Raw genomic sequence first — 64,340 nt, forward strand, 5'->3', positions numbered from 1 at the left:
AATGATTAAATGATGCCCACATGGTAGTGCAGAGGTTAGCACTGCTCCTACACAGCTCCATGAGACTGGGTTTGCATTCCTGCCTGGTTAACTGTTTCTGTGAGGAGTTCACCCTCTCTCTGTGTCTGTGTCTGTGTCTGTGTGAGTTTTCCTTCCACACACCAAGAAAATGCAGGATGCATGAACTTCCAACTGTAAATTGGCTTTGTACTCAAGGCTCATAGTGTGTAGGTGAGGGTGCCCTACAATATTCTGGCATTTCATACAAAGTTAGTTCTGTGATTAATATTGTTATTAAAATAAAATGTGAACACAAGAAACCTAAAACAAAAAATAAGGGGCTAGTCTAACCCAATGGCCCTCAAACCACCTACCAATGCCATCAATAAGGGCCTAGGGACACAAGCAAAAGAAAACACACAAAAAAGAAATAAATAACAGTAGGAAACTAACCCCATCATCCATGCAGGCTAGAAGAATGTAAAGAAAAATGCAAACAGAACCCAGACAACCAGGTTCCAAATGACAGGCAGACCAGTTCTCGGTGGATTTAATTGAAGCATGATTCATTCGGCATGAAGACAGTTCAAGAGGGATTAAATTAAAAAATGAGGAACGGCAGCTGACAAACTTTGGCATTTTTTATCAAGAGGCAAGGCTTAATTTGGCTGCTAAATTGGCACTGGTGAGAGGTGAGAGTGAGTGTAGAGAGGTCCAGTAATAGAAGGGTTTAGGGCACAGTCATAGAAAAAAAGTGAACAGAGAAAGTGACAGAATTGTGCCCAAAGAAAAAAAACAAGGGGGCAATTCCTGAACATGTATATAAAAAAATGCTAGGCCAACCAAGCAAACTGAATCAGAGAACATACCAATTAAAAAACGTTCAGAGGAGTGAGGAAAAGTCTATGAAGTATTTTTAGTTGTGTGAACTGATATTTGGGATTCCTTGAGCAAAATCAAACATTCCTAAATATATTGTGCTAAGAGAGAGGGGAAGCCAGTGGAGAGAGATGGAGAAGTCTGTAGGATGATCTGCAGAGTACAGAGTAAAGGGTGGAAACAATTTTCTTCTGAGGTGAAAAGGAATGAAAAAGCAAGTAAAGAGGTTTGGAAGAGAAGAGTGAGAAGCAACATGTCCTGAGCACTTCTAGAGCTGTAAGTAGAAAAATAAAGATAAACTGAGAAGGTTAAAGTAAGCATATAAAGACTGGAAGTCGTTGTGATGTTTAAATCTTCTCACAGAGTCTGTAAGGGTTTCTTTCAAAATGTTCTGGCTTCCTACCCACAGGCCAAAGGTGTGTCTAGTAATGGTGGTTGTAATTTGGCTCTGTGTGAGTGTAAGTTTAGATGCATGTATGACTGTTCTCTGTGCTCTGGGTGAGTATAAATTTAGATGCATGGGTAACTGTGCTCTGTAATATTCTAGGACTGATACCTGCCTTACACATGCTGCTTCTTAGTTAGGCCTTTCACAATCCTGAATTGAATTAAGTGGGTTGTTTTGACCTACAAATATGCAGTATGCTATATATTTTATGCTTTACAATAAATGAACAACCGTATTAACTGATAAAATCATAGCTGGAGCAGAACAGAAAACACTGAAAAGTAGTTTAGGGTTTTGCTTCAGTGTTTCTGGATTCTAGAAAAGCGCATATACAGTACTATTTAAATGGCTGGTTTCATTTTATATGAAAAGACGTTGAAATTAAAATAGATTAACAAACAATGAAAAAGTAAAATTGCTATCTTACCATAGCTCTATACTGTACATTTATACACTTTGTACTTTTACAACTGCACAGTAATTTTTGTTTGATTGGAGGAATGACACAAACATGCCTGAATAATGTGGGGGTTTACCGCCATCTAGTGTCAAAGAATCATTATAGCAGTTCAACTTCATAATGTTGAAACTTGAAGTCAGAAAAAAACATCCTGTTCTCTTTTGTTGAGCTAATATATTTACAAAGTACAACTTTATAACATCTCTAGGGTTACAAATAACAACAATAATGATTACCTTTTTATTTATATAATACCATTCTTAAATCTTTGATTTTTCTGGTTTCAGAGAAGAAAAAGAAATCCAGAGGTTAAGCCTCAGACAGAAGAAACAGCAAGGAGAGATGCTGAAAAAACTTAAGAGGAAAAGTTAAATCAGGTATGAGGTGAAAAAAGGGAAAATTAACAGTAAAGCACAAAATAAAATACAAGATCCTTGTTAATATTATCTAATTTTCCTATTGGAAAAATGCAATAACAAAAAAAGTTTCTGTTTTAATCCATTGCTATTTTTGGAACATCCCATAATTACAAAAGATGCTTTCAGTGTATCTTTATCTTCTTTCAAGTTGTATTGTTTAGCTTTAATAAATACGAGCAGTAATAAATGCAAGCCATTTCTATTTTTTTTCTTCTGAAACAGATTAACACAGTTATCATAACAGCATACATATCGCAAAACAGAAATATATAGTATATTAATGATTTATGGACTGGGTGATCATTTTAAAATTCCAGCTACTAATTGTGTAGGATCAGTTTAGATATTTGAACTGAAAAGCAATGTACGATAGAGAAATGCAGGATAGACATTGGTTATGTAAATCATTTTAAATTACAGAATACAGAATATGTCTATGGGATATTCAAAGAAAATGCAAATATGTTGCTACACTTCCAGAAAATAAAAAATATGAAGTAAATGAACAACTTACTGTAATACAAATGAAATGACTAGCTTACTGTTGACATAGTACAAAATGCTAGGCTTCAGTATTGTATGTTTCTCTTAGAAAATGACTTGAATTCTTTATAAAAAATATATTATTATGATTTTCCCAAAGCTCAATGGTCTTTTATCAAAGAAACTAAGAATAAGGGATACAATTGTTTCATGCATAATTTTGATAGAAAGATTTATAATTCCTAAAACTCACTAATTCTTTGTAAACAATTTTAGCTGAGTGGGCTGGAAAAAATAAACAAATTTGAATTTTGATATTACATAGTGTTGATTATTATTCTGCTGCACATACATTCATCCTTCAAAACAGTGTAATCTGCAGGAAGTGTGATGTCAAGTGGGTTTGGAAAAGGGCTAGGGAGATTCATGTTATTTTGCAGATGATTTTTTTTTTCTTGTAGGTCCTGGCTGAGTTTAGGTGAGCCACTTCTGGGCTAGTCAGTGAAGGTCCTGGGTGAATTTATGGGTCTGTTGGTGGCCTCGCATACCCTTTTGCCATGCTTGTGACTCTATTTCACAACAAAATGAGCAAGGAGGCCAAAATGGAAAGGAATTGTATTATTAAAGAAAGAGCAGCAGGACTGCAATAAATCAGTTTAGTAAGTACAATTAAAAATAGCAGATTTATTCTCTCAGGGCTTGACTACACTCAGTTGTTTAACTTTGTGTTATGTGTGGGGGACTACCACATTTACCCACAAAGCTGTACATTACAGCAGTGGTTTTCAACCTATTTGACAAATTTGACAAGTTTGAGAAGCTCATCGAATTGCTAGATCAATTAACATTAGATCAGAGATCACGGTATTGATCTCGATTTGGCAACATTCTTTGCCATGTTTTTCTTGGATGGGCAGTAAGGATATGACAACATTAATATACATGCTCTTCCAAATTTTAAGTATAATATCTTCAGTATTTCAGTCCTTCCCGCCAGTTGTAGTCTTGTCAGCTGTAATCTTCTTGGCTTCAGTTGTGCTTGATTAATGACTGGATGAGACCTTTAAGCTTTTGTTGTGAACTACTTTCAATGCAGTCCTTCCAAAGTTACAAATGACACTGGAAATTCTTGGGGTTGTTCTCCTGGATTATAGTGGGAGGTGTTATTGCAATCTTGAAACCCATGTGTCATTTAACAACATGTTTACAAATTCATAAGTGAGAGGACATCATTCCCTTTTCCAACCATGACATGATAATTTATTTATAATAGAACAGCAGTACAGCAGCCATTTACCCTGTTCCTTTGCATACCCTTCCAGTAACCAGGATCATCTGCACTGAACTTCAAAGAACAAATGATGACAACCATTTGGAAATGTCTATAGAGGACATGCTGTTCTTAGAAATAATAGAGCAGGAGCTAGATAAAGATAATTTGAACAGTTGGACAGCACCTCTTCCCATTAGATCTCAGAGACGACGTCTACTCATCAATAAAGTGCAAGTACTTAAATGCCTTTCACATCTATCTATCTATCTATCTATCTATCTATCTATCTATCTATCTATCTATCTATCTATCTATCTATCTATCTATCTATCTACTGACTCATATCTGTCTGTGTACATTATCTACGTACAGCATCTGCATTCATAAACATGGGTTAAATCTCTGAGTCAAACTTTACCTTAAATAATAAGAGGAGCTGCTAAACCTAATGAATCATGCAAGTTGTTTAAAAGGTAAAGGTGTTAAATTTTAAGTTCTATAGAAATCTAAGTTTGTACTGCATTGGTGCAGAATCCATTTTTAAATGTAAATCTCTGAGTTCATTGGAGTGGTCTTGGGAAGGGAAAGCCTCAACAACTACAACTTCTTTATTGTTAAAAGCTACTTTATAAATCCTAAGGTTTGAACAGGCAAGCATTTCCCCAGTTCCCTTAAGCAGAGGATTGCCCAACAGTGGCCCTGAAGAGCAATGTCTAAAAATAAATTAAATCATGCAAAGGCAAATCAGGAAACGCAAAAACAAATCAGATAGATAGATAGATAGATAGATAGATAGATAGATAGATAGATAGATAGATAGATAGATAGATAGATAGATAGATAGATGTGAAAGGCATTAGTTTGATGTGACAGTATTATCTATTTACTACAGTAGTGTTTCACAATCTATATGGTATCACGACCCAGTTTTTTCTTTCAAGTGTATTCGCAAATCAAATGGGGGGTTTGGTATTGAATCCGTTGGTGAAACGAAGGCTAATGTCTGAGAAGGTGGGGAGGTGTTTATTGGTAAAGTTTCCCTTGGTGAAAAGATCGTTAATCTAACAGTTGATATGGGACGTTTATTAAGCAATAATCTGGGACGATCGATAACGAACTAGCGAAATACTCGCGACTCACAGCGACACACTACCGCCCTGAAACAACAGCCACCCGCGACCCAAAAGTCATTTGCGATCCAATAATATATTTTACCTTAATGGTTTAGCACTATATATAAAGAATAAATGTGAAACTGGAGCGTTTTAGCTTAACAATAGACGACAGTTGCGCGGAGCTCCAGGGCCAACTGTCTCGCTACACTATACTCCCACTTGAGGACCGTGGAATGTAAATCGGCGAATAGGGCACGTGGCCTCCTCTCCATGGCAACGGCGTCTGGTGGCACTACAGCGCAAGTACTGCTACCAAACGTCAGCAATGGAGACCGGCGGCGGCGCACTGTTCTGGATTATCACGTCGAAAGAGAGTGTGGAAAACTCGCAGGTACCGGGCCCTTATGTTTGTTCGGGTTAGCTAGGGACAATGGAAAAGGCAATGGTTGGTGCTGGTTTCCAATCCACCCATCTAGTGTGAATTTTGCACTTTCGGCTTATGTGTGAGTGGAGGCTTTTTGCCTCATCCCCAAAGAGATACATGTGTATTTCGGTGGTATATGAATGGCTCCCGGATCAGTATCCTGTTCAGTGCTCTTTACTTGCCTTTTCCCCCCAATGACCCTGACTTTGATTAAAATGATTTGAAAATGTTATGATATTATCTTCAAAATACTGTACATGGATCCTTAGCACACACTTCTTACAAATACTAAAGACCAAGAACAGGAATAAACTCACAGGCAGGAATGAAAACCATTTGATACATGTGTTCCTCAAGGCCGACTTTGACGTAAAATCAGTAGTATGCTTTATAGACGCTCCTTGCAGAACTGTTTCTGACGAGGTATCTTATCTTTCTGGTAAGAAGCACAGCATAAAAATCAAAGGCAACTTTAGTCACTTTAGTGACAAGTGTATGTAAACATGAGCACTATTGACCTGCTGCTGTGTCATTTTATTTTCTCTTTCCCTCACTTGCTCCTAATAACGTTGTTTTTAGGTTAATGGTTCAGCTTTGTAAAACTGAAGCTAGTTTGTCACTTTAGCATTAATACTGAGTAGACCCAGGACTTAAAGTAATTTCCAGTTTTAACTGTATCTCATTCATTTTTGTCTCTATTAAAGATAAATAAGTTAAGGTGAAAATTAGGGATTCTGTATATAAATCAATCATTACCTAGGCCATGTTTTCTGCGAATTTCATTATGAAGATGTATACAGTAAGTGCAAGTAATATTTCAGAATCTCAGACTAAGGAATGAATTATTATTCTTCCAGATACCATAAAACATTTTATAGTTACAAATGTAACATACTATTTTCTGAAAAACATTTTGTCAGAGGTGCATGAACTGTCTTGCAAATATCATCAGAATTACATTGTCTTTAAATGAACATTCTTTTTAATACAATGTATATTGATAACTCATTGATTGTTTAATATTCATAATTAGAAATGCTGTAAATTCAGAAGGAGGTGATTTAATCATCAAAATGCATGGATTATCAATTGTTTACAATATTTCCACATTCAGATGAATTATACCAAAAACAGACAAGCAAAGAAGCATGTGTTGTTTCCACAATACATTTGTTTCCAGATTTGTGTTCTGTTCTTGCTCTGATTTAGTTAACTGCTTTAATTACTCTAATTCATTGGGCACAATTATGTAGGACTACTTCTAAAAACTGCTCCAAAAATAAATATATACTTACTGTATTATCTTTAATACACGACCAAAGAAGAAAATGTATCCATTAATTTCCTAAAGCTACTTATTACAATACTGTGTCACAAGGAGTTGAATCTCTTCCCAGCAGCATTCAGGACAAGAGAGGAAGAAACTATGGGGTAAATGGCATTCTATAGCATTGACCACCATGCACTTGCTGACGAATGCAACCCTTTTAAGTGATATAAGTGAATTACTTTTTTTGTTTTTTCCAAGGCTACTGGGCTGATACTCCATGTAAGGGAGTGCCTCAATGTAGAGTGATAGCTCCTCCAGGTGGAGAGGAGCCCGCTGAGGTGGTTTGGACATGTCAAAAAGATGTCCCCGACTGGCACCCCTTGGAGTCTGCTTCAGGCATGTCCCAATGGGCAGAGACCCTGTGGGAGATCCAGGACACAGTATGTTAAATTGATATGAGAGCCTGTGAGCTAATCAGAGCTCTAAGTACTGTATATAATTTGTAATGCTTTTTTCAGAATTTTGAATGTACATGACAGCCAATTTTGTAGAAAATGCACATAGAATTGAGGCAACATCTTATTGAGTTGTCTTATTTTTGTCAACTGTTTGGAATAATTCCTCATTCACCCAGTTTCCTCCTGGTGTACTGTCTGGGTCACAGAGAACCTGAAAATGAAACAAACTAATGTCACTAAAGTAAACACTCCAGTTTGAGGTGAAGTGAAGTATACAGTAAATGCTGGTGTCTGCAGATAGCTCAGAGTCATACGGCATTTATTAAGCATACATTGGCTTCATTGCTTTGGCTGTCTTTTTTATTATTAATCCCTACATATATGTATGTATATATATATAAACTGCTGAAAAAAATTAAAGGAAAACTTTGAAAACACAATCCTGCTGAATATCTTTACTGATATGGACTAGGTAATGTGTTAGGAACAAAAGGATGCCACATCATTTGATGGAAATGACATTGATCAACCTACAGAGGAAGAGAATGTCCTAAAAAAGCTCTCTTCCCTTTTCCTTCCATTGTCAGGGTGTCCTGGCTTGGGTAAGGGCCCCAGCCATCCGCCATACATACATATATATATATATATTTGTGTGTATATAAGTATATATATCTATATATCTATATATACTAGGGGGCTTTACATCTCTGCCACTCGCATTGTGAAGAGGGGGGCTGAACACATGCTAAGAAGATGTGGTCGCTCCTCCGAAACCCCCTCTTAAACACGTAATACATTTTTTTTTTACCTTCTCTTTGCTCTATCAGCTGTTGGCTTGCTGCTACTGCTGCTGCTGGTGCCGTGCTGCGTGATCTGCATGTTGCACAGCACTTCCAACATTTAAAAGCCTGTACAGCAGCTGTCTGTTTGTCTCACTGCCTTGTCTCGCGGGACGTTAAAGTGTCTCTGAGAAAATCACGTCTCGTTTCCTTCCAAGATTTTTTTTTACAATATTTATATTTATATTATACTGTATATATGCGTATATAGATCCACCTTAATAAAATCCTAAGTGTCCATGTGTCTGTGTGTGTGTCCATCCAATTGCTATGTCTTTGTCATTCCAAAAAATCACACAAAACAAACATTTGTAGTAATAAAATGCTTTACATTTGTCATTTCAATAGATTCCGCATCACAAACATTAAAACACTGCTGTTACGAATCCTATACCAAATGGCATATAACATAGACATATATATGCATTGCATGGTATACCACAAATGTTAACGCTGAGGTCAACATTGATTATTTATTAGATTCCAAGCCATCTTAGATGGGTAGCAGAGCTAATATTCAGACATGGTAGAAATGTCAATTTAACATTTCAGGATATGCACATTTAGATATCCTTGACCCTGATTTGACCACTTTCAGAATGATACCTGTATCATTGTGTGGGTATGCAAGTATGTGGACATGATAATCCCAAAATTAATTACTCAATCCAAATTAAAATTGGTACCATTCTTAGTACTGAAAAATCCTAGAAGTGTATTGATTATGATTAAAATTACTCCATTAGATTTTTAGAATAATTCCAAATGTCTTAAATGACATGCCTTTTTCCTGAACTCACATCACAAAGTGTAAATCTAACATTTTTTAAGTTGAATATCATTCTATACAAAAACATAATTATTTTAATCAAAGTGATTTTCAGTTTTGTAGGGGTAACTACAGGAAATTCTCCAACAATGTCAGCCTCTGAAGCTTTATCTGGCCCAACCATCAGAATCAGTCTCAAAATCATGTTTTTTATTGCATTCTAAAGGAGAAATTATGAGGTGAAAGATACTTTTCTCCATCTGCTGTACCTTTTCCTGTTTTAATATTTGTTCTGTTTATTTTCTGTATTCACTAACATGTGAAGGCAATAAAATGCTGGATTCATATTGTAAAGGAATATAGGTTGCATTGTAAAAGACATTTTTATAAGACTCAGTGTTAAAAAAAATTAATATAGCTTAATTAGTTGTGCATCTTAAATTCATAGGGTGATAAAATATAGGTACAACTGAAACATAAAAACATTTTATTTGATTTTATATCTTCGATCACTAGGAATGGAAAGTATTTACAGCTGAGCTATTCGAAGCTGTCCAACAGCAACTGAATGAAAGTCATGTCAATCTCTTCACTGATCTCACAGAAGCAGAAAAAACACTCTTTTTGGAGAGAGCTGCAAAAACCATTCGAAGAGGTAAATTTTCAGTATGTGGTGAAATGCACTTTTTAAGTTTTTGGAGGATTGTAAAGGTGGAGTGGTGGCTAGAGATCTGCACTGGCAATCGGAAGGTTGCCAGTTCAAATCCCGTAAATGCCAATAGGGACTCTGCTCTGTTGGGCCCTTGAGCAAGGCCCTTAACCTGCAATTGCTAAGTGCTTTGAGTAGTGAGAAAAGCGCTATATAAATGCAAAGAATTAAATTTTAATACAATATGGAAATCTGTAGGATATGGTATTATTTCATGCTGTGTAATTATTAAATTAAAATCGTAAAATAACAAACAAAAACACCTGCCAGCATGACCCTTTTTCAGATTAGTTGGATTAAGAAAATAGACTGGTGGATTTGAATATGAAAAAGCTCCATAACTTTAAAAAGCCATGACTCCAATTACCAAAAAAAAATACACCATATCAACAAATAACTACACCATTCTCTTTATAATAATAGAAGTACATACAAAAAAAATGCAGTTGAGTTCTTTTCTACCATATTTGCCCTCCACCAAAATTAGAGAGTCTAGAACTCAACTTGCGAGCACATCAGAAGTGATTCCAATCTCTAGGATCTTCCTGTCCTTTTTAGTTACAATTTTTTATATTTTAAACACTACAGAATATAGTGCTTTAATTCCAACTGCCTGTTAAAAGTAAATAAATTAGAACTTTCTACTATTAGATAATGATGCCTTGCCTATAATTTCCTTTACATTCATTGGATAAGCATACAAATATCAAGATAATATGAACACATCATCACTAACACATTTACTAAAAGTGGAGTTAATGATTTGCAAACTTCAATAATGTTACTAATAGCTGCTAATTCATATGCAGTAAGTTGTAAATTACTGTACGCACAATTTACTCCAGAAGGGGTACATGGAAAAGATAAAAGTGATATATAATACATGACGATGCTTACAAATACAAGACTTGGAAAGAAAAACTGTAAACCAACCAAATATCTTTGGCAAATATAAGACAAAACAGTTTTCTACCAAGATTTCCAAGACTCAACATTGATAAAACAGCAACTGTATCCAAAGGTTTATTCATTTTAGATACAGTATGTGTGTGTGATTATCATTTCACTTTATTGCTAACTTCATATGTATTTTTATGTAAGGTTTAATTTACTTAATTGTTTGATTCTGAATTTGTCACAAATTATTTTGTAAAAATGTTTTTTTTAATGTTTATGTCTATATGAAATATGTGTTGTGTGGAACTGTGTTGACATTAGTAGGTACCAAAGAACATTTTATATAAAAAAATAAAATCAGCTATATTAGCATAAAATAGTAAAAGTTATAGTTTCTTTTGGTTTCAAATTGTTAAGGTTGAGTTTGTATTAAGACAAGTTGGTGAAAACCGTATGCCAGTTTGTTTGTTATATTTTAAATTAAATATTCAAAATACTTTTCTAGGCAATGCTTATAAAGAAATGATGAGTCTCATCCGCTCCAGCCTAGAGAGTCAGCTCTGTGCATATGTTGGCAAACAGTTAGAAGAGGGCAGCAGTGGCATCTCTTCTAATTCTGTCTACTTTCAAACCCACGTCAGGGAAGGAATGGTAAGGTGATTATTTTTGTCTTTCATTCATTAATATACATAAATTGATCATTTTATTAATACTCACTGAGATACAGAACATTACCCTGTTCAAAACGTGAAAAGGCGGAAAGGTAAAAGTAAAGGAAAATCAGGTTATACCAAAGTGTCTTCTACAGGTTAGAAGAGAAACTACTGAGGTAATACAACCTATAAAGTCTTGAGGCAATGACAAAAATAGTGAGGGGAATGCACAAAAGAAAGCAAGTGTAATGGGTGGGAATTGAGTTGAGTTTTTTTGATTGCAAGAGAAACATGCAAACCATCATACCACTTGCATGATGCTGACTTTCTGTTTGTTGTATTTCTTGCCACTCACTCAAACTATGAGTTGTGGATAACTGTGGAGGCAAGGCAAAAATGTAAATATTAAAAACCTGACTTATGGTGAGAAGTACCAGTGTATCCATTTTCAGGTTTATGTCTAAATAACTAAGAAACAAACAGAGATTGTTCTTTAATGATATAGAGAATTTTGCAGCTATAATTTCCCTAAGTGTATTTGTTCATGGACAGTATCATGATCTACATAATTAAAAGTGCTGTTGTTAAACCTTTACATCTCATTTGTCAAGCTGATGTACGGATTTCATTTAATCTATTTGTTGGGAAATTTATATTGTTATATTGTAGTGTTACTTTTGGGCTCAGGAAACTGTAGTTAAGCCTTTACTATAGGTTATTAGGCTAAACAGCTACAAACGTATTGGTAATATGCTCATAATATCTCTTAGTCTGAAGTGCCTGTCGTGTTACTCTGTGTACTGTTAGCCAACATTAGCCTCCAAAGCTTCTCACAGATAGAAGGATACACAGACTACTCAGTTCAGAATACCTTTTGATGCTGTAAAACATGACTGAATGAGTTTTATAACAGTGGCTTGTAGATTTCATAATAAAGTTTGATTGCTTCCAGGGATTGTCCCTTTTCATTTAATTGCATATTTTACAAGTTAGTATTAGAGAAAACTGAAAAAAGATTAAATGAGATTTCTTCTGCTTGGATTTTAAGGGAAAACCAAAGACCTTTATTTTGATTGTTTTCTCATTCGCAGAGATTGTGAATTTTGTTAATTTGTCTAAATCTAAAATAAAACATTTTCTTTTTTTCTTTCTCATTCATGAAAGTATAGCTAAACTTGTAAAGTATGAAATTTGTATCTAATTCACTAATTTAATAAATCTCCAAACTGCCAAACAATCAATTTTAATTTGTGATATAAGCTCTATTGTTTTCTAAGTTGGACTGGTTTGTCTGGTATTTGATTGCCTAGTACAACAATTTTACTTAATACATCATAAATTTATGAACCTCTGTGGAATCTACTTCACTATCTAAATACTGCTTTAGTAAAACTGTGTTGTCCTGCTGTATTTTTCTTTTTCTTTCACTTCTAGATTTATCTTCTGCAAAAGTGGCCTGATATGAAAAATAAGTTGCATATCATGTTCAACCACCCTCTTCCATCAGAAATCCGAAGGACTGTCTGGAAACTGTTTTTGACAAACACAAAAAGTAAGATGTAATATAATGTCACTTTTATGTTGTGCAGTTTTACTATGTGTGTTGCTTTTTAATTTGGCACTTAACTTTTTGAACAAAGCAGGCTGTGGACAGTTTATTACTGTAATGAAATTAATCTGTTGACTTATCTTACTAACAGCACAACAGCAGTATTAATAGTTTAGCTCAAGAAATTTCATACATTAGTGAAGCAGAAGCCTATATCAAATAGAAACAACAACACCTGGTTTAAAAGCCATTACCTACATTATGACAGTTAAGCCTGGTTGTCCATCCTGTTTCATCTTCCCCCATCTATGGTCTTGAGACCTTTTCTCTGTTACATTTCATTCATTACCGCTTATATTCTCCCACCTCTGCTAGAGCACACCTTTTCACCCACTCGTTCACCTAATTCTTCTGCACATGATCAGCCCATAGCCTATTTCTCCTCACCACACTATGTATTTCATCAAAGTTATTCTATCTTCTTAACTTTTCAGTCATCCTCTTCACCCTCACATAATCCTTACACATCTAACTGAACAATTTCATCTCAGTCCTATGTGACTTTCATGCTCCATGTCTCATGTCTCACATTACCTCCCTTTCTAAAGGGGTAAGTTTAAAACTCATATTCCAAAACAAACAATTCTTGGAATTTTTCACATGCACATCATAAACACAGCTGCTGATCAATGCATTTGCATAAGAATGTACTCATGTAAGAGATGTAAACAACTGAGTGAGAAATAAAGCATGCAATGGTTTTACTATATAATTCTGTCAGCTTTTTTTGAAACAATACAAAGGAATTAATTACATTACATTACAAGTAATGTTATAGAGCATACACTAATAGTGGGTCTACTGTTCATTTTTTGTAAATATTTTATTTAGAAAATGTATTCTTTAATCTACACTTTAAATGCCTGAGGGGAAAGGATTGGAAGTTTTATGCTCTAGATTAATTTTTGGAACCTTTACCCTTCTTTGTGAAGCTTTTATATTGCCAATGTATTTTAATTGTTTTTCCAATGTCAACTCGCTATTCTAAATGCTACAGTCAGAGATTGTGTGTGGTCACTTAACATTTTCAGTTGCCCATGTTTGCTGATCAGTTGGCCCAGTTTAGGCCCCCTACCTGCTATTAAGCCTAAACAGTTTGATTTGTTCACATCGATTTTAAACAAAAATATTAACACACCCTGTAAGGAGAACACAAATAGGCTTAAATTACATAGTTATTAGGTTTGTATTCAAATCAATTTACCAAAACACGGCCTAATTATGTCTACCAGTTTTTTAGTATATATTCACCTTAGGCCAAAAAGGCTAACTTTAATGCATATGTCTGCTTGTCTGGAGAAAAAGGCAGCCTATAATCAATGAGTCTGTTGACCTTGCAGTTGATAAATGCCGTCAGTAGACCATCTGCAGTGCCACCATTTATAATAGTGATCATCTAGTCAGAAGAGGTCAAATAGTAACTTGCTGCCTGGTTACCACAACCATTATAGCAGTTATGAGCTACTTTGTGTTTTGGATTGACTTGAGAAGAAATTCTCATCTGATATTCTGTTTTCTGTAGTTATTATCATAATTAATGTTTGCCACTACAAATACTTATGCTATGCAAAATGAATTTAACATAGATTCCGTAAAATTTGTTCATAGCACGAATGGAATACTTAACAAGAGTGTCAGCAAACAAAGCCAAGTCTGTTATTGAACGGGATATTGCCACAAAGTGCAAGGCTTTGCTTACCTCTGAAGAAACGTTGCGGCCTCTAAATGATATCCAACGTAAGTATACTAGTAATAAAAGTATTAATCCACCAAGACTGTTTAAAATATAGTTCAGAATTTACAAAATATGTTGGTTGGTCAACGAAATAACAAAGGTAGTTTTTTCACACTTGGTTAGTTTACAATACTACTTATTCACTTTTCTCATTCAACATTAGGCCTGTAAGGCATTTGACTTTGTTCACATTCATCCATATTCACCATAGCACAGGCTTACTGCTGTAAATGAATCTAAGGAAAATGTTTTGTATTTTCTATATTCTTTTTTGAGTTCTTATGAGAGACAAAAGAACAGCATGTTGATCAGCATATTTAAAAAAATCATCATACATTTTCTCTTTGTAATTTGGTTTGGCACATATCCAATTGGCCAGTGTCTGTAGTCCTTTAATATGGATGGATAGAAATATCTCCTGTTTATTTCTATTTCTCAATCAGTCTCAATTAGCAATGCTGATTTAAATATTTCAGACACTTTAACCTCAAAAAACACCAATTATAATAAAGAAAGAAAGTACATGAGTGGAAGAAATTTGTTTTGAAACAGTAGCTCACTAAAAGGGCTAGCCACATATTGATCAATAACTTGACCACCTGATTCAAACTTTAAAAAGATGTAGGAATAGCTGCTTATTGTAATCAGGCTTCAATAGTGCCAATTTACTAATGATACATGATGTAGAAAAACAAAAAAAAAAACTTTGTAAGGGGAGCTGTATATTTAAAGCAGGGGTCTAAGCTGTCAACTGTCATGTCTGGCTCTCCAAAAGACTTCCATAATTCCATAATTGAGCAATGTAACAGCATCAATCTAGTTTACACAAAGAGATAAACATTTGAATCCATATAAACCATTAACTACAGCTATGGTGAAGGTTGTGACCAGGACAGTGCTGCCACTACAGCACAGACAGACAGGCTCTGCTGAATCCAAGTCATCGGAATCCATATCATCTAGATTTTATATTATTATTCCTCTTCTGAAAAGTCACTCTTTTTTCAGATTTATTTGATTATTATTAATATTATTCTTAATTCTGCAAAGAAAGTGTTTTTGAAACATTTCTATGTAATTACAGTATTTGAGCTCACTTATTTGATGCAATCAGTTTAAAATATTTCTGTAAAGACTTTTTCCTATTACTTATTTTTTATCAATTCTATAAACTTGTGCTCTTCCCATAGTTGCAGTAACCGTCATGAAAAATGTATTATCATACTACCATCGACTACAACATATGAAGCAAAGCCTTACTGATGCAGAATATTTTCTATTGATACCACTGATTCAGGCTGCTATTGATGGGATCAGCCCAAGTACCTCAGCAGAGGCTGTTACCACTGCTTTGGTCGAGGCTTATATAACATTTTTGGAATCAAGACCAAAGTACATGCAATCTGTCAGCCAAGAGGTGAGTTATTGTGTATCTTAAAAGCAGGACCCTTTCATTTCCTGGAAGAACATTTTAGTTATAATAATCTGGGAAGGAAGTTACTTTTTTTTCCAGTACTAACGTGTGAAGTCCTGGTCCATACAGAAGTGTGTTTTGAGCCTTGTCTCTAGATGCTTTCTTTTTTATTTTGTTTAAAGAATGTAGCACATTAATAAATACAGAATAATGTCACCTACGTTTTGTTTCCAACATCATACAAAAGTACAATATTGAACAGAAAGACAAAAAAGAAAACAAAATGATGCACTACCAAGTTTTAGTAAATCTGAATTCATTCCCTTATACACTTTCTACAGTCCATCAGAGCAACTGCCTGCTTTCAGCTTGCCAATACAACTACTCAGTATTAGTGGTTTTGACAAAATAAAACATAAACAATCAAAAGATTATTTACAATTGTTAAGTGAGACAACTAGTGGAATCTACTGCTTCTTTTGTCCTATTTTAAATTGGCTCCTTACTGGATGGTAGTTATTAGCTGGGTACCATATGCATATTCAGCCTGTGACTCAGTCATTTTCATGAATATGGATGTGACAGGATTTATATGAGTAAATACACTTGCATTACATTTTCTGTATTGTAGAGTGTGCTTTATAAACAAAGACTCAAATAGCATGTTAGTATTCTGCTTTTCGTTAAGTTAGGAATATTTAATGAGGCTGATCATGAGAAAAGATGAGGTCAGGACATTGTGTACATAGACAACAAAGACAAAACATTGAGCAAAAATCAAATTCGAAAATTCAAAGATCAAAGCCATAACCAGAATCACACAAACAGAATTCGAATCTTTAGCACAAAGGCATGTAAGGGGTTTATCTGTGGACTCAAAATGTTGAATTAGGCAATCTTTTAACCTGCCACTATTTTCGTTTTCAGGTTATGATGAGCACCACTCATCAAGTGTAAAGGTGTCCCTCACAACAGGAAGACAAAATGGTAACAACCATGATAAATTAAATGGCGGCAGAAATGGTTGAAAATAAAATTACAAAATCTAATATTCACAGAAGCTTAATTCTAATAAGAAAAATTGAGTCTTTGAAATAAATAAACCTAGAAAAGAATTTCTTTTGATGGAAATTCACTTCGAAAAAGGAGCAAAAATTATCAAAACAAGTATCCCATAACAATAAGAATAATAAAATGAAACAGAAAACACTTTAATCAGTAGTATCATATAATTTGTAAGGCTTATCAGACATATGTCTTACATTATCCCTTACACACTAAGATAGCAACAAAGTGTTTCTCATCTTCAAATATAAAAATAAAGTAAAAGCCTGGATTGCATTGAAAAAATCTGCAAAGAAATGTAAAGGTAATGGAGAAAACCTTTAGAAGACTGCTTGAAAACACATTGTAGAAAACATTTTGAGACAACTATTATGATGTCCTTATGTAATTAGTCATGGCATTTCTTTCTAGTGGGAAGCAGGTAGAAAAGCCAAAGGATAACATACATGTGAAGCTTATCACTCAGAATATGGTTTCTCCACAGGAGTGTTTTTATCACCACTACATTACACAAATAGCATAATTTCAAAGGTAGACTCAAAGGAATAATCAAGTTTGCAAATAACATCAAAGTTTGGGTTCTCATCACAAGGTAAGGCAGGACTGGGGTAAATGAACTAATTAAATAGTATAGTCTAAGTATCTTGGAATTAAAAGAAAATCAAAAGAAAACAGAAGAATTTATTGTGGATTTAAACCAAGCCAAAATATTTCATCATCAATGGGTTGCAGAGTTTCATTTTCATGGATATTATTATTTCAAGCTCTATAACATTGGAGGTTAACATATTTGTTAACGCCAAGAAAGCTGACTTGAAGTTGTTGCTTCTGAGGTACTTAAAGATATCCAGGTTCTTCAGGGCCATAACTGAGCGTAGCCTTCTCTTTTGTATGAACATACCCTGAATATTTTAATAGTAGACAAAAACATAAAATTGATCAAATTTCCCTCTCACACCTTGAGACTTACATAATGTAATGTCATTCTACCTCAAAAACTAAGAAATCCGGTCAAGCTAGAAAGTGGAAGATAATGTTATACAAAAAAGGATGTCTACTAATGGAAGTCTTTTCCTGCTTGTAGACACCTGACAGCTATTTCAGTGAAATCTTTGAAGAAGTGTGTCAGATATTGGAAAACAATGAGAGGGAACTGACAGATGTTTTTCAAAAAATATTTGCACAACAAGGTAGGTAGCTGAAAAACTGCAATGGCAGTGCAATAAAGACAACAATGAGTCTGTGTATGTTCCAGTATGTTTGTAAGAAGGTTGCTAACAAATTGAGTACTATACAAATTCATCAATACTATTTTCTTCTTTGTTTGTAATAATATTTTTAAAATGCTTTCCCTGTCCAGGGCTTTTGGCACTGACTCTTTACAACCCTGTAAATGGATTAAGTGAGTTTACCCTGTTTTCAGCGCACTCACTCAAACATATCAACAGTGGATGGGTTCTTGCTTACAAAACATGAGCTTGGTCACTTTATTAGATAATGAATCTGTAAACACTCATTACAAGCCTAGTCAGTCTAATTATTTTAAGTGGTATAGAAGAAGTGAAAATGCATATCGTTTATTGTAGTATAATAAAGTATATCTACATTTGGTTTTTCCACATGTCTGAAAGTGTTTTTGCTTTAGTATAGAAACAAAGAAAATACCTGAAGAGGACACAGGTATGGGTTGCAAAATACCATTATGCAACCCTTCACTGTTCCATTAAAGTATATTTCAGTGCTCTGAACCTGCACTCAGTGAAGAGTGCAATACAGAAAAAGAATCAAACTGAATTGAAAGTACTTGCAAATTTTTCAGGTTAGATACATATCTGGTAAAACTTAACTCTTTCTAGTTTAAAAGTTCTTGCTCTTCATTAAATGAGTATATAGGTTAAGACTTACACAGCATTTATTTTTCAAAGATGTCTCTTGGCCCAGATTACAAGCTCTTTTCTCTCCTGTTTAGTCTCCCACATTTCAGAACTCAGGTGAGAATATATTCATTTTAATCCTTTCTAGATCTCTAAAGGACAATAATTTAAAAAATCTAATTAAAAAAAAAACATGAATTCAGTTTATCCCATTTAATATTTTTAATTGTAGAAATGGATTTTAGGTATATTTATCGTCTCCTCAGTAAGACTCGGAATACTCTTTAAGACATACAGCTCTTCACAAATGAGTGCATCATATAATCTTAGTGCTTGGTAATTTATTCTGAAATACAGTAAGCTCTTATGTTTTTAGTTTCGGTTTCAAGCAGTAAATTCAATCTTCTTGTGTGTTGAATGTATGTTTCTATACGAGTGTAAGACACCAGACTATTATTGTACTGGTTTCACAATAAATTCATTATTAAACTTTCATATGCTTATAAAGCATGTTAAACACTATTAGGTTCTCTAATACTAATACAACTTAAACATTAGACAAGCATGGCTGCATGATGTTTGCTGCTCTGTCTTTCCTTTTGAGTATGGCACTTTGGTGCAGCGCTTTACACAGAAGCAAATATCAGTTACTCAGCACACTGCATCTCAGTTTCATGAGTGATTTCAGCAGGGCTATCTGCAACACAAAAATTCTCTAACTTCTGTCTGCACATAACAAGAAGAAAGAAAGAGAGTGTGTGCTTCCCTGAATTCTCTTTGGTTTCATCAGTGTGTGCATGTGTGAAACCTTCAAGTATTTTGATCAGATATAGGGAATAAAAGTTGTTGTTTTCAGTGTAAGCAAACTTCTTTAACTTTCATATGACAATACTTGTGAACTGCATGTCTCAACAACAACAACATTTATTTATATAGCACATTTTCATACAAACAGTAGCTCAAAGTGCTTTACATATTAAAGAATAGAAAAATGAAAGACACAATTATAAAACAAAATAAATCAACATTAACATCGAATAAGAGTAAGGTTCAATGGCCAGGGGAGACAGAAAAAACAAAAAAACTCCAGACGGCTGGAGAAAAAATAAAATCTGTAGGGATTCCAGACTGCAAGACTACGCTGTATTGATATTCCCATTCCCTGTTCCATTTAGATGACTTCCTATAAGTGTCTGCTTGCCCTTTAAATGAAAATCTTAAATCCACTGCCTAACCTGGAGTGACTGGTCTTCAGTGCTCCGTTACTAATTAGTCCAGCTACATAGTGGGAAGCTTTTGTTTTTGTTGTAAGCCATGTAATACTTTTCTTAATAGTGTGGCACTGGCAACAAAACAAAAGTTTTCACTTTAACATTGTTTGTGAGACATTGTTTAATATAGAAATTGAAAGGGTGGATAATCTGATTTTAGGTCAAAATTAAAGTGAAACAGAGCCATCAAATTTTTTTCTGAACCTACATAAATGATTGATATTCCTAAAACATGCTTACATTACAAATTTTTGCTATTTTCCCAGGCAAATGCCCATGCTATTCTAATTACTCTGGACTGATAAATATGCCTATTTTTGACATTCCAGAAAAAACAACTGATATGTCTAGAAGTATTTTTGTTACTCTAAAAGATTGAAGTTAAAGATATAAAGTTCAAATCAATCAAGATCCAGAATATTAAATCAGTGCCTGGCAGTCTGCACTAGTATAAGTTAAAAGATGCAAAATATCAAATAAAGATTTCAACACAAGGTAAACAATGCAGTTTGTTTGGATACTTATTTAAACAATCCGTACAGCTTGTTTAATTGCATGAAGTTAATTGGTCTTAGATTTATTGCATTCCATCTGAGAGGTAAAATACAAAATTCAGAAATGGCATGTTTGAACATTTATTAAAGCAACCTTCAGTATGGCTTGTTTCCAGTACCACAGATACAGAATCTGAGTTGTGTTGTAATTACTGTAATATCTCAAAGTTGTATATTACCAAAGCTGATTACACAGTAATGTAATATTAGCCTCTTTACTTATTAGACCCATTATGAAAGCATTAAGGGTGGTGCAGTGGTAACACTGCTGCCTCGCAGTTAGGAGACTTAGGTTCGCTTCCTGGGTTCTCCCGGTGTGGAGTTTGCATGTTCTCCCCGTGTCTGCATGGGTTTCCTCCGGGTGCTCCGGTTTCCTTCCACAGTCCAAAGACATGCAGGTTAGGTGCATTGGTGGTCCGAAATTGTCCCTAGTGTGTGTGACCTGCGGTGGGCTGGCACCCTGCCTGGGTTTGTTTCCTGCCTTGCACCCTGTATTGGCTGGGATTGGCTCCAGCAGACCCCCGTGAACCTGTAGTTAGGATAAAGCGGTTGAATAATGGATGGATGGACGAAAGCATTATGTATACATGTGTAAATGTCAGCATAGAAGTATGTTTAGAAAAACATATTAAAATCAACATTTATTTTTGCATCTGGTAACTACCAAAGACAGTGCAAGCACTAATATAAAATAGTATCCACTAAAAATCATATCATTGAATATATTAAAAATACAAGATACAAGTGGATGTGGTGGGTTGGCACCCTGCCCGGGATTGGTTCCTGCCTTGTGCCCTGTTTTGGCTGGGATTGGCTCCAGCAGACCCCCGTGACCCTGTATTCGGATTCAGCGGGTTAGAAAATGGATGGATGGATGGATGGATGGATACAAGTAGATAAATGAATACACTAATAGCAATAATCAAGAAAGTTGTTACATCATCAATAAAATTAATAATTCCTTTCCAAATTAGTTTGAATCTTTACACCCTAAAAATATAACTACGGATGTGACTTTGTATTACCGTATATGTAAAAGGAATTGAATAAAAAGAGTTACTAACATACCGCAGAACTTTAACCTGAGAAGTATTGTAAATGTAACAATGAAGTAGTCAAAAATTGCTAAATGATTTCCAGATGACAGATTCATAGTGAACACAGGGATTTGTCCAGAAAACTGAACTGACTGTGCATTTCAGTGCATTATGATATAGACAATCAAGTTTTAGTAATAAAGATGCATTTTCAGATTGGTGTATTATCTTGCCATATTTTAACTGCTATAATAACAATGTATAAGCGATTATTTTCTATATGATTAAGAGAAATATGATTTTACCCTGTACAGTCAACTCAAAATTCTGTGTAATAAGTAAAGATCAGATTATTGTCAAGCCATGGGCCTAAATCTTTTTTCAACCAAAAGTTTTAATAATTAAATCAGCAGACTTTGAACAGAATATTATTATGTCCAACTTCAAATTAATCTTTGCAATATTACAATTAGGTACATGGAAATACAAAACAGTAACATCTACATTACATGACATGCTTCTTGGAAGCCGTATGTTTGTGGAAATGAGAAAATCTGAAGTGTTGCCTATATTTAAAAATGCAAAAAAGTACGCAAAGCTTTTCCATCCTTTACAATCTGCATCCTATAAAAATGAACTTGTTTAGAGATGCTAAAGATTTGTTTAGGTTTCTTGCAGAGGTATTAATTACATGTTTCATTTTCAGGTGACAGTCCACATCAGACTTTGCTCAGAGGACTCAGTTCCATACTTCATCCAGTGCTCCGAGTATTTTTTGTAGGTGAGGTTCATCATATTCTAAGAGTCGGCACCTGTTGTCTGAATCATCCACTGTTTATTTGGTGATATTATAGTAAATATATGTGTTGCATATATTTTAATAAAGGCACTTTGACTCCCACCATCATCTAAGAGTGAAGCAAAATGTTATTTAACTATGCTATGTTATCTCTTTTAAGCAATTAATACGTCCAGTACTATGATATTTTGTAAATAATATAATGTATACCAGTTATTAAATGGAAGTTAGAAAATAATTATGATATGTATATAATTTTAGAATCTAAGAGATAAAAGTATGTTCTGAAAGGTGGAAAATAGTAAACCATGTGAAGATGCTTAGATTACTTTTAACTTTAATTTTTTCACTTTTTCACCTTAAATAATAAATTCTTCTTCCATATACATACATTCAAATCAGTTGCCTAAATTTTTATAAAGCACACTACCACTGACAATCCTAACTTGTTGCACTAATTATCAATACAATATAATAAAAACATATAAAGGGCATTTTAAATAAAAAAACACAAACATAATATTTATAACCAAGCCGAAATATACCATGCAATATATGCAAAAAATTGGGCTGCAATGTTTTGCCATCCTTATAGACTGAGAACAGTATCTTTCCTAGACAGCTAGCAGGCTGTTTGTAAACCTTCAGGCTGATGTAGAGTGACTTATATTCCCAGGTTTGGAGAGATATGTGGCTCTTAAGCAAATTGACACAGCTCAAGGGTGCAGGAACACCAGATGCTATTAGAATGAACTCTAGAATTGTAGCCCTGTTGCAAAAGCAAAGAGCTTCTAACCTTAGATGTGATTTGGAGTTTGGCTGGAACTGCCCTTGTTATTGGGTTTAAAGACACTCTGAACACACAAAGGTGAGAGGTGAGTGAGACAAAAGTGTGGCTGGCATGAGAGAGAGAGGGAGACATAGATGGAAATGCTTGTGGTTTGATGTACATTGGTGGGCAGTTGGAGGAGCCACCTTACCTGTTATATAGACCAGTGCACTTAGCCCAGAGAGACTGTAGGTTTTGTTATTTTCCTTCTGTTTATGTGCTGCGTTGTCCATTGTTTGTGCATACCTCGAGTTTTGTTCTCTTCTGTCGCCCACTGTGTTTTACTCTATTTTATATAAAGTGTAAAATGTCTATGTTTCTAATTGTTGTAAATCAGTAAAACAGACTTACAATAATCTTACTAGACAAAGTCTGGGACACACACCTTCATATGCAGATAACTTTAAGTATGTTCAGTTTTATTTAATTAGCACTATCTATGAATACCAAGGGCCAAATGAGGGTGCTGCTTGGTAGTCTCTCTCAACAGTACAAAAAACTGAACCAAAAATAAGCAAAGATGTGAGTTTTTTTGTTTGTTTTCAAGGTTACTTGAACATGACTACATTGCTTTATGTTTGGGACCAGTACATCATTGGACTTGATAAACCTTCCTACAACTGTGCAACTGCTCTAAGCTTCACTTTTGTTTTTCTCTTGAAAGAGCCTCTAAAAACATGTACTACGGTAGGAACACCTTTTAAATTTCATAGTGTAATTTCACAAAATTTTGTATTTTCAGTAGAAATGCTCTACTAATATATCACTTTTATCTCACTTTCTTTAAGGCACTAATGTACCTGAAGCATATGTATATGTTATTTTATCAAAGAACTCAAAGTGTGCCCAAATGAGACTTATCTTGAGGTGACTTGTATGAGTCTAGATGTTACCAACATAATACATGCCAATGTGAGAACTAAGACAAAAAGCACATATAGCATTTTCTATGTGAAATTATCATTTGTAAAAATTTACCTTCCTTTACATCATTTTAATGGTGTATAACTTGGCAGCCTAGAAAGATATGGTGCCATTCCACAGCAAGGCAGCGTGGTGACATAGTTGGGGTTTAGACATTAAACCTCAAGGATGTCAGTTTAATTACCTCCTCCAGCCAGTTGTAAAATAAAAACCTTTTTAATCATTTATACTCTACTCAGATGTTTATTCTAAGTCACCTTGGGTAAAAGCAAATTTATAATGATTAAAATAATAATTAGCCCGATATTTATTGCTTTATTGCCTATGTCAAGGACATGAGTCTAGAATATACATATTGCTTATCTTTCTTTTCTTTCCTTCCTTATTAAAAATATACCACAAAGATACTCTAGCATTAATCTGTGCACAGAAAGTTGGCATTGTTTCATATATTATCATGTTTGACTTTTGGAGTTTTCATTATCATCTTTGTAGGTAGCGTAAATGAGAAAACAGAAACAGATAAAGGTTTGGGGTATGAGGAGGCAACCCTGTTTAAAGTATAGTGACGAGAAAAATGTTCAAAAGGCAAAAAAATCGACAGAATTGTCACCAGAGGCTCTTCACAGACGTTTTTTGAGGAGACTTCATTTCAGGAGGCAAAATTTGTCCAGTTAAAGGTCTGGTCCAAACTGAACACAGACTCCCTGTGGCAGTGGAGGTGAAATAGGCAGGACTGCTGAGTTGAGAGGAAGTGACAACAGTGTTCTTCTGGAGAGTTCTCCATTTTAGGGTAAATGGAAACCGTGTTAAAGGCTGTGTCATACTCAAATCCTTCCCCATAATTATTTTGCCATACCCAGTGCTAACGTGCTTGACATGGCCTCACATCTTGGAACCAGTGTGAGGAGAGGACCCGCCCAAGAGGTCATGAACATGAGGCAAGTGCCTCTGCATTGGCGTGTGAAGTAAACCCTTTAAATTGACCACTTGGAAACAATACTCCTGCAAGCTGATGAACTAATGAACCACTCTTGGATTACTCTCTTTCTGAATAGCTATCCATTTTAAAAGGACATGATCCATAATAATAGTGAACTCCTGACCCAAGAGAGAGTACCTTAGTTTCTTAATACTCTACTTTATTACATACACGGTATCGGTAGCATACCTGATCCCAGAAACAATACAGGATGTTCAACAGCATCAACATTCTGACTTAACCTGTCACCAAGGCCAGATTCAAAAGTGTCTGTCTAAATAAGAAAAGGGAGAGAGAAACAGGTCAAGTGCGTCAAGGCCTGCTTTAGGTTACTAAGTGCTGTTTTTATAGGGGAATTCCAGACCACAGGCATGAGGGCTAACTTAAATGTCAAGATATTTAAAAGCACAGCACATTCAGAGAAACTTGGCACAGACCTTCAGTAGTACCCAGCGAATCCTAGAAATGTTTGCACTTACCTTTTTTGTGTTTGGCCTAGTCCAGGCTTGAATGGCAGCAATTATACTTCATTCTGTTATATTTCAAAATTCTTGTTTTATGTCCTTTTGTTAATTTTTGAATACTTTATTTATGTTAATGTTTCTTTTGTTTATTATTTTCATTCTGTACTATGCCTTGGTTATTTTCCATGTGTTATTTGGGCTGTCCCCCAAGTGGCAAGGCCACTAGCCAATCACCGCCATAGACTGCCCTCAATCCATAGGGTCTCCCAAAGTTCCTGTTGGTTAAATTTGAATGTGCTCTGGAGTGGATGATTTATTGTGCTTATAGTGGTGTCTTGTACTGTGATTTTCTGGATTTTTAAACCTTTACTCTGTTTTTCAACCTCTACCATTGGAATGTTGGGACGTAGTTTGCTTGTGAAATTGCCCTTATTATATGTCCTTTGTGCTCTTCAGATCTTTAAAGTTTTGTTCAGAGCGTTTTAAAATAAATCTTTTATTTTATAAAGACTCTTCTAGACCATTTTTGTGTATCGCTGGGTATCTTTGATAGAGGTCCAACATTGGCATAATTGGAAGTGCTTTTGGAACTTTTGGGACTTATGTTCTTTGCAACGCCTAGCTCACAACCTTGTCCTATTAGATATTTAAGATATTTGCTTCAGTCAGGCCAGAATAACATTTTTTTGGGTTTATAGGAAGGCCGGTGGGTAGCAAAATACAAACTACAACCCAGACATAACATAGGTGTTCTTCCATTTGCAGGAAAAGTATGACTATATAATCAAGATCGACAGCACTAAAAGCATTATGAGGCTGTATTAGTCTGTCCACCAGACACTGAAAAGTCGACAGTGCCGTTTGTACCCCAAAGGGCATGATAAATACTGCCAGTGACCGCTAGAGGTGCTAAATGGTGTTTTTTCTTTGGCAACAGAGGCTAGAGCAGGGGTCCTCAATCATGGTCCTGGAAGGCCACAGCTATAAGTTTTCCTTTCAACTTGTTTCCTAATTAGAAGACAGTCCTTGCTGATAGTGAAACTTGGTATTTAACTATTTGTTAGTGCTTTCATTCATCCAAGACAAATTTTAACTGCACTGTAGAGTTTCCTTCTATGAGAACATTATCCATGTGTTTTATGGCCTAGAATAGATTTTAACTTAACGGTTCTTCCAATTCCCCTCTCATTTATTTCTAAACATTTTTTAACACAGATACTCCATGGTGCATATGAAAAGGTTTAAAAGGAAGTATGTTATGTGGACTGTGCCGGGCAGTTTATCCCGGCCAAGTCCCCCAAGCCGCCAGATGGAGCCCTCCCTGCAGTATGGAGGTGCCCCTAAGACCAGCAGGGAGTCATGGACTATGTAGTTTTTATCCTCAGCCCTGCTGGATACCACAGGGGCCGCAAGAGGGAGCTGCAGGGAGGACCAAAGACTTATTTGTACACTATGACCCGGAAGTTCGTCATAGGAAGAGCGACGGACTTCCAGGATGAAGAAAAGTACTTTTACCTGACCGGAAGTGATACAAGATCACATGGACTGGGGACTGGGAACACTTCCGGGTCAGGGAATATAAAAGGACTGAGGGAACTCCCAGACGGGGAGCTGAGCTGGGAGGTAGAGGAGCAAGTGTCTGGGCGAGGAGGAGTGTTTATAGTCGAGTATTGGATGAGTAGTGTGGAAGGTGCTTGGTGCACTGTGAGTCAAAATAAAAAGTATTGGACTTTTACCCGTTGTTTGGAGTCATCCCTGAGGGTTCAAGGGCGCTATATAGCGCCATTTCCACAGTTAGCTGGAGAGTTGCTGGTTTATTGGTTATCTGCATTACATTATTAACTAATGCCTAGTTAAGAAAACATGCAACAATTAAAACTTAAATGCAGCTGTTAAAAACTAAAATAGGTATTTAAGGGTTCTGAATTTTAATGGGCAAGATAAGTAAAATTCAGCCCAAAAAATGTATTGCTTTAGTAGTAAATAATACTAATTAAGAAATTGTTTGAAGTGAAAACCTGCAGCCATAGCAGACCTCCAGAACTGCAATTGAGGACTTCTGATCTACAATGTAAGTAAAATTTGTCTTTGATGAATGAAAGCACTAGTAAGGCATATAGTTAAATAACAAGTTTCATTATCAGCAAGGACTGAGTTCTAATTAGGAAACAGGAAGAAACAAAAACCTGTAGCTACTACAATATTCCAGGACCGTGATTGAGGACCCCTGGGCTAGAAGAATTTGGCCATACCCCTTTGTCAAATCCAGTGTCTTTAGAAGACATGAATTTACATAACTTCTTGATCAGATTGCTGGCCGACAGCATCAAATACGCTTAAAAATGAAAAACTTGGTTCATTTGGCAGAAGTCATTGCAGAAGTGGCAAATTTAATCAGGCTTTGGTATGAGTACACTGGAACTCGGCCAAGGACAATTACTCTCTTCAATAAAACCCAACTTCAGCTTCTTACAGTGACCCTCTCTTTTATTAACAACACATTCAGTAACAACGTTAACGTTAATCAGTTTGGTATCAACAACATCACTTACTTGTGCATTAACATCTTTTAATTGGGCTTTTTTGCCAAGTGTTAACATGTTCCCAAAATTGAGCATTTCTGAAAAGAATGCAAGAGTCTTTGTCCGAGAGTCTTTGTCCTGTCAAGACAAGCAATGGCTCTCTTCTTCCAGGGCTTAAGTAGCTTTACATGTGTAATGGATGGCCGGCCATTTATCCCGGCCAATACCCCCAAGCCGCCAGGTGGAGCCCTCCTTGCAGCGAGGAGGTCCCCAGAAGACCAGCAGGGCATCATGGACATTGGAGTTTTTATGCAAAGCCCTGCTGGATGCCGTGGGGGCCACAGGAGGGAGCTGCAGGGAGGACCGAGGGCTTTTTCGTGCCCTGTGACCCGGAGGTTCGTCACAGGAAGAGCGACGGACTTCCGGGTTGAAGAAAGGGACGATTTACCCTGACCCGGAAGGGAAAAGGACTTGTGGACTATTGGGCAGAAACACTTCCGGGTCAGGAGGTATAAAAGGACTGTGGGAACTCCCAGACAACGAGCTGAGCTGGGTGGAAGGGTGGCAACGCGTCTGGGAGCTGGAGGATTGGTTTATTGTTGTATTATTGTTGTTAATGAGTATTGTGGAGGAGAGTGTGCTTTGTACACTGTGGCAAGAAAATAAAGTCAACTTGAGGACTTTTACCTGGTGTCTGGAGTCGTGGACAGGGGTTCAAGGGAGCGAGGGCGCCCCCTATCGTTCACAGTGGCGTAGCCGGCAGGATACTCTAGCGTCGTTTGCAGAGGACCTGAATCAAATATTTCTGTGGATAACAAACCCGAGAAGACTGCGGAATCAGGAATCGCCACAGCATCGCCAAAACCGAAAAACGAGTCCAAAATGGGAAAAAGAAGGGCAAGCAAAGCGACAACGCCAGCGGAGTGCCGTGGGTGCAATGGCGGCCTTCGGGAGGAGTTAAGGAGAGGCCTTACAAGTCCGGAGAAACCTCCAGGAAGCAACGATCCCTCTAAGGTATGCGTGCGGGAGCGACTTTAAAAATCCTTTTATTGTTTCTCACCTTGTCCCGTGCATGTACCTTGGAGATGACCACCTGGAGGCTCCGAGGGGAAAAGGAGACTGCCCGAAGGCGGCGGCCTTCTCTTGTCGAAGCCAGAGCACCTAGAAATCGACTTCCGCATGATGGCAGCCGACGAGGGACACGGTAGCAAACCCGGTGCATCCTGGGAAGGAGGAGCTCCGCGTCCTGCAGTTTGCACCTTCAAGCCCGAAGGAACGGACTTGGTTTTTCGAAGGGGAAGGGGGAGGCGAGCGAGGCATCGCTCAACACACAAGAAGGTAAGGAGGGTCGGGAATTAGCTGATCGGGATGTCGAAAAATATTAAAGGCAGCCCGCAGTTCGCCGAAGAAGGCAACTCGACCCTCCGAGAACTCCAAATCCCAGAAGCCTCCGCGAGACCCGTCAGAGCACGTGCCTGAAGCGGGCGTGCTCATTGGCTCCCGGTCGGCAGGTAACACAAGCGAGGAAGTGAGTGTTCTGCCGGTCGAAATAAATAATTATATTGACTTACGGGAGCTCGAAAACTAATCGAGCCCGTGCGAGTATCTTACAGGTCCTGACGACCATTGAAAAGATCGTCGGGGATTTGGGAGCGGCAGCCAGAGAGCCGTTGGAGAAGGTGAGGGCCTACGTGCGGCGATTTGGTGAGGAGCCTCCCGTAATGAATGATGCGGCGATACAGGTGGCGAGACCCGTATCGTATATAATAGAGGGACGCGTGTGATCCGGGCCCGCGTTTAATAAGTATCGGGTGCCAATACACGGCGTACCCTACAAGAGAGGTCGATGCGTTAACGAGTGGTCGGCGGAAGGGCTAATCGATCCGGGCAGCTAGACAGTGCTGACTCCGGGCGAGGCAGCCCTGAAGACGCCGCCGCCGGTAATTTATAAATCAAGAGGGGCGCAGACAGTAAAGGGGCTCTCTTCTTGTAATAGAGAGACCCAGACTGTATATAAGCCCCAGATTAAACAGGAGGGCTCTAAGATAAAACGGGGTCTCCTGACAAGAAAGAAAAGAGACAGAAAAGTCAAAGCACCAGTAGAGGCGGCAGGGGTTTCTCTCCCAGCAAAAGGCGGACCTAACAGTTCCTTATTGTTTTCAGTCCCGTAGAAGAATGCCAGGAGGACAGAGGCAATGTTACGGTGCGAAGGTTGGGCCATATTTGGCGGAACTGTCCTTGGAGAGAGGGGACAAGAGGTCAATTTGGAATAATATTCCCCCTAGGTTCTCCAGGGACCAAGATGTTCGTTATAATCAAGGCTCAACCAGGACGTCCTCTTGGAGGAAGACTTCCCTCTCGGGGCAGGCCGCTCCGAATAATAATTCGTCGCTGGGGGGGGAATACTGTAATGGATGGCCGGCCATTTATCCCGCCAATACCCCAAGCCGCCAGGTGGAGCCCTCCTTGCAGCGAGGAGGTCCCCAGAAGACCAGCAGGGCATCATGGACATTGGAGTTTTATGCAAAGCCCTGCTGGATGCCGTGGGGCCACAGGAGGGAGCTGCAGGGAGGACCGAGGGCTTTTTCGTGCCCTGTGACCCGGAGGTTCGTCACAGGAAGAGCGACGGACTTCCGGGTTGAAGAAAGGGACGATTTACCCTGACCCGGAAGGGAAAAGGACTTGTGGACTATTGGGCAGAAACACTTCCGGGTCAGGAGGTATAAAAGGACTGTGGGAACTCCCAGACAACGAGCTGAGCTGGGTGGAAGGGTGGCAACGCGTCTGGGAGCTGGAGGATTGGTTTATTGTTGTATTATTGTTGTTAATGAGTATTGTGGAGGAGAGTGTGCTTTGTACACTGTGGCAAGAAAATAAAGTCAACTTGAGGACTTTTACCTGGTGTCTGGAGTCGTGGACAGGGGTTCAAGGGAGCGAGAGCGCCCCCTATCGTTCACACATGATAAATCTGTTTGGGAGGTCTCATATTGGCCCTTTTAACCATGTAATCTATGAAACCCTTATGTTGTTTATAATCTCATAGGAACACTGCCAGTGTGCCAAAAACTTTGATTGTTTGGTGGGGACTAGTACCACGAATTGTTCCTTTGAGCAAATTGTTTTTCATTCATCTCAGTATTAAGTTTCAATAGACCATTGAATAAACCCTTAAATAACAAGCGATATGTTGATTATTTTTGTTTCTGTTTGGATTTAGAACACAACAATGGCTTCTGTGTTGAAATCTCAGGGACCTTTGTTAACTGTTTGGCAGTTTCAACATGTCATCAGTAAATATTTTTACAAAGACCTTTTTAGTAAATTAACCAAAGATGAGGCAGACAGATTCCCTGTGTTAGACCCAATGCAAGGTAAGCTGTCTTTATGTATGACATTTTGCTTCCTTTGTAATGTAAATTATTTTATGTTTCATTTTACTGTGATGGCATAGTTTGCTTCTCTTATTTATATTCCTTGTTCTCTTAGCATTACTTCCCCCTTGGACAAATCTTTCCAGCAGAGATATACCTTTGAGGATACATCCTAAAGACAGAAAGCATGCAAGGTAGGGTAGAGATGAGCAAACTCCAGCAGGCATTCATCCAACTTAAATTTTCATCTATGTACTTGTTACTGCTTTTGGACTATGTAACTGGCCCTTTAAAAAATGAAAAACAGAAAACACTTCTGGAATTAAGAGAAGTGTAATTTAGTTCTGTTTGGTTTATTTTTAATGTTGATTTTTATCTACTGTACAGATATAAATTGTTACAGAAGATATAAAGCATGCACCCCAGAAGCAGGTAATTTCAAGAGTAAAGTAGTGTTCTCCTACAATGTGAATGGTATCAGCGTCTCCATCATTTTCTGGTATCTACTGACACCAAGCCAAACACTGATGGCTCTATGGGACACATATTTTAACTTTTTCTCTGAATGTCTCTGTTTTATTTCTTGAATTCTTTCAAGGCATGCCAAACAATGTGCATCCCTACACTGCCAGACAGGTTGCTGCCATTCAAGTATCTAGCCCTGTCAAGCTGTAAAGAGCTGTTCGTAAGCTGTTTCAGTACTCTCCTTAAACCCAGTAATAAGCACTGAGTAATTTATAACACAGTTATGTTTTTTTTTTTTTTTTAGATTTTATTTTCAGGGGCCTCAATAATAATGCTTTTCAGGCTTCCTTTTGGTCCAAAGGCTTAATTAGGGTTTACAAACAAATGTAAAAGAAAGAAACAGGAAGACCTTGTAATGGTGAAATAAACAACAGTTATTACGATTAGGAAGAAGTACAGGAGATCAATATGAAATAACCTCAGTAGCTAACAAGAGAGGAATATGATCAAACATTGACTCTCAGTCTTGATTTAAGTGCTGAGGCTGATGGGCCAATTGTTACAATGGTTTCAGTATCTCTGCCTCATATATTAGTTTACTTTATGGGTGGTCTTTTAACTATGTAACCCCTGAAGATTTTTTTTTTCTCCAGCATCTTGTCACTTAAGTTTTTAATTTTTTTTCGTCTTCCCTGACCATCTGACCTTATCATCACACTCATCTTTAGAGACTTAAAAATGAAACTATATATAAGGACTCCTATTTTTTCTACTAATTATATATCTATTTTATTTAAGTGCATATTGATTTATTTATTGTATGTTATTTATTCATTATTCTTACCTAATTTGAATTTGTTTTAACTTTTCTTAAATGTTGTAGTTGCTGTTGTTAAATGAGATATTTCATTTTAAATTAAACGAAATTGTAATTAAAATAGTTTAATGAACAATAAAAATGTAATGTTAACATCTTGTCACAGCTCTATACATTTATCCACATGGTACATTTACAATTGCTCAGTAGTTTTTCTTTGACGCTAATCACAATATAAAATACGCTTGAATTGGAAATCCAGTTTCCAATAAACTAGATGGTTTATCTCCATCTAGTGCCAAAAATGTATTACAGCAGTTCTACGTCCAGTGAAGCAGTCTCTTAAACTCATAAACAATGCTGAAGTTCAAATCATAACTCTTAACTTGTATTGTACTTTGTTGATTAAGGAAAAATCATCCTGCTCTTTTCTGTCTAGCTAATATAGTTGCAAAATTATGTGTCATCAACCTTATAATATCTCTACGGTTAATAACAACAACAATAATACAGATAACACTTTTATTTATACAACACTGTTGATATGCTTTTGATATTTCTGCTTCCAGGGAAGAAAGAGAAGTCCAGAGGTTAAACCTCATACAGAAGAAACAACAAGAAGAGATACAAAAGAAACTTAAGGAAGAAAGTGAAATCAGGTATGAGGTGAAAATTTTGAAAAATTGCCAGCAAAGCACAAAAACAAAGTAAATGACATCATCCAGTTTGCTTATTGAGAAAATGCAATCCCAACAACATTTATGTTTTACTACAGGTTATTTAGTGGTATCCCAAAATTTCAAATGATGCTTTCCTTATAGCATTTTCTTCTGTTAAGTGAAATTGTTTTGTTTAAGTAAATATTATTATTTTCATGGAATGAATAACACAGTTATTTAATACAGAAATTTACAGAATACTAATAATGGACCTATGGACTGATCATTTTAAAATTCCAGCTAGGACAGGATTAAGTCCAACATTTGAACAAGTAAAGAGCAATGCATTATAGATAGAGACAGTGACATCTGATTTATTAAGGGACATTGGTAATGTCATCACTTTCAATTACAGAATACGTAATGTAGCTATAGAATATACAAAGACAATTAAACCATGTTACTATAATCAAATCAAAAATATAACATAAATGCCCATCTTAACACATTTGAAATGGTTAGGTTACTGTTGACATGGTATAAAGCAAGCTTTTATACAAGTATTGTATAATTTTTTTTTTTAGAAAATGACATCACTTCTTTAAAAGTATAATATTCTAATGAGTTCTACAAAGTTCAATAACTTTTTATCAAAGAAAATATTACAATTACTTTAGTAGAATATTGTTGCAAATATATACTTTCTAAAAATCACATTAATTCTTTTTAAACAATGTTAGTTGTGTGGGTTGGAGGAATAAACAATTTATTTTGGATTTTGATATTATAAAGGGTTGATTATTATTCTGCTGCACATATATTTATCATTCAAAAAAGTGAAATCTGTGTTGTTTGAAGTGGGTTTTGAATAAGGCAGAATCATGCTATTTTCTTTCTTGTTAGATTTTCAATACAAATGCTGAGGGCCATCTCCATTTTAAATATAACCTGATTGCATACTCTTACACCATCATCATAGTTTTTGGTGCACAAGCAGCAAATCTTTCTTGAATTTCTGTTTCTTTCTTACAAATGTAGTAAATGATGGGCTCGTTCACGTCATATTTATAGCCCACAGCTACAAAGAAGTAACAGATTTCCCACCAATGTTTTCACCTCCTTGTTTTTTTTTTGGCTGCAGGCTTACTTACACTAGAATTGGGAATGTGTTTAGGCCTCATATTTAACAACACTTGCAGGTAATTGAATCCCAAAACAACACTCAAAATGCAAAGTGCTACTGTTTGCAAGAATTTTTCAATGAGGTTGGATTTTTCTGAGCCAAAATGTTATTACTTAGGTTCTGTGCAAATAACTAAAATTTCCATGCTAGTCACTCTGTAAGTCAATCAGGGACATGTAGCTTTATAAATTGAGATGACTACCTGCATTGTTTCCCAGCCACGCTGATATCGGAGAGGATGCATTTTTTTGCTTCTTTCTAAACACAGAAGAGTACAGACTCAGGCTTTAAAATGTGTGACAGACTTGCTCAATGGGAGGAGAAAAATATACTGTAAATTAAAAGGTAAACAAATCAATCACTAGAACCCCTAGGCACAGTTATACAAGTTTGCCTCTGTATTCTTTCTATAGGTGGTTCACCCACTTGCCACCATCTTCAGGACAACATACTCCCCTTGTTCTGTCTCATGACGACCCTGGCTTCTTTCCTCTAACAGTAAGCCAGCTGCCGGGAGCAATTCTAAGCAACTCTGGATTCATTTCGGGCCAAGCCCTAAAATCTCTTCCAGTACTAATGGTTACCCTACTTTTGCTACAGACACACCAGACTAGACCTCCTTCTGGTGGCTCCTGGTGTCCTTGCAAAATCCAGTATGTCTTAAAGGGGCCACGTCCAGTCAATAGCTTTAAGGTTGTTTTCCTTATTGGTCAACCTAGCCCCACCCCTAACAGTTTAAGCCCATGGGCTGGCCTTCTACTAGACTTAAGCTTTAAAAGGGACAACGTGGTCCTAAAGAGCACTCTCTTTTTTCTAAGGTCCAACATTTTCTCTCAGATGTTGCAACATCCCGGAGTTGCCTCTTCTCTCTTGCAGATGACACTGATATTTAGGATGCATTTAGTGAAGAACACAACTGATGACATGTAAGGCGTTTGTTTCTCAAACTACAAACTACAAACTTCATGTCCTTACCACCTTATCCAGTTGCCCATCTGGGACTTCCTCTTCTTTTTCTACCCTGGTTAGATCCTCCTTAAAACAGTAATTGAATGAAATCTTTGAAGTCACATTGAATAGCCTTCTTTCTGCAAGGTCATTTTGATTTTAGGAATGCCAGTACCTTGCAACGTGAAGGCAAGTGAGTAGAATAACAGGTTTCAGCAGTGCTAATGCAGTTAAAAAAGTTTCTCTAATAACCAATTAACTTGTAAATATGGCTAATTAAGTATAAGGTAAGGAAGTTTACCAATTAGAACACTGAAGAACCTGCTGCTATAAAATGGGGCTTTGCAGCCATGTGTGAGTAATACATTTTAAGCAGTAATAACCATTATAAACATTAGTAATGCCTGGGGTATATTTTTAAAGTATCAATTTTATATCAAAAACATGAACATTTTAAATGGTAGTGTACATTAATATCCTTAAGGCCCACTCTGTTCAGTGTGCACACTTACTAACTGGCTGTACCATAACCCGTTACAAAGGTTGCCCTGTCCAGTTTGGCTGTTTTGAACCAATGTGGAAATTGGCTTTACTGCATTAGATGTCCAAAGACATCTTACAAATGTTTTCCTTTGATATACTAGTTCCATGTCAAAGCTTTGACAAAAAGGAATCCATTTAGATTTTTATATTTTTTATTTACAGCTACAAAATGACAAAAATCACTAAAGCACCTAGACCCATTAATTTAAAATAGATCCCCTTCTGGTTGGTAGTGGGTGAAACCCCAAACATAAAAATGAGTTAATGAGGCCAAATAATACAAAAAAGGAAAGACTTTATTGTAAAATAAAGAACAGACTGGATGGATCACTTTAGAAATTACAACTAAAAAAGACAGATCTATATCAGCTGAGTGGTTGCGTATACGTTTATACCTTGTGTGTGGTGCCTACCATGTTTACCCACAAAGCGGTACATAAGAGTACAACATCTTCTGCACTCTACTCTTTCAGGTTTGTCTTCTTCCTGACAGTCATACTCTTACTAGATGTAATATTCCTAGTTCCATATTTGCCTGGCTGATGACTGGAAGGGACTTTTATGTCCAAGCCACAAACTGCTTTCAAAGTGGGCCTTCTGGGGCCAAGAATGACACTTGAAATTTCTGGAGTTGTTCTGCTAGATAAAATCCTGGTGGGCCTAGCTGTTTCTGAAATCCTGAAATGCATGTCTCATTTTAAGCAACAAGTCTACCCCAAGTCACTTGACTATAATGAGGAGGATCAGGAAACCCTGTGTACTGTGCCAGGTTTCTCTGCTGCCACCTACTGGTCTGTTTTGTTTTGGTGTCACAGGAATAACAATCTTCTGGGGCTCCATTCACCATAGTGGGGAATATAGTCCTGTGTTGGTGATGGGGCCTATTGTCACAAGCAATGTTAATATAGTCAGTGAATTTGTTATGGACCCTGCTAAGTCCTCTTTCACACTGTTTAAAACTACATAAAATGTTCCCTTTGTAGAAGACATACAGACCAATTATTATATCTCCATTACCTTATTCCAAAATTCCCAGAGATTATTCAAAGTGTATATTTCAGTCCATTGTATTTTTTACTTACTTAAAAAGTTTATTAATTTTAATAAGTATAAATAGTTCAGTTAAAACACACAAAATGGAATGAAAACAGTTTAGTCTACAGGTATGTGCTGCTTAACCTCCACAATACATTCCGTGAATTAGGCTGTTATAGTGTTTGGATGTTGTGCAAACACCATATTATATACAGTATGTAGCAAAGCTATTTGGGATATTATAATTTACCTCTTTTGACTAAATATAGAGAGTGAGCGCTACAAATCTCCAGAGATGTGCAATATGTGAAATTGGGTGCTGCTGCCTACAAATCAAACATACACTCAAGTCAGATCAGGTCAAGTCAGGGAGCATGCATTGGTACAGTGTGTTGCCGGTCCCATCACACGATGAAACAGCTCGGGATCCTGGTTGGCAACCCCCCAGGCAACAACAACAACAACAACATTTATTTATATAGCACATTTTCATACAAACAGTAGCTCAAAGTGCTTTACATATTAAAGAATAGAAAAATGAAAGACACAATTATAAAACAAAATAAATCAACATTAACATCGAATAAGAGTAAGGTTCAATGGCCAGGGGGGACAGAAAAAACAAAAAAACTCCAGACGGCTGGAGAAAAAATAAAATCTGTAGGGATTCCAGACTATGAGACCGCCCAGTCCCCTCTGGGCATTCTACCTAATATAAATGAAACAGTCCTCTTTGGATTTAGGATTCTCACGGAAGGGCTTGATGATGATGATGATGGTCACGTAGACTTCTGCCTTTTAATCCGTCCATCATTGTTTGAGCATCATGAAGCGGAAAAAGAAACAGAAAAGAGAGTAGGGGTCAGTACCGATTTTAGAGCCACCATGAATAGTTATTTTGAGGAGATTGAACATATAGATATCAGGATTAAGTTAAATTACGATTAAAATGAAGTTATAAAAAGGCCATGTTAAAGTAATGTGTTTTCAGCAGTGTTTTAAAGTGCTCTACTGTATCAGCCTGGCGAATTCCTATTGGCAGGCTATTCCAGATTTTAGGTGCATAGCAGCAGATGGCCGCCTCACCACTTCTTTTAAGTTTTGTTCTTGGAATTCTAAGGAGACACTCATTTGAGGATCTGAGGTTACGATTTGGAATATAAGGTGTCAGACATTCCGATATATAAGATGGGGCGAGATTATTTAAGGCTTTATAAACCATAAGCAGTATTTTAAAGTCAATCCTGAATGACACAGGTAACCAGTGTAGTGACATTAAAACTGGAGAAATGTGTTCGGATTTTCTTTTCCTAGTTAGGATTCTAGCAGCTGCATTCTGCACTAGTTGCAAACGATTTATATCTTTTTTGGGTAGTCCAGAGAGGAGTGCATTACAGTAATCTAGTCGACTGAAAACAAACGCGTGAACTAATTTCTCAGCATCTTTCAGTAATATAAGCGGTCTAACTTTACTTATGTTTCTTAAGTGAAAAAATGCTGTCCTAATGATCTGATTAATATGTGATTTAAAATTCAGATTACAGTCAACAATAACCCCTAAGCTTTTTACCTCCGTCTTGACTTTTAATCCTAATGTATCCAGTTTATTTCTAATAGCCTCATTGTATCCATTATTGCTGATCACTACAATTTCAGTTTTCTCTTTATTTAACTTGAGAAAATTACTATTCATCCATTCTGAGATACAAGTCAGACATTCTGTTAGTGAATCAATAGAATCAGGGTCATCAGGAGCTATTGATAAGTACAGCTGTGTGTCATCAGCATAGCTGTGGTAGCTCACGTTGTGCCCTGAGATAATCTGACCTAACAGAAGCATGTAGATTGAGAATAACAGCGGACCCAGGATAGAGCCTTGTGGAACACCATATCGGATATCATGTGTCTTCGAGTTGTAATTCCCACAACTAATAAAAAATTTTCTCCCTGTCAGGTAGGATTCAAACCAATTTAAGACACTGCCAGAGAGGCCCACCCATTGACTAAGGCGATTTCTAAGAATGTTGTGATCAATGGTGTCAAATGCAGCACTCATTAGAAATGGCCACTGTCTGCATTTACCCGCAAGTCATTTACTACTTTAACGAGTGCAGTTTCTGTGCTGTGATTTGTTCTAAAACCCGACTGAAATTTATCAAGAATAGCATGTTTATTTAGGTGGTCATTTAACTGCATAATGGCTGCCTTCTCCAGAACTTTACTTAAGAAAGGCAGGTTAGAGATGGGTCTAAAATTTTCAAGAGCCAAGGGGTCGAGATTATGTTTCTTAAGTAGGGGTTTAACAACAGCAGTCTTAAGACAGTCTGGGAAGACCCCCGTATCTAATGACGAATTTACTATGTCAAGAATATTATCAATTAGCACGCCTGATTTAGGAGTCATAGTGGACTCCAAGCTATCAACTTCCAGACAGTGTTCAGAAGCCATTAAGAAGGCTAACAGAATGTTAGGTTATATAGCACGATCTGTGGAGTACAAGTCCAAGGAGGTTATGCTCAACCTTTATAATGCACTGGTGAGGCCTCATCTTGAGTACTGTGTGCAGTTTTGGTCTCCAGGCTACAAAAAGGACATAGCAGCACTAGAAAAGGTCCAGAGAAGAGCGACTAGGCTGATTCCAGGTCTACAGGGGTTGAATTATGAGGAAAGATTAAAAGAGCTGGGCCTTTACAGTTTAAGCAAAAGAAGATTAAGAGGTGACATGATTGAAGTGTTTAAAATTATGAAGGGAATTAGTACAGTGGATCGAGACTTGTATTTTAAAATGAGCTCATCAAGAACACGGGGACACAGTTGGAAACTTGTTAAGGGTAAATTTCGCACAAACATTAGGAAGTTTTTCTTTACACAAAGAACGATAGACACTTGGAATAAGTTACCAAGTAGTGTGGTAGACAGTAAGACGTTAGGGACTTTCAAAACTCGACTTGATGTTTTCTTGGAGGAAGCAAGTGGATAGGACTGGCGAGCTTTGTTGGGCTGAATGGCCTGTTCTCGTCTAGATTGTTCTAATTCTAATTCTAATTCTGATACTTCTTTGAAAAACCTTGTTGGTATCGGGTCAAGGACGCAGGTGGAGGGTTTTAATTGAGAGATTATTTTCTTTAAATCAGGTAAATCTATCCTAGTGAAAGAGTTTAATTTGTTTATAACAGGATGCTGGGGTTTAGGAGGATCCTTAGTGTTGGGGAGATATACTATGTTATTTCTAATATCATTAATTTTTTGATTGAAAAATATAGCGACAGCCTCACAGGTTTCACTGGAAGCACTTAGGAGGCATTCCTTTAAGCTACCTGGGTTTAGTAGGCGATCAATTGTTGAAAATAAGACTCTGGGATTACTAGCATTGTTATTTATAATCGTGGAGAAATAGCAGCGTCTCTCAAGACGAACAGTGTTATTGTATTCTGTTATTTTGACTTTTAATATTTCGTGCTGGATAGTAAGTTTAGTCTTCCTCCATTGACGCTCAGCTCTACGGCATGTTCTCTTTAAATCAGACACTCTTTGGGTTTCCATGGTATAACAATGCTAGAAGATTTTTTCACTGTCTTTTCAGGTGCAACTATGTCAACAGCAGCTCTCACTTTAGTATTAAATCTTTCCACCTTACTATTTACATTATCCTCGCTATTATAGCTGGCACTATAAACGGACTGATTGCTTAAAATGTTTGTAAGTTTTAAAGCTGCTGCCGAATCATGGCATCAGGCAGACATGCGCTCCAGTCCCACCCTCCGGAAATGACCATCTATATGCTGTAGCCAGGTGTTACATGGTCGTCCCATTGGCCTGGTCCAGCTGCATTGGCCCTCAACAACGAGGATCCTGTGAGCTGGATCTCCCACATGGAATTGTGGCACATGGCCCGTAGTTCAGTAAGTGACGCTCCTTCACAATGCAGGTAATGCGCCTCATTTGGGACTCAAGGATTCTCTGAAGAGACACAGTACCAAAGGAGTCCAGTCTTTGCCTCAGGTCACTGGATAGCATCCATGTCTCACACTCATATAGCAAGACAGGAAGCACCAGAACTCTAAAGACTTGGACCATCATCCTTTTGAATAGATATCGGGAGCACCACGCACCCCTTTGCAGCAACCTCATGATCCACCATGCTCCCCAATCCATCTACTGACTTCATAGGAAAAGTCACCAAAGACATGAATGTCACTGCCAAGGAAACTAAGCCTCTCGACAAGGTTGACACTCTCTCCGCAGACAGACACACTGCTGATGGCTGCCAAGTGGTCATTAAACATACATTGTTATACAGTAAACTTTTTATTTGTAAGTAGGGAAATTTAAATTAATATAAAGACAGAAAGTGCAATAGAGTACTGACAGGACAATCGCTTTGTATACAAGTCATATGAGATACACATGTTGCATGCAGGAAGCTGTTGTGTACGTCCCATTCTCTGAAATCTATTATAATGTTATGGGACCATGGACGTATATGTGGTTGGAAATTGTCTGAATAGACGTTATGCCGCGCATAGCTGTATTAAACTGAGACAGTGGTCTGGTTTACTAATTTAGTAAGCATTATATTCATACATTCAACAAACTTGATTAATCCAAATCAGAGTCACAGGGAGCCACAATCTGCCCTGGCAGCACAGGACACAAGTCCATTGTATGGAACACACCCACACTCACTCAGTCACTCTGGCGCCAATTTACAGTCACCAGTCTAACTACCATACACATCTTTGGGGACGTGAGAGGAAAATCCATGCAGTCACAGGGAAATTGTGAAAACTATAAATAATGACCTGTTGCAGGATTTAAACCCAGAGAGGTGGTTTGGTTAGACCAGAGTGCTTTTGAGCATTTCCGTTAAATTATAATCAGGTGGTCAGACTTGATTAAAGCATTCTTTGATGACATAAAAATGTAATTGTTGACCCCCGTGACCCTGTAGTTAGGATATAGCGGGTTGGATAATGAATGAATGATGTTTTTTGTCTATTTATATGCTGTATGCACAGTACTTTTAAAAACAACAACTTGTGAATGTTCAGAGGTATGGACAAGCTCCCTTTAAGGATGAGTATTTTTGTGCATGCATATACAGCACATTTTTAAATGATGCTCAACCAGTTTTATTGTAGGCATGAAGAACAAAGACTACAGAAACTGTTAGAAGAAACCGAACAAAGCCACAATGAACAGAGACTTCAGTTCGAAGAGCAGATAGCCCAGGTAAATTCTTTATAATCACCATTTTCAATTAACCAGTTACATTTACTAGTCATTTATAAATCTTGTGTACATATTAAGTTCTGCAAGTGAACAAAGTAGTTCACTGTGCCAAATAAAAAATAAAGACATGTCAAGCATTATTTTTGTTTTCAGAACATCGACTAAATAGTAAGTGACGATAATGCATAAATATAGCTAATAATGTATGTACTCTATTTAAAATTAGCTCCACTTCTAATGGCCTGAATCCAATTTTACAATTTCTGCGCTTAAAATCTTTTTGTATTTCTGCATGTTCTACTTCCTAATAGTCGTGATGTTATTTGATTAGACTTAATGGTAACACTTCAGTTTCAGAATTGTTACTCATTACTCATTTGCTAGTATGTAATAAGACTTTAACAAAGGCTTCTTTTAGACTTCATGACATTTATAAAACATCAAAAGACTGGTGGTTCATCTGTGTGCAGTGTCTTATACTACATATGTAATATCAAGAGAAATGTGTCTCATGTAAGCCACCACAGACCACTCCAAAGTGACGTTTTGTTAGTCAGTCACATTGCAGAGATGAATAAACACTTTACTGATGCTTTATGAGTGTTATGAAGACACAAAGAAGTGTATGGTAAGGTCCTGTAACTTAGTAGTAAATGAGTAAGAGATGCATTTTTTCAGTACCTAAACTAAAGTGTTACTGACTTCATAAATTGCGGTTCATATACCAGGAATTTAAAAGTATATCATATTAAATGCCTTTTATGCAGGAAAAGCAAAAGTCTTATGAAATGCAAAAACAAGCTGAAGACCAGATCCATCAGCTGCAGGCTGAGATCAAGCAAATTAAAGAGAGCAGATGGGTAAGAATTTTCTGGAAGTCATAGTTTAATCACCATATACTTCATAAAGCTAATTAGTGGTGTTATAAATATGAAGCTACCAGTAAGAATAAACAAGACATTGATTAAAATGCAGTTCCTAAATTTTATTGTTTCATATCCTGATATGTGCCTTATCATCTATGTAAGAATCTATATTTGAAATTTTATTTGAATTTGTATGTGTAATAAATAATGCACAAGAATAAACAGTATATGCTGTTTTCATTTTCTTTAAGCTTTTTTAGGAAATTGTTGGTATAAGCTAGAGTTGTTAAATATAACAGGTACTATATGTACCGCTTGACATCCATGATATGTTCTGTGAAATAGAACATTATGTGATTTGGACTTTGTGTGAACACCATATTATATACAGTACTAGGAAAGCTATATGGGATACTTTAGTTTACCTGATTTGAGTAATTGAGAGAGATAATGCTATAACGCTCCAGAGACACACACACAGTATATAAGATTGGTTGCTGCTGCTTATGAGTCAAAGCATACACTGTTATGCGGCAAATGTTTTATTTGTAAGTAGGGAAACTTCACATTAAAATAAAAAGTACGGTAGAGTACTGACAGTACCATCTCTTTGTGTACAGGAGATGTGAGATGCACATGTTGCATGCGGGAAGCTGTTGCGTTTGCTTGGTCCTGTTATGTCCGCTACATCCTGTTCTGAACTCTAACCTTATGGGACCACAGACATCTATGCAGTCAGACGTTGCTCAAACAACGCTATACAGCACACATATGTATATCTGGAATCATGCATTTAAGTTTGTATACATCTAATGCTGAACATAGTAATTTCTGAAAAACAAATGCATTTTTATTTTATATGTTAGCTTTCAATCAAATTTCATAGGAGCCAATTTCCTTTACCCTGCTTTTTTCAATTTGTACTTCTCTACTAGATGTATTTGTATTCCTAGCCAGTTTGGTTGGCCTAGTAACATCTTTTCTTCAGCATATTGTACCCTCTTCTTTCACCTGAATACACCAGTGTAACTAAGTAATAAATGGCACATTTAACATAAAAAAAGCAGTATTATTTTGCATTTCAGAATGCAGCACATGAAGCAGTTTTGAAGATTAGCACAGCTTCCTTGTGTTGCCAATGTGGAATTTTCTCCGGTTATTACTGTTTTCGCTTCCATATCTAAAAAAAGGAGTTTACAAGATGAACTAGAGGCTCTGAATCACAATGCCAGTGTCTGTTGGTAAGCTGGCTGTATTCTGTGTAGGTTTGAATTTTGCCCATTACTGTCAGGACAGACATAGGCTCTCCATGATCCTTTAATTGCAGGCAAGTTTCAAAGACAATTTGTGCTTGTAAAGCAGAAGTCACATCATGCAACTTCTAGTCATGGAGTAACTCAAATTTGCAGACAACAGTCACTGATTTCATCACTGCACCATATCAGTTTACACAAATGAAAAGCGCTGCCCACGCCTACTTCACCAACTAAATGCCTGCCAGCTTTACAGCGCAGCTGTGCTCACCCCTTTTTCTGAAAGCCAATAGCGGTGCCAGTGCTGTACAAAGGGTTAACAGCTGTGACAACTTCAGCAGCAATCCTGTCCATTTAGTTTCTTTACTCCATTCCGTCATGGTTAGAAAAACATGAGTCAAGTTTCTCTTCCGTTGTGAGGTCCAAAGCCCTGCCTGTCCGAGCCAGCACTGTACAAAGGGTATGGAAAATTCAGCCACAATCGCTGCTCTTTTTTTTCTTTTTTCAATTCTGTCTCAGTACGTAAAACATGAGACATCAGAAAGAAGGGCCTCATTTCTGAATATATGGTTCAAAACACACATGTTCCTTATTCCACATTGACACACTGTATTCATTGTACTTCCAGGTAAGCCTTCACCAAAAGACAAAATCAAATCTGTTTGTTTTTATTGGAGCGAGTTGCAGACTAGCTGGAGTGAGTCACTGGTTATGTCACATTAGGCGATCAGCTTCACAGGAGCGTCCCGCTGATTTCCTCCAACTTGCTGAGATTATATAAATGAAGAGTATGACTGAAAATCACTTTAAAAATCACTTAATGTGATATGGGCTTCACAAATGTTAAAATATGTGTGTTTTAATATAATCCATTGATGCATTTTCAAAGCCTTTGCTTTAATTGTTATTGCAGAATATTCTATCCATACAGGATATAAAACTGAAACAAGCGACTGGAATGCCAGTGATTTGCAAGCCTCATTCATGCACATACCCATTTATATCGGACCCACTTTAGAGTCACCAATTAACCAATAGATAGATAGACAGACAGACAGACAGATAGATAGATACTTTATTAATCCCCAAGGGGAAATTCACATACTCCAGCAGCAGCATACTGATAAAAACAATATTAATTAAATAGTGATAAAAATGCAGTGCAAGTTAAAAAATGCAGATATAACAGACAATACTATTGTATAGTGTTAACGTTTACCCCCCCCCAGGTGGAATTGAAGAGTCGCACAGTGTGGAGGAGGAACAATCTCCACAGTCTGTCAGTGGAGCAGGACAGTGTCAGCAGTCTGTCGCTGAAGCTGCTCCCTGTCTGGAGATGATCCTGTTCAGTGTATGCAGTGGATTCTCCATGATTGACAGGAGCCTGCTCAGCGCCTGTCGCTCTGCCACAGATATCAGACTGTCCAGCTCCGTGCCTACAATAGAGCCTGCCTTCCTCACCAGTTTGTCCAGGCGTGAGGCGTCCCTCTTCTTTATTCTGCCTCCCCAGCACACCACTGCATAGAAGAGGGCGCTCGACACAACTGTCTGATAGAACATATGTAGCATCTTATTGCAGATGTTAAAGGACGGCAGCCTTCTAAGGAAGTATAGTCGGCTCTGTCCTCTCTTGCACAAAGCATCAGTATTGGCAGTTCAGTCCAATTTATCATCCAGCTGCACTCCCAGGTATTTATAGGTCTGCACTCTCTGCACACAGTCACCTCTGATGATCACGTGGGAAGGAGGAGGCGCAACATATATGCACCACTCTAATCAACAAAAAAGAGAAAAAAGGATGCCAAAATCAAGAAATATATAAAAGAAAGCAGTTTCCTAATCCAAAACACAGACAAGAGGAGTGAATTAAAAAGTATTACAGTTAATTTCAGTAAAATGCATCTGATGTATAGACTGGAAATAAAGCAAACTAAAATATGCATATTATAGGAAAAGAATGAAAAACATTTTTTAATTATTGTGGGATTTAAATACATAACAGAATACATACATAGTAATGGATAGTACAGTGTACAGAAAACCATAAATATAACTTAATGGTTTAATTTGTATCAATCCCATGTGTTATAATGATTTTGCCCCATGTCTCTATGTACTCTGATTTTCCTTCCACACCCAAAAAGCATGCATGTTAGGTAAATTAGCAAATCTAAATTGGTCCAGTATAATGGAGTGTGATGTGTGTGTGTGATTGTGCCATGCAATGGAAAATCTGAAGATGCTTCCCACTTTACATGCAAAGCTGCAAGGGTAGATAGTGGCTTCCTGCAACCAGGATGTACATAATGAAACATAGTTTAGCAATTTAAAAATTGTAGGTATGGATATGAGGTCAGGAGGATCTCATCATTTGCATATAGGATCAATTAAAAAAATCAAGGCTTTATTAAACTTATGCTTCCCTCAGTCTAGGCTCAGATAATGCCACATTTTTTAATTGTTAAATATTACATAATACTGATTTCCTATCGATTTAAAGTTAAGCAATACTTGACTTTATTTAGTTAGCTATACTTGTGCATATTTGTCTGTCTGCCACCTGTACATTAAATGCTAATATGATTTAAGGGGGGAATGAAAGATTAAAGTAAAAATTAACTTAAGATAAAATCATCAGTATTACTATTAACCTTGTTCTTATATTTGTTTTTATCAAAGTTTTCTGGAGAGGTTATCTCTATAAGAAGGTAAGCACATGTGCACTAAATATGTATTTTTTTTTTGTTAAATGAGAAACTCTTTACAGCAGAAATTATTTGTTGTTTCTTGTTTTTCTACCTTATGTTTCTACAGTATTTCTGTTTTAAAGAATAGATTAGTTCTGATGCAGTTCTATGGGGCCCAAAATGGTTATTAGCAGGGTAAGGTTTTAGTAAGTGTAACACAGTGACACACATAGATTAGCACCACAGCTTACCACCTCAAGTATGGTTTCCTTCTTGGACATCACTTGTGGTGAGTTCCACCAATGCATGCAAGGATTTCTCTTCTGCTACTCTGATTTCATACCAAATCCTAAAATCGTCGGTGTTATGGTCACTAGAGAATGTGAATTTCAGCAGTGTGAATGAGTGCTTTGGACTTCAGTCCTAGCTATAGTTGGTTTCTGCCTTGCTCACAGTGCTGTATGAATACGCTCCTGCTCCATAAAATTAAAAGTATGGATTCAGAAAAAACGATGGGTAAGTAAGGCTTAGAGTATTTATAAATCAAAAAGTATCTATCATTGTTATAATGCTTTCTGTTTTATGTCAGTTGTAATAGTAGGGTGTTGTACCGTGTTAGCTATTATGAATGGAATGAGAAATCAAGCAAAATGACACCTATTTTTGGCTAACTAAAAACATTTTAATATTGAATAGGCAAGAAGGGACCTGAGTTGCCTTGAAACCTTACATATTGCAATGTTTTTAGTTAGCCAATAAAAGGTGCCATTTTGCTTGACTTCTCATTGCATGTCAGTTGTAAGGATAACCTGTACAATTAACTTTTTAAGAAGTGCTTCATATTTGATTCTTCAGCTTTGGGACTCCTCCACCTTCACTAGAGTCTAAGACCCCAAGTCAGGAACATCAAGTACCAACACATTTTTTGCAACAAAACTCATTCTCTAAAGGTTAGTGGAGATTCTGTCAAAATGAGATACATTTCGAACTGGAATTATGGTTAACAGATTGTCTTTATATTATAAATAGTAGTTTAAATTGACAGGCCCTTCTTATCTTTGTTCATTTTTATTTTAATATAAGAAGTACTCTGCAGTTACCTGTCACTTAATTAGATGTAGCTAACAAAACAATGGTTATGAATTATGAAAGTTTTTTTAAAATGATTTGGAGAATGTGGGCTAGGGTACACTTTTCTGGTGCATGTCAATGAACCTTGTATTTGTTATCAATATATCTCAAAAATATTACTGGTTGTGTTATTAAACAAAACATGAATACCTGTGCTTCTTCACAGTAACAATGATGAGGGAAAAAAGGCTGCAGTGAAATCAGTGAATAGAATCACACCCTAAGTAGACGTGAGACAGTCTATAGGAAGTAGGTGTGGTTGTGAAGTCTCCAGAAAAACATGAGTAATTGGCATTCACAATGGAGAAAGACAAAGGTGTTTAAAAAAACAAAACAGGATCGTTCTTGAATCATTGTGTCGATTCAGATTTATTTTGATGTATTTCCTTGGATCAGCATCACAAAAGACTGAGCACAGGGAAAAAAATACATTTTACCTAGCGTTAATGACACAAAATACATTAACTGCCGACGCTTGCAAGGATTCTTCTGAGGATGATTTTGGATGACAACCAAGTTGCAGAAAAACTGCATACAAATGTGCCCTTTCATCTTATGGCCTCAAATACAATTTTTACATTGATTGTTGTGTTAATTAAAGTACTGTATGCTCTTTACACTCTCAGGGAGAGTGTAATGACGTAACAAACCTTCAGTGACATGTATAATTTACCTTTGCACGCATTTCAAAAGTGACTTATCAAATTCCAAAGTTTACACAAGGCTAAGACTACTAAATAAATGTTTAAGGGAGAATTATTAAAAATCAGGCACTAATGGGTAGTTCTTTTAACTTCTGAATAGTAATAGAAAAGCAGTTCTACAATTTAGTCACAGGTTACATCACCTGTTATAACAGGGTTATTTATTCTTCAACAAACTGCAGCAATATATAGTATATTCTATGCAAATATGACCCAATCTGGCACTCAAATTATACCAATTATTTTAGTTCGTAAATTGATACAGGAGCTCAGGTAATAGGCATTTGCCACATTATTTGTTAAATTAAAGAAATTATAAGTAACTTTTACGTAATTCAAAACTATTTCATAGTGTATACTAGCAACTAAATCAGAATTTAGATTCCAGGGGGTTTACTGTTTTTAGTACTTTTTAATAGCTGAAATATAGAACTAATACTGAAAATAAATTATCATTTGCTAACAAATATACACATGCTAGTAATTTAACACTCAAGAATTTCAGTCAGTTGTTATGTAGTATTAGCTTGTTGTACCGTGTTAGCCATTATGAATGTATGAATGTTTTTATTGGTCTCTTGTTATTATTCTTTAGATACTGATGAAATGCCTGATGCAACAGCCATATCAAAGCAAGTCAATGGAAGGACGGCTGAAAGCATTGCCTCAGACCTGCTTCAGATAATCATGCAAACAGCTGATAAACGTAAGTTTTCATTTTCACCTAGAAAAATATTCAAAACATCAAAACGCTATGAAATTCCTCAATTACTAAGTTTTAACATTATTTGATGTACTGTATTCTGTATAGTCATGTGTTTGTACTATGCATTGTACATAACCCAAATACAAACGCAGTGCTCGAAGGCCTCAGAAAAGAACTTCACCAACCTTTACATGAAGTGAGATTTGTTTTTTTTTTTTTTAGTCATTAACGGAGAAAATATGCAAAGGAAAGTCCTCAATTCAATGACGAAGGTTCATATTCACAATTATAATCAGGACATAAAAAATGCAGAGGTAACAGTTTTCCTTTTCAAAGCCTTTCATTTTCCTGACAGTAGCAGGCATTTTTAATTCATCATAAAACAGCTTCATAGTACAGTGCTTGAAAAGTAATTCTGCTTTCTTTTCTACATAGCTTGAAGTATTTGGTAGAAATCTGGATCCAGGAGAGTTGGACAAAATGAAAGAGCCATATAAATCACAAATGAAGAGAAGACTGAGTAATGCAGTCACCAGAGCAGTTGAAGCTCGATACAGAGCACAGGTCACAGAAAAGAAACTTCTTTCCAAACAACATACCTGATTATAATACTGTGTGGGGCATAATACAAGTTTTTGAGAGTCACAATACTATTTAATTTTTTTTCAAATGTATTTCTAAATCACACAAAATAAAATATGTATTTTTAATTTAATTTTGCCTACTTTCCGTGTTTGACTGATATATTAAGAAAGATGACATATATCAAATTAAGCTTTCCATGAAATTTAAGATTTGTCAAGATTAACAAAACCTTTTTTCTTAAATCAACCAAATAACAGAACTGCATTATTATGAAAATCAGATGACTGTACTACAACAACTGCGGTGGGCTGGCACCCTGCCCAAGGTTTGTTTCCTGCCTTGCACCCTATGTTGGCTGGGATTGGCTCCAGCAGACCCCCATGACCCTGTTGTTAGGATATACAGTAGCGGGATGGATAATGGATGGATGGATCTTAAGTAGCAAGGCTTTTTTTTTTTACAATTTGCATTGCTTCTTTTTTGCATTAGTTAAACTTAAAAAACTAAACAGTGTGGCACCTATGGGCTGGCATCCCCTCCAGGATGGGCACTCATCCATTACCTACCCAGAAGGCCAGGATGAAGAAAAAAAAATAGAACAATTCCTGACTTCCTCAAGCAGTTGGCAGAAGAAACCAACAATACAAAGAGTGCATTGGCATTGAGGCTGGCATGGAGCAAGGGCTTTAACCTTCCTGGGAGGTCAGTACAATGGAAGGACAGTGCAAGATAATTGGATGTGTCTACAGTCTCCCCCAATATGCTAGATGGCAGCATCTCTGGGTTTTGATACTATATGGACACCCACAGGGCATTTTAGGGACTGTAGTGCCATGGAACAGCCCTGTTGGGTTCCGTGGGTGCCACCAGGGGGTGCTGCAGGGATCCATGATCCCTACTTTGTGGGGCTTCCATCTAAACCAGAAGTGTTTCACATAGACAATGTCGTGGCACTCTTGGGTCATCCATAAAAGGAGGAGAGTTGGGTGGAAGAAAGACCAAGCTCACCTGGGTGGAGGGAAGGAGAAGAGAAAGCGAGAAACAAACAATGTTGTGTTTGTATAGCTGTTAGATGCCTTTGTTAAAGTAAATAATTGTTAATAAACCAGATCACAACATACTAAATGAACTATACCCATACTAGACTCTAATCTGGAGGTACTAGATGGAATTTCCACTGTTTCTGATATATTCATTGAATTAAATATAGGAATCTGGTTATGCAAAATGAGCAGTAATCAAGGCTTTAGTCAGTTAAGTGTCAATGTTTTATGATGTACCAGGGTATCTCATTTGCTGACCAAATAATATGTTGTGGTATGGCCGTGTCATTGACAGTGATTGCTCCAAATCAAACTGTTATGAAGGACATAGAGATTAACTCAATAATAACAGTACAAAATTGGACTAGCAACGGCCTTAGCAATGTAAATTTATTTAACTTTCATTAAAAAAACAGATTCTTGGTTGAACCTTCTTAAAAATGGAGTTGATATCAAAATCTCATTTGAGATTCTGAAAAATTATAATCCCCAGAAACTGAAGAGCTCCACAGTGGTGACTACAGAACCACAGATGCTTATGGGAGTAATGATGGGAGTGGGTGCTTCTCCTGAAGTTCTAGAATCATTTTGACAGTCTCCTGAGTATTGAGACCACATTGTTTTTACTGCACCAGCTCAATCTACCATTTATAAGCTGACTCATAAGATTTGCAAAGAATTCCATATCAGCATGGAATCATTACCAAACTGAAAGGACATTTACAGCGTTCTCCTTGAATATACAAGTTATTTATGTTAAGAAGGAAAAGAAGAGGCAATAGCACATAACCCTGTGGTGCTCCACTGCTGAGAGATACAGTATGTGCTCACCCAAAGAAAGTGTTAATTCACTTGCAGATTGAGTTAGGCACATGCAACCAAGGGAACCTGGCCTATAATACTTGGGAATGATGTTGTTTAAAGACGAACTGAAATCAAGAAAAAGAATGCTTACATCTGCTACTGAATAAGTACATTTGTTGAAGTATATAATGCGAGGCCATTACATTGCTCTTTAGGTACATTTCTGAGAATAAAGCTAAGTGTGAATAATAGATATGAGATGTGTCAATAAAAGTCTCTCAAGTGTTTACATAGTAACAAAGGATGGGAATGAAAAATTTAGAGATACTGCAGGGCAGCAATGTAAAGCTAAAGATCCTAGTTTAAAAAGGTACAAAACCACTAGTATTCAATCATTCCAGAAAGGAACAGTCTTTACTATTCTTTTAAATTGTTTTTTTTCTACAGAGGTTTATTTTCATTACAGTAACTGTAAAAAGTATTGCTAAGAGTTTTCTGGTTTATTTTAACCAATGAGAACTTGGTGGACCTTAAATCAAGGTACCCTAAGGTATCTCCAAAGAACAAGCAATTCTACTATGTTTTTAAAACAAATATGGCATTTATTCTGTATTTTTAGAGACTTAACCAGTGGATACAAATATAGTGATACACAAAATTCCCCTCACTATTTTACTTAAGTCTCCAGTTGCATCTTTCTTTATTTATGAGGAACTGGTACACTGTGATGTCAAAAAATACACAGTAGATATTATGAGGCCTGAAATACAGTTATATTATAAAAATGTTAAACTGCCACTAACTCTTTTATACTTTTTATCTCAATGAAATACTATAAATTGAAATTTTCTGATAAGTGATTTCTGATTACTTTTCAGATAACGTCCTGTGTGCCTTTCAAAACCATTTCTTCCGCTAGGTTGCATTCACTAAATATGTGAGTTTATTCTAATGAACACCTTAAACCAGTGGCAAGGTAAAGTGTTAATGCAGAAGTGCTGGAACATTTCACTCTGCTTCACTTGAAAAGACAGGGGAAAAGTGTTTTAGGAAAACTGTTGTGTTTCACTGAATTTGATAAAAGGAGCGGCACAGTGGTGCAGTGGTAGCGCTGCTGCCTCGCAGTTAGGAGACCCGGGTTCGCTTCCTGGGTCTTCCTTGCGTGGAGTTTGCATGTTCTCCCCGTGTCTGCGTGGGTTTCCTCAAGGGCGCTCCGGTTTCCTCCCACAAGCCAAAGACATGCAGGTTAGGTGGATTGGCGATTCTAAATTGGCCCTAGTGTGTGTTTGTGTGTGTCCTGTGGTGGGTTGGCACCCTGCCCCGGATTGGTTCCTGCCTTGTGCCCTGTGTTGGCTGAGATTGGCTCCAGCAGACCCCCGTGACCCTGTATTCGGATTCAGCGGGTTGGAAAAGGGATGGATGGATGGATGGATGAATTTGATAAAGAGAACTGAAAGAATGCATATAAGGTTACTATATAACAACCAATTACAAAAACTGTTGCCAGTATTTAATATTTGTTGAAAATGCACATTTATCTCTGTTCTAAAATATACTGGCCAGGTTACCATGATAGAAATTAAAATCGTGGAAAGGTAATTATATATTAGCCACTTTTTTATTAGCCTAAAACTTGTTGCATTTGGTATTTTAATTGCTTATTGATAGAGTGTTGTACCGTGTTAGCCATAGATTGATACAGGGGAAAGTAGGGTGAAATGACACCTTTTATTGGCTAACTAAATAGATTACAAATGCAAGCTTTCGAGGCAGCTATGGCCCCTTCATCAGGCAAGGTGTAACTTTAGCTGCCTCGAAAGCTTGCATTTGTAATCTATTTAGTTAGCCAATAAAAGGTGTCATTTCACCCTACTTTCTCCTGTATTAATTGCTTAATAAGTCTTCAGCAGGATTTTCACCACTTACTTCAGGGAAAAAAAAACTTCCAACACACCACATATTTTTTGGTGTCAGTTCAATATTTCCATTGAAAAAAATTATGTAATAAACTACCATAAACCAATAATATGTAGCCAAACTAACCATATACTGAAGTGTATTATAGTTGTGGCCCCCATACACAAAACTGCAGAATCTTGCAAAGCAGTTTTTGGTCATATATTGTCTCTATTCAATGAAAATATTCATTTGAGCTTTGAGTTGAAATTAAGTATGGTGTCTTTTTAGGCAAATGTCACATGGGTGCCATTCAAGTTAACAACATCTGCAGGTATCAATTATGATTGACAATTTAATATTGTTTAAGTAAGCTTTTCAGATTTTACTATTTCAGTCATCAAGTCTAGAGTCCATCAGTTAAACTACAAGGTGCATTTCTTATTTTGAAATAATATATCTCAACTGTGCATTATTATCATATAGAAAAGATCTCCGAGAATTATGAGGAAGTCTACCTGGTGTTTTCATTTTTGGGACAATGGGTTGTATTAAGCTGACATCATTATCAAAGTATGCATAAATTAAAACGAGGTGATGGCCATTTTACCAGGGAACGAGTAATTTAATGAATGCATTGAGAACATCAGTTTATATTTGATAAATATTTTGGCAGGTCCTGCCTGATGCTAATGATGCACAGAGCTCACAGGCCATGGTCAACCAGCAGATAGAGCATGATGACAAGGAGAATGAAGAATTACCATCAGTTGAATCAGCAAGTACACACAGAGAGGCACAAACAGATATTGTGGGTAGCTACGTAAAGGGCCTGGAAAAAGAAGTGTGCACTTTAATGCATGAAGTGCAGCAATGTACAGAAAAAGCAAAGTCATTCACTTTGTGTGAAGCCCAGTTCAAAGATGATGATGATAAAGTTTGTTATTACACTGGTCTCCATAGTTATTCTACTCTGATGAAGATGTACAAGTATGTTGAACCTTGTTTGTCTGAGGGCATAAATTCTTATTTGTCCAAAGTTCAGCGCTTACTGCTGACACTTCTGAAACTAAGATTGCATCTTGGGCATCAGATTCTTGCTGACATGTTTCATGTTTCACAATGAACAGTGTCCAATGTATTTTTAAAAGTTCTGCATGTGCTTTTTGAAAGTTGAAGCTTTTAATTGCATGTCCTGAGAAAAACCATGCCTGTAGATTTTATAAGGTCATTTGGTTGCAAAATAACTGTGATAATTGACTGTTTTAAAATTTTTATTGATAGACCCTCCCAACTATTGGCGCAGGCACAAACCTTTTCTTCATACAAACACAAAAACACTGCCAAATACTTAACAGGCATATCACCCCAAGTAGTAGTGACATTTGTATTCCAGGGTTGGGGTGGTTGTGCTAGTGACAAACACCAACCAACCAACCAACCATTATCCAACCCGCTGAATCCGAACACAGGGTCCTGCTGGAGCCAATCCCAGCCAACACAGGGCACAAGGCAGGAACCAGTCCCGGGCAGGGTGCCAACACACCACAGGACACACACAAGCACACACCAAGGCCAATTTAGAATCGCCAATCCACCTAACCTGCATGTCTTTGGACTGTGGGAGGAAACCGGAGCGCCCTGAGGAAACCCACGCAGACATGGGGAGAACATGCAAACTCCACGCAGGGAGGACCCGGGAAGTGAACCTGGGTCTCCTAACTGTGTGGCAGCAGCGCTACCCACTGTGCCACCATGCCACCCAGTGACAAACACATTACTGAAAATTCTGAATTTTTAGGTAAGCTTCAGTTTGGAGATGTTGTTTTGATATTGCAGAAAGTGTGGGACTACTGTGTGCCGAGATTAAAATCTGAAATTTCACAAAAGGCAGAAACCAGATGCCTGCATGGCATATTGAAAGAACCAGGAAGATTGCACATCTCTGAATCCATGTAGAACGTGTTATTGGAAATATCACCCAGAAATATTCCATTTTGAAAGGTATTATTCCAATAGATTACCTAATTACACAGGAAGGAAAGACCCCAACCCTGGATAAAATTGTTACAGTGTGTTGTGCTTTATCAAACATGTGCCCTTCAGTTGTACCTTTTACTTAACTGTATCAATGAATACGTAATTAACACAGTTTGATAGAGGTCTTGATGATGGTGCAATTATTTTTCACTTAGGATCCTCAGGTTGAATATTTGCTGTAAAGCGCATATAAATGATCATGTCAATTACTCGCTTCTTGATGGTTTTCTGTGTATGTATAGTCTGTGCATGCATGAGAGAGAACCTTAGAGAGAACGTAACCAAAAATGTTGAATGCATAATGCTAGTTCACATTTTCATAATATAAAAGTTTACTTCATTATATAAAGTCCCAAGCTGTGTTTTATTTAGAAGAAAAACAAGTTTCCTATTGCAAAATTGTAAGCCATTTAGCTTATTTTAATACAATATAGCAATATATATATATTTATAAAGTTCTTTTCAAAAACGTTTGGTGGATTTGTCTTTTCTCTGCCTAATGAATACAATACAATTAACAAGATATGAACTCCTTGCTGTACTTTGGATGCAAACTTAGAAAGCAGGCTCTGTCACCTGCCTGTTCACTGGTACAATGGCTTTTACCAAGCACCAAATAATTAAACAAACATTGCCACAATACTGGCGGAAATACTTCTTCATCAAGCGTCCACTAGCCTCCAACGTCTTGCAATACCGCATCTAACTTTCTGCATCTAACTGAGCGACGTACACCTTCGACATTCCCTGGTAAAATGGCCGCTAAACACACATTGTGACATAATACGCATGTAACTTAATACAACCCATTACAGTATTTAGAGAAAAAATAGCCTAACACTTAGCCTGTCTGTGGCAAAAATGTAACAAAACGCTTCAAACCGTTATCTACAAAATATCAATGATAGCCATGGTTCTAAAAGGAGACCCCACCTCAGGCTGCATTCATAGCACCACTTTGAGTAGCCTGTGTCACCCAGACATGCGGGTATCACAGAACTTTTAAGTGGTGATGGTGGGTAACGAAACCTTTAAAATCGCAAAAGACAGAAAATAGATATTCTAGAAAAAACGTTCACGGTCTGCAGCCCAGCACACGGTGGGGTGGACTGAGTGTGAGGTCTTTAACAAAAAGGCAAAATAATTGTAAGAAGCAATTAATCAGATAAATAATAAGGTGTACTAAACTGTACTTTACCACTGGCCCTGTGCACTTTCTCCACACTGTAGAATTTCATGCCACTCGTTCTGTTCGACCAGCCCCTTTGTCAAAAACCTGATTTATGGTGAGAAGCACCAATATGCCACATTTTAAGTTTATGGCTTAAAGAACTTGGCTTTGCGAAAAAAAAACACTGACGTGCTTTTATGGTATGTTAAAATTGTATGCTCAATACTGTTCAATACAAACTTTTTAACAATGATACAAAATAAGTATTGAAAAATATCTTGTATCCATTTCATTTTTTAATCTATTCCTTATCTAACTATGCTTCTCAATAACAATAACAACACAATCATTTTCGGTATTTGTTTATCCAAGTGCAGAGGCTACTGCAGTGACACGGCATTTTTAGCCACGAACAGTACGGCCTGTAACAAAACTTCTTTAATCACGTGATCTCTAGCTCTCCGGTTACTCGTGTCAACAAGTCACCAAGGCTAAGCTAAATAAAGATATTTATTGTGTAACACGTAAAGGCGTAACTGATAGAAAGACGTTACACAATCAGGTAGGCGTTTCGAAGCCACTATATGTAACGAACCTGTTTATGTAAGTTTACCGGAATGTACTAGAAGTTTCCAAGGTAACGCTCAGAATTTTCGATTCACACCTATAAACATCTGTAAACCAGAAAGCCATTCGTCCTTCTCCTTGTTTCTGGGTGCACCCAGTTATGTCATGGTTAACCAATCAAATTTCTGAAAACAAGCCGACAAGCAAATCAGAAGACGTGAAAGGCGGGATCTATTGTCGTTTTCCAGAAACTTCAGAAGCATCTCGTGACTTCCTGTCGTTTCTAACACCGGATCTTCTTTTTTTTTAATCATTGCGCAAGATATGTGTTTTTGTTGTTTTAAATATATTAAAGCGCAGATGAATTGTAAGAAAAAATGAAAAAATAGCCATTTTATAAACAGTTGTGTTTAAACTGTGTCACTTAAAGCGATACATTTAGTCTAATGAACATGAGGGTCTATTTTTTGCGGAAGAAGCATTGCTCAAATCACAGAGTAAATAGGTGAAAGGGGCGTGGCACCGATGCGTAACGACTTCATAAATTAGCACCGAGAAGGTCATTTTTATTCATCGCCGGCGAAGATACTACAGCGAAAAGGTTCTTTTAAAAGAAACTGTATCAGAAATTATTCCTACGACTACAACAGGTATTTTTTTTGTTGCTTTATAGCTTACTATAGCTAATAGTAATTTACGCTCTTAAGTATCAGGGACGCAGTAGTTTCTCCTCTTGTTGGACGGCTGGTTACGTTAGTATGTTCGGTAGGAGTGAAATTCGGGAGTTAGGTTAAGAATAGACCCATGATCTACTCAAGTCAGGTTTTTATGTTCCTTCGGAAGGGTAGCGAAGAGGTGTGTGTGTGGTGGGGTTTTTTTTGTTTTGTTTTTTTTAAGACGAATTTGAGGCTTGATTTTTATTTGTGTGCGCGTGTATAGGGGGAAAAAAAACCGAAGGGGGCAGCTGGCTTATTGGCCAGGATCATAGTTTAATTGTTGTTTGAAATTTAATCTCTGCATAGAGCATAACATAAAGACGTTTAGTGTTTTTTTTTCCCCATTTGTGTGCCGAAATATTAATCATCGTCGGAGTTTGTACTTTTTATTCCTCCCTTGTTTGGATATTAGAAATCGGGCTTCCATTTGTATTTCCGCGTTTATTGTTCTACAAACGACGTCCGATGTTTCTTTGCTTAAACGCTTAAGGTTTATATTTAATACCAACCTAGCTCGTGCTCTGTCTTAACAGATGGAGATTTGCCGTAGTGTAGAGAAAAAAAAATTACGAAGTAAATCGCTAATTGCATGTAATGTAAACGGCTGCCAAAGTTCTTTAGTATTAACACTTTAATTGATGAAAGTACCAGTCCGCTTAATACATGTTTGGAATATTCTTACAAATCGATTGTCTTGTATCATTCTGTTTTAGTGGCCCATTTTTAAGAAATTAATGGAGGGACACTAAACAGTCTCATTATAAATTGTTTAAAGGAACACTAAGCACCAGTAACTTTTTTTTTTTTTTTTGTTCTTGAATGATTATGATGGTTGGTTGACACAAGTTATTTTATATTGTAGATTAAACCATGCAAATCTTTGTGAAAACCTTGACTGGCAAGACCATCACCCTGGAGGTAGAGCCCAGTGACACCATTGAGAATGTGAAAGCCAAAATCCAGGACAAGGAAGGCATCCCTCCTGACCAGCAGAGGCTCATTTTTGCAGGCAAGCAGCTGGAAGATGGCCGTACCCTCTCCGACTACAATATTCAGAAAGAATCTACCTTGCACTTGGTCCTGAGGCTGAGGGGTGGTATGCAGATCTTTGTGAAAACCCTGACTGGCAAGACCATCACCCTGGAGGTGGAGCCCAGTGACACCATTGAGAATGTGAAAGCCAAAATCCAGGACAAGGAAGGCATCCCTCCTGACCAGCAGAGGCTCATTTTTGCAGGCAAGCAGCTGGAAGATGGCCGTACCCTCTCCGACTACAATATTCAGAAAGAATCTACCTTGCACTTGGTCCTGAGGCTGAGGGGTGGTATGCAGATCTTTGTGAAAACCCTGACTGGCAAGACCATCACCCTGGAGGTAGAGCCCAGTGACACCATTGAGAATGTGAAAGCCAAAATCCAGGACAAGGAAGGCATCCCTCCTGACCAGCAGAGGCTCATTTTTGCAGGCAAGCAGCTGGAAGATGGCCGTACCCTCTCCGACTACAATATTCAGAAAGAATCTACCTTGCACTTGGTCCTGAGGCTGAGGGGTGGTATGCAGATCTTTGTGAAAACCCTGACTGGCAAGACCATCACCCTGGAGGTAGAGCCCAGTGACACCATTGAGAATGTGAAAGCCAAAATCCAGGACAAGGAAGGCATCCCTCCTGACCAGCAGAGGCTCATTTTTGCAGGCAAGCAGCTGGAAGATGGCCGTACCCTCTCAGACTACAATATTCAGAAAGAATCTACCTTGCACTTGGTCCTGAGGCTGAGGGGTGGTATGCAGATCTTTGTGAAAACCCTGACTGGCAAGACCATCACCCTGGAGGTAGAGCCCAGTGACACCATTGAGAATGTGAAAGCCAAAATCCAGGACAAGGAAGGCATCCCTCCTGACCAGCAGAGGCTCATTTTTGCAGGCAAGCAGCTGGAAGATGGCCGTACCCTCTCCGACTACAATATTCAGAAAGAATCTACCTTGCACTTGGTCCTGAGGCTGAGGGGTGGGCAGTGATTACTTACTGGACATTTATGTGGCTTCAGTATTAAACAGTACTGTTTACATTTATACATCTTTTGTTTATAAATTGAAATAAAGTGTTGCAATCAGCTTTGTGTTTATTACTTGGATTGATCTGAAAGGCATTTTAATTATACCTGGTGTTAACAGATCAGAATGAAATACTTGGCATTTTGTTTAAAAGGAAATGTTTTAAACTTGACTCCATTAGTTGAGTTAATCTGCTTTACATAGTACTTTGGTGCCTGATTTTAATTGTTCAGTTTTTAGCTTCAGTGAATGTTTTTGGGGTGTGTCTCCTCTCTCAACCCAAAAGTGTTCTGTTGACCCTGTGGATTGGTGTGTGACTAGCTTGTCTGCATACACTTGATTGTGACTGGGTGGGGTGAATTAAAAGGGAACATATCCTCTGGGTAGGTTATGTAAAGTTCTGTTCTACACAAGTTTCCAGCTTCTCCCATGTAGCTTTTTAGTTTGGGTGGTGTGAGGTGTGTTTTGCTACATTGGTTATTTTATAGCAGATGCTCAATGAGCAGTTTGCTGTGTATAATATTACAAGCACAATGTTTGGCAAAATCCATGCAATTTAGGCATGGAACTGCACAAGTGTAGACTTTTTAAACATGACGAATTGTGGGAAAGACCAGGTATATAAAACTTGGGCTTGCAAAATTAAGAGAATGAGCAGGGCAGCTAGATATGCCTCTCATCCAATGTAGTGTTCTTTGCACTGTGCCTCGTTCCTTAGGACCACTATATAGTAGTGGGATATAGATAGAGGTGTGTGTATATATAAAATATATATATAAAAAAATATGAGGCCAGTGTGTATTACTATTCTCATGGCCACAATTTTTGGGCAGTCTTTCCTGGGTCCAAACAGCAGGTTGCATCCTTTTGTAATTTCTGCTCTTGACATTAAAGTGTTTGTGCAGTTAGTGTGCCTGAGTGGTTAAGATGGTGTCCACTAATTTTATTGAAGTTGGATTGGGCCTCTTGCCGTCAAACAGTTGGCCCTTGACAAACGGCACAGCTGCAGTTGTAAGTAAAACGAAATGCCTGCTCAATGTGAATTTTCTTTTTCAATGGTAATTAAGCATGCAATGTTTAAGTTGCTGTCCACAGTAATGATAGGAAATGACAGATGGTCCAAGTAATGTTTGTGGACTGCATTTGTCTGTTTCTATCTTCATAATGGGGTGGCTGAAACTACAACTGAGGAACTTCACAGTGAGCCACAGCTGGTGAGATGATTGCGGTGGTTTGTGCACTAAGTTAGGATACCCTAATTTAAAAGGTAAATGAAGGGAAAATAGGGTACTTGGCTTATGCAACCTTCATAAGATAAGCACATAAGAAAATGCATTGTCCCTGATAGAGCATTTATGTGCCTTTTTTTGCACTTCATTTTATTTCCAGAAAGCACTTGTAGTTGCTAGGGATTTTTCAAGGTGATTCATCCAAAGATTTGACAAAAAGTAAATACAATTAAAGCACAATTGTTGACTTCATCACAATGTGTTAAAAAGCTGTAGGGAATAATGAATTTCCACCTTGTACAGAAACACAAATGTATAAAACAATCTGATGGTGCGTAACTGCACTTGTGGCCAGCAGTATGCAGCAAATTAAGCATAAGGTTGGGTGAAGAACCAGAAAGAAACATTACAAAAGGAAACTTTTTTTTTTTGTCACACTGCTGAGTGGTCCATTTTAGTGACAAGTTATGTTTCTATGATTGTAGTACGTGAAAGCCATGGTCACCCAGACCAGTGTGGTCTCTTGAGTATATTTCCTACACGTTTCTCTGACCTGAAGTCCTCAACAGAGTGCAGTTTCAAGCCTACAGTTCTTCCTCTATGTAGAATAGCTGTGGAGAGACCTGAAGATGGCAGTTTACAGATGGATCTTGAGAGAATCTGCCAGGAATGAATGGGATAAACTACCCAAATCCAGGTGTGCAAAGCTTGTAGAGACTTGCCAAGGAAGACTCAAAGCTGCAATAGCAATTAAGGGGGCTTCCACAAAGTATTGTGTTTAAGGTATCAATACATAAATGAACAAAAGATTTGTTTTTGATATTTAATAATTTGCAAACCATTTAGAGGATATATTTCACTGTTATGGTTTATTTGTTGCCGCTTGAGGGGCAAAATGGCAAATTTATCCATTTAAAATAGAATCAGTTAATCAATCAATCAACATTTATTTATATAGCACATATTCATACAAAAAAATGTAGCTCAAAGTGCTTTACAAAATGAATAGAAAAATAGAAGACACAATAAAAGATAAACATAAGTCAACATTAATTAACATAGAATAAGAGTAAGGTCCGATGGCCAGGGTGGACAGAAAAACAAAAAAAACTCCAAAGGCTGGAGAAAAAAATAAAATCTGTAGGGGTTCCAGACCAAGAGACCGCCCAGTCCCCTCTGGGCATTCTACCTAACATAAAATTTAAATTTTAAATTTAAAACAAAGTGTGCATAATATGAAGAGTGTTGAATAATTCTGAATCCACTGTGCATAGCACAATTACTTGGTAAGGCCTTACAAAAGAATATAGCATGATGCTAAAACTACTAAAATACAACAGAATTGTAAAATCACTGTGATATAATAAACAAAAAATAGAGAAATGAGGCAAAAAATGTAGGTAATTTATATAAAAGGAGGCTCTCTGTAACATGGCAAACGAGTCATGACATTTGCTCCTAGCTGATGCTGCTCCTTTGTCATGTCAGGCTCTTTGTATTGCATGCTGGGTCAGAGTTACTTCTGCCTCTCACAGACTGTGGATTGTGTGTTAGCTGGCCATTTTCAGGAACACAAACTCCATGGTTAATGATGGCTGTCTAAAACGTATAAGAAATACCACGTGTGGCAACAACAAAATCTTTTAAATAATTAAAAAAAGATAAAATAGGTGTATATAAATAAAAGAATTTCAGAGGAAAGTAACAAGAGAGCTATGGAAGCCAGCCCTATACTTCCTTATTTTCTAAGTACGTTGCGGGACCCCCCCATTGTTAAAAAGTCTGAAGAACCTTAGAAATGTGTTAGGTGGCCCTTAGCTTGTGGCAGTCTTACTGTGAGTGCACAAGGTGGGTTTGTGTCTTTTCTTGAAAGAAAAATACATTACATTTTGGGTCCTATTTTATTCTCTATATACCTTCACCCTATTGGAGTAATTTTTAGGAAATTTAACATTTCTTTTCACTGCTATGCTGATGATACTCAGGTTTATATTCCCGTCTGCAACTCTGCAACAAATCAACTCCATAACTGTCTGTCTGAACTAAGATCCTGGATGGCTAATAATAATTTTCTTGATCTAAATCAAAATAAAACGGAGGTGGGTCCACCAGCCAAAGCCCAAATTGGTCTTGGACTTCTTGGCTCTTTCTCTGTCTTTTCCAAACCTCAAGTCCTCAATCTTGGTGTTACCTTTGATAGTAACCTCTCTTTTGAGAAACAAGTAAATTCTGTAGTCAAGAGTTGCTTTTTCCAACTTTGTCTATTAGGTAAGATAAAGCCTTTTTATCTTCTAAAGATGTTGAGAAAGCTACTCATGCTTTTATTTTTTCTCGCCTCGATTATTGTAATTCGCTGTATTATGGGATTAGCAAATCGCTGATACACAGGTTACAGCTGGTCCAAAATGCTGCCACTCGCTTTCTGGTTGGGGCAAGGAAGTATGACTCTGTTTCTCCTATTT

At 37.1% G+C, this 64,340-nt stretch overlaps 2 protein-coding genes across 2 annotated transcripts; both read left to right on the plus strand.

Annotated features, from left to right (window-relative positions):
• Positions 1-5,396: 5,396 nt before the first annotated feature.
• On the plus strand, positions 5,397-50,431 carry LOC120531285. Its single transcript, XM_039756550.1, has 19 exons — positions 5,397-5,468; positions 9,354-9,492; positions 10,949-11,094; positions 12,531-12,648; positions 14,314-14,442; positions 15,631-15,857; positions 18,004-18,109; positions 22,362-22,436; positions 23,831-23,970; positions 31,393-31,546; positions 31,662-31,740; positions 33,398-33,487; positions 42,338-42,428; positions 43,196-43,288; positions 47,227-47,255; positions 48,090-48,184; positions 49,665-49,775; positions 49,998-50,089; positions 50,211-50,431. The coding sequence occupies exons 1-19, from the start codon at positions 5,403-5,405 to the stop codon at positions 50,376-50,378; spliced, it is 2,148 nt and encodes a 715-aa protein (XP_039612484.1). The 5' UTR covers positions 5,397-5,402; the 3' UTR covers positions 50,379-50,431.
• A 7,984-nt stretch (positions 50,432-58,415) lies between these two features.
• On the plus strand, positions 58,416-60,702 carry ubb (ubiquitin B). The gene is made up of 2 exons (XM_039756552.1): positions 58,416-58,531; positions 59,460-60,702. Exon 2 carries the CDS (start codon positions 59,468-59,470, stop codon positions 60,611-60,613), a length of 1,146 nt encoding a protein of 381 aa, XP_039612486.1. The 5' UTR covers positions 58,416-58,531; positions 59,460-59,467; the 3' UTR covers positions 60,614-60,702.
• Positions 60,703-64,340: the final 3,638 nt, after the last annotated feature.

This window comes from Polypterus senegalus, chromosome 6 (genome assembly GCF_016835505.1).
Source record: "Polypterus senegalus isolate Bchr_013 chromosome 6, ASM1683550v1, whole genome shotgun sequence".
Classification (NCBI taxonomy): Eukaryota; Metazoa; Chordata; class Cladistia; order Polypteriformes; family Polypteridae; genus Polypterus; species Polypterus senegalus.

Excerpts from the sequence above, each read along its gene's own strand:
- ubb (XM_039756552.1), top strand. The coding sequence starts at position 59,468 with ATGCAAATCTTTGTGAAAACCTTGACTGGCAAGACCATCACCCTGGAG.
- LOC120531285 (XM_039756550.1), top strand. The coding sequence starts at position 5,403 with ATGGAGACCGGCGGCGGCGCACTGTTCTGGATTATCACGTCGAAAGAG. Across the intron at positions 23,971-31,392 it reads CTCTAAAAACATGTACTACG|AACACAACAATGGCTTCTGT; the intron begins GTAGGAACACCT and ends GTTTGGATTTAG. Across the intron at positions 43,289-47,226 it reads AAATTAAAGAGAGCAGATGG|TTTTCTGGAGAGGTTATCTC; the intron begins GTAAGAATTTTC and ends TTTTTATCAAAG.